Consider the following 68,648-nt stretch of genomic DNA (forward strand, 5'->3'; position numbering starts at 1 on the left):
TATGTCTTTCTGAACATTCAATTACTGTGTACCTGGCACGCTTTTATTATCGTGGAAGTGTGCATCCACTCGATGCTGGCTCTGTCTGGGTGTGCTAGCAGCCTCCCTCCCTCCCCTCTGAGCTGGGGAAGCTGTGAACGCCAGCTGGGGTTTAAAGGGCTGGTGTTCAAGGGGTTCCCCGAGGGATCCACGGGGCCAGGGCCCAGAGCGTGGCTCATTTCTGGATGTCACCAGGCTCCTCCCCATTTCGTGGGTGAGTTTGACGAAATTTCCTGCCTCTCTGGGTCTTGGTTCCCTTATCTATACAACAAAACGTTGAGTAGACCTTCAGATTTTCAAGTTTTTTAAAGCCACAGAGCTCGTAAAATCTTATATTCAAATAAAATCTCACACCAGGAACCCACATGTGAGATCAGTTAGAGCAGAGGTGCTCTAGCTAAAGCAGGGGTGGCTTTGTGAGCATCCAAGACCTGACCCTCCTTCCCAGCCTCGGAGGTCCTGAGGCCCTCTGCCAAGCTGTGAAGGGTCCTCAGCTCCCAGTGCTACCTGCCCACCCCACCCCACTGGTGAGAGGGCTGCCAGCCACCCTTCCAGACCCGGCATTTTTAGCTCTTTTTCATCCCTGCTGAAATTCAACAAGACTGGTGGGAGGGAAGGGAAGACCGAGGTTAGAAAGACATCCTGATCCTCACAAGAAGGATGTGTATTCTTCAAGCCGATGCTCCCCACCTGATCGGAGCTCTTTCTGGAAACTACGGGGGAGACTCGGTTTTCTTAGCTCTCTAATCCCAGTGCTCAGCTCACTGTCTGATACAAGAAAGGGGAGCAATAAATGTTTGTTGAATAGAATAAAAGAATGAATGAATTAACAAAGGAACAGTGAGGCTGAGAAAGAAATGAAAGTGACATCCTGCTTCAGGAACACTTCCGAACTGTCTGGAGGAACTTGGACTAACTAGCCCCGACCTAGCCCATGCCTCCCCTGCCCTCACGAGCATGCAGGCATGCAGGGGAATTCTCAGGCCGGGGTGAAGCTCCTTCCTCAGCATCTCACCCACAGGAGCCTCTGGCCTGGGAGAGGGGAGAAGGGTGAGGAGGCAGAGAGACCTAGATTCCAAATCTGAAGAGGGAGGGAGCTTGGAGGAAGGCACAGCAGGGCATCGGAGGTGGGCTTCCGGGGGGGGGGGGCGGGGAGGGGGGTTGGGAGGCCAGGGGCTTCCCAGCCATCCAGAAATCCTTCCCCTCCAACCTGCCCACAGCCCTCCTCCCCCTTGTCCTTGGACACATATTGCCCAGGACAATGCTGAGAAACACTGCAGGGACCAAAATAAGCTCCTACCTGCTGGAAAGGGTAAGAGACAAATCTTAAAACCTCATGCACTCCCCCAGACTTCTCTGGGGGCCTCACTGGCCTTGCTACCCCCCATCCCTGCTGGTATCCTGAGGCAGGGGTGCTCGGGAATGGCTTCCCTTCTTGGACAGGCCCTTCTCTGTCTAGTTTTGAGAATTCTAGGAGGAGGGCATGCAAGGTTGCCCCTCAGGGGTGCTACACTCCAGCCCCCCCCTTCTCCCTACACCCCTGCCCTCAGCACAGAGACTGCAGGGGTGAGGGGCCTGGAGAAGCCCAGGATGAGGCTCCAGAAGGAAAGAAGTAGGACCAAGAGGTAAAGGGGCAAGGGGGTAAAGGGTAGTCCCCTTGGGGTATTTAGACTCACTATGATATTATCTCACCCCCAGAGCCACATGCCAGATAGAAGCTTTTCACTGGGTACCTATAGGGGCCCCCAAATCTGGTACTTGTGGGATTTAGCATGACTGGCTGCACAGAGCAGATTCCAGAATTTTGCACTCCCCTACTCTTTTACTGCTGACACTACTCCACCCGCCTGGGGTTGCCTACTTGCCTTGTGGATAAAATATCTGTGCTAGCCCTTCTCCATAACTCAGCTCATTACGCCCTCGCAACTATGCCCATTTCATGGATGAGGAAACCAAGACACAGCTGTTCAAGGCAGGGGAAAGCATGGATGGTCATGGGGAGCGTCATCTGGTTGGGGGTCCTGGACATACTTCGAAAGCCGGAGAGTTTTTGGCTCAATGTAAACTCTGGATATCTTGTTTCAGCTGTTCCGCCTATATGTTCCCACATTGTCCTTTTCCCACTACAGACCTCCGACGTCCCCTTTCTCCTGCCACAAAAGTCTCTCCCTCTCCGTCCTGGAATCTGCCCTAGATGGGGTAGCCAGGACTCACAAGGTTTCTAGGTGGAAAGGCCTAGCACCCGTGGTCTCCATCTTGGCCATGTTTCCCGCCTTAGAATGAACTTCCCAGCTGTTGGAGCAGGAGAGGACGAAAGATGTCATTTGTCTAAGTTGACCGATGGGTAAACGGAAGCCAAGGGAGGAGACGTGATTTGCCTGGACCACCCATCCAGTGAGTGGCAGCGTAAGGCCTAGAAGTCTGCTTCCAGCTCTTCTGACTCTTAATCAAGTGCTCTTTTCAGGGCACCAAATGGCTTTGCTGCCCAGGAGCACTGTGTTTACCACGGACACCCCCACTCCCTCCTGCCCAGAAGACTCTGAGGAGGTGGTGTGTTTTTTTCCAGAACAACTCTCTGGGATGGACCCTGACTGGGCCTGCTCTGTTCTCAAACAGGCTAGTCTGATCCCCCAGGAGGACTGGCCCTGGGAACAGGCAGAGGTTGAGGGAAGAGGGGAGGGAGGGAGAGAGAGAGGAAAGAAGGGAAGAGGGTTTTGGTTCATTTTACCCAGAACTGAAGAAAAACAAATGATCTACAGGTATTATGCAAACGTATCCACTACCTGTCAACCACCCACAGTAAGAAGAATTGGGGGTGGGCTCAGGTGCCCTCCAGAGCTGAAGATGCTGGAAGGTTAGATAGGGTGATGCAATCACCTCTCCCCTGCCCCCTGCCCCAAGCCAGACCTGCCTGGGTCTTCCTGGGGTTTTTCTGTCAGCTCCATGAGTGAAAATCAGGGGGCTGAGTGAAAATCAAAAGGAAGCCTTGAACCCCAAAAAACATGGGCCAAGGCGAGGGCTCAAGGCAGGGGGACCGATGCGCAGGTTGGCGTGTTCACGTGGCATGGGGAGTAAGCAGAATGTCGGGATGCCATTGGGAGTGTTGAGGAAGTCTGCAGGGGAAGCCGAGGGAAAGGAGGCAAAATGAGAGTGGACACTTCCTTGTTTCTCCAGCTGGGCTCCAGGGGAGGACTGCAATTTTGCTGCCTGAGGCACAGATTCCTTGCTCCCCCTGAAGGATGAAATGGAAGTGATCTTTCCCCAAGCTGGGTTTCTTCTTCCTCCCCCTGGAAGATTCAACCTGCCCTGACCCCTTCCTCCCAGCTGCTCGACTTCCTGCCCCAGTCCATCCCCACTGCGCTTCAGTGCAGACCCCCTCGACAGAGGCCGTGTGCTCACCCTCCTCTGGGCAGAACCTTTTTCTTGATATCCGGAGATTCAACAAGGGGGCAGTGCCCGCAGGGACTGGGGTGTGGCCCGGTGGGTTGGCACTGACTCTCTTTGCCCTCCCAGGCCCATTTCCAATATCCACGAACAAGGATTTCTCAGGTCAGGGTCTCTGCAAGGCACAGTCTTCTGGGTGAGGGTCTGCCCCCCGGTGGTCCTCGGTGGGTACCAGTGGGCCGCCTAAACTGTAAGTGCAGCAGGAGACAGCCAAGGGAGGGATCAGGATGGGGCACAGTGCGGAGAGCACTGTGTCAGGAGTCAGGCGCCTGGTTTCTGACTCTGGTCCCCTTAGGATTTGCTGTGTGATCTCGCGGAAGGCCCCTCCTTCCCCGAGTCTGCTTCTTTATCTGCAACATGAGGGGATTGGACTGGATACCTTTTGGCTTAGGTGTTGTGCAACGAAGAGGGAGGAGGAGGAAAGAAAAGGGGCACAAGAGGGGGTGACAGTGGCTGAGATCATCTTAGGAAGGTAGGTCACTTCCCTGAGTCCCAGTGCCCTCATTTGTAAAATGGACATTGCTAATAGACGAACAGGCAGTTCTGAAAGATAGAGGAGAAGAGAATATAATGACTCAGGATAGAGCCTGCGAAGTAATGTGCTCCAGAAGGCTTCCTGAGAATATGCAGGGGCTGGTTTCATGGGAGAGCAGGGTTTCAGCAGTGAGGGGTGGGAGCGTGTGCCCGGGCTTCTAGCTGACTGTTGCGGGGGTTAGGGGGGCACCCTGGAGCCCTGCAGGTGAGAGGCCCAGACACGCCGGGTGCAGGGGTCCCCGGAGGCCAGGCATCACGCACTGAGAGGGGAGCCAGTGAACACAGGGAGGCTGCCCGTCTGTCCACTCCCGAGGCTGGGTTCACACACCAGACCCTGGAAAAGCTCACATTTTCCCAGCTTTTCTCACCCAGAATCATTTCCTTTGTTTAGAGGAGGGGGTGGGGGAGGAGACGGAGGGCGAGGAGGGAGGGGCCCGCGGGTGCCGCCGCCGCCCCCGCCCCCGCCCCCTCCCGGTGTGCCGAGCCGGGTTGTCACTCAGCTCCCCGCCGGGGGCGACGGAGGCGCCGGCGCCCAAGTCGAATCCCGGCCAGCGACCGTCCCCCTGGACCTGACAGGCTGGCCCCGGATCGTGCAGGCATCCCCGGAGCGGGAGGGCGCTTGGACACGACCGTTCAGGCGGCTCGGAGCCCTGCCAGCTCTGGTGACCTTGGGTAAGTCTGTGCCTCGGTTCGCCCCCGTGGCTCCCCAATGGGGGATGCAGGAGAGGGCTGAGAGGGGCGACCGGAATGCCCCTTGGGGCAGGAGCGGGCGAGAGTTCCTGGCCTGGCAGGGTCCCTGGAGCGGGACCGGGCGCTGCTGAGAGGCGGGCGCCCGCAGTGGCTGGGGCGGGTGGTGCCGGGCACATGTGCGCGCCGGCCGGGCAAAGGGGAGCCCGCGCCCCGATCTGCGGCTGGGCTCCGTCCCCCAGCCCCACGCCTGCCTGCCCAGTCCCAGGTGCGACGCCGGGGCGCTACCTCTTTAAAAGCGCCTGGGGCTGAGCCTCCGCCGCACCATGTGATTGCTTGAAAGGCCGGGCTGGGAGAGCGGCGGCGGGAGCCGGGGACCATGAGCCGCCGGTGCGCGGTGCCTGGAGCCCAGCCCTGCCGGCGCCGCCCCGCGGCTCTGCGCGCCACCAGGTGCCCAGAACTTTGGGCTCCGCCTCCGGGACCCCCTGGTGGCCAGCGGGCAGGATGGTGAGCTGCCTACAGCCTCTTCTGTGGCATGGGTGGGCAGAGCCAGGCACGGGGACCCCTGTGGGGTGTGCGCGCGCGCGCGCGGGAGCTGCCTCACACCTGATAAACCAGTGGAGGAGTGAGCGCTGCTATTTTAAGTTGTTGAATGGACCCTCTGGGAATGATAAGGGGAGGGGACAAAGATTAGGCAGAGAAAGGGCCAGGGTTCCCCGCCAGCCTGGGCAGGCACTAGATGCGCCAAGCGGGGAACCGCTCCAAAGGGCAGCGGGGGTTTCCGAGCTGCCTGGGCTCCCCCTGCGCCTCCCAGGCAGGCCTCCCCACCGCAGGCTTCCGTGACCACAGGTGCCTGCCTCCTGACCCTTGGTGCCCGTCTGCTGATGTGCCTGGCCCGTGCCTGCCATGCCGCCCTCCATCTCGGCCTTCCAGGCCGCCTACATTGGCATCGAGGTGCTCATCGCCCTGGTCTCTGTGCCCGGGAACGTGCTGGTGATCTGGGCAGTGAAGGTGAACCAGGCGCTGCGGGATGCCACCTTCTGCTTCATTGTCTCGCTGGCCGTGGCTGATGTGGCTGTGGGCGCTCTGGTCATCCCACTAGCCATCCTCATCAACATCGGGCCGCGGACCTACTTCCACACCTGCCTCATGGTCGCCTGCCCCGTCCTCATCCTCACCCAGAGCTCCATCCTGGCCCTGCTGGCAATTGCTGTGGACCGCTACCTCCGCGTCAAGATCCCCCTCCGGTGAGTCCAGAGCTGCTGAAGGTACCCGCTGCGCCCCACCCTGCGCCCCATGCTCGGTGGCTCCAGGGCCATCTAGAGAGGATAAAAGGTAGAGCAGAAGACCCCATGGAAGCCAGATAGTCCCTGGGCCATTGTGCCCCAGTCCTCACTCTGCCTTCCTGTCGCCTCTACAGTGCCAGGCTGAGCCGCAGTGGAAGCGGGGGTGGGGGGGAAGCTGGGTAGCTGGGCGAATGGGAACCTGGCAGTGCCCAGGACCCTAGAGCTGAAGCCGCTGCTGTTCTCCTGACGTGGCCAGGGAAGCCGAGGCTGCCTGTCCAGCCTGGGGTGGGGGCTTTGGAGGGGGCCACCAAGACGGTCACAGTGAGTGCGGGGTGGGAATAAGCCGAGCTCCCATCCGGGGATGTGGAAGGGGCCGAGCAGATGGCTAGAGTGGGGTGAGGGTGTCCGGAGTGTGACCTCCCAGGGGCAGGAGAGCTGCTTCTCCAGCCAGCCCCGGGCAGGCTTCCTGAACACACTCTTCAGTTCTCGTGTTCTCTGGTGTCTGCGGCAGCCAGCTCCACCCTCCACGGCTGTCCCGCTGAACCTAAGCGGTCTGATGACCTCTGCCCAACTTCCACTTACGGGATCTCTGTTGCAGGCAGGAGAGGGGACAGATGAAAGTGCCTGCTCTTAAAGTCCCTGTCCTGTTGCTAAGCTGTGTGTGGCTTTGCCAGTCACCGCAGAGGAGCTGATGCTGGGTCCAGGCAGCGCCAGGGTGAGTGGCCTGATAGTGGTGGTCCTCAGGCGAGTGTCTGGTCTACGCTGGGGCCTGCCAGGCCATAATCTCGTCACCAGGCAGTGCCTGGGCCACCAAGTGCCAGTGAATGTCTGGGCCCACTGCCAGTCCATGCTGCCCTGGCGGGGACACTCTTGGGAGGCATGCTGTCCCCCTCTTTGAGTCTGGTCACCAGTAGATTCCCTTTCTACGGGGGAGCTCCGACCATCCCTGGCACCTGCCATCCCCAGAGTAGCTTCCATATCTGGGACACGGGGCCTCTGGCCTCACTTGGCAACTTGCCCAGGCAGGCCTAGGTGCCCACGTTTCTCTTGTGTGCATTGCATTTGTGCACATTTACCTTTTCAAAGCTTTTCTTCATGCACCATTTTTTTTCCTATCCTCTCCATGATCCTCTAAGGGAGGTGGAGAAGGAACTGGTAAAGGAGAAACTTCGGAGAGACCCAGAGGGTCTCCCGAAGCCAGTTGGGAGCACAGCCTAGATTCCACTGCCCACCTTCCTTCCTGACTCCCCCTGTCCCGGTGCCGACATGCCAGTTTCCGTGCCCTGCGTACCTCCCTCACAACCTCGTTTCCCAGGGGAGGTGGGCGAAGGCTGCCGCTCGGGGGATGGGGGGAGGCGGAGAAGGGGGCCCTGAAGCCCCCTGCAGGCGCAGCTGCAGAGGGGCCTTCCGGCTGCCGTTCATCCCAAGTGGTGGCTGGGCCGTGCAGAGGAAGCTGGTCTCAGCCCATTAGAGCGGCCTGGGCCTCTGAGGCGGACCATTATAACAAAGTGTTGCCACATTAGGAAACTCACTCAGATATGCAGATGTAGGAGGGCTGCTCGAGAAATTCTGTCGCTGAGCGGGTGCCAAGGTGAACCAAAGGCCTGATCCTGATGTGACAGTGGTCACAGGCCTGCAGAACATGCCCTACTCACCTTGTGGGAATGGGGGTGGCTGAGCCGGCAGGGCTGCAGGCTCTGTCTTCCAGGGCGTGTCTGTGGTTGCTCCTTGCTCTGGCCTCCAGGAGCCGGGGGTGTTGGGGAGCTGTCTTCTGAGGGCCAAGGTAGGGGGGTGCCTAGAGCCTAAGAATATAGGCGTAGGTTCGAATCCTTGCTATGAGTTCCTAGCTGTGTGACCTTGGGAAAGCCACTCTTCACCTCTTGAAGCTTCAATTTCCTCATCTATAAAAAGGAACATTAATAATAGTACCTTCTTCGGGCACCTGGGTGGCTCAGTCCGTTAAGCGTCTGCCTTCAGCTCAAGTCATGATCCCAGGGTCCTGGGATCGAGCCCCACATCAGGTTCCCTGCTCAGTGGGGAGCCTGTTTCTCCCTCTCTCTTGCTTGTGCTTGCTCATCAATCAATAAATAAAATAAAATAAGATAAAATGAGTAAGCATCATTTAAAAGAAATAATAGTACCTTCTTCCTAAAATGACTGGAAGAATATAAACTCCTACGTATAAAACACTTAGTACTGTATAATGCACTTGGTATTACCTGCAAGCCAGAAGTGGTATGTTTATGTGTGTAGCTTTATGAACATTATTAACATATGGCTCAAAGTGGGTGTGAATAAGCAAGCCCTGGCGCCCCGCCCCACGCACACTCATGCTCTTCTACAGCAACACATACACCCCACCCCCCACACGTACATGCGTGCACGCACACACACAGTGCATTTCCAGGGAGGTTTCAGAATACTGCTAAGTTATATTTGTACATGTCTCTTCCTCCTTGGTGGATTGTCAGTGTGTTCAGGGCAGTGACCTGAGCAGCAACTGCATGTTGTCCATTTCTGCAAATTCTCCAGAATGCTTAGCTCAGTGTCTGGCACAAGGCAGACACTCAGTAAATGTGAATTGAATTGGGTGAGTTTTCAGAGCTCACAGGGTTGAGCCTCCGTCAGGCCTTTCAGATGGCTAACCTCTAACCTTCTTTCTGGGAACTAGACCTCCCCTGCATTCTCCTTCAGGGATCCGACCGCAGCTGCCCAACAGCTCAGGCCGTTCCTTTGGAGCCACACCCCACCAGTGCCTGGGGGGGTCCTGCCCCGTGGACAGGAGTCTCCTCAGGGAGAGAAAGACCGTTGGGGTCTAGCTCCCAAAGCCAGGATCCTGGAGGCTGGGCTGACGGGCTGAGCCACTCCAGGCCCTGGCCCATTACTGCCTGGTCCCCCTGAAGGAAGGGCAGCATGATCCTCCCTGGGCAGTTAGAGTCAGCAGGCTGCTGGGCCTGGGGTAATATCTCTCAGCCAGAGGTCCCCCTGCACTTGGCTTGCTGCCTTGACCAGCCAGGCGGAGGCAGATGCCGTCGACACTGGGGAGTACTACCGACCGAGCGCTGGTGAGACATCTGTGGGGCGGCCGGGTGACAGGAGTGAGCTTGGGCCCCTCAACAAGCAAAGCATGGTTTGGTTGGCCAACCACAAATTTTATTTCATTCCATTTGGCAGAAAGCCAAGAGAGAAAAAAGGCTTCACATCACATAATATGATCCAGTCACAAAAAAATTTAAAAAAAAGAAAAGAAAAGAAAAAGAAAGAGCTCAAATTGTTGATTCATCAATAACCCGTGGCCATTTACATGTGTTTTGTATCTTATTTGCATAGCACCTCCACATGCCTGGTAATCCAAATCTTATTCCCCTGAGCTCCTACTTCTAGGAATCTCCAGCATTCATCCACCACCCCTCACCCTGAGTTTCTTCCAGTGGCACTCTGTGGCCTACTCCAGGGGGCTGGTTATGGGGCTAGGTGCCAACGGGGGGCTCCCCCACCAAAGCCCTCTCTGTGGGAAGGAGCCCTGAGCAAGAGCTGTCTATGGCCAGAGAGGTTGGGGTGGCCTGAAGGGGTGGTGGGTCTCTGGGAGTCAGAAAACCTTGAGTTTGAGCCTTGCTGCGTTACTACCTAGCTGTGCATCCTTGGCTAAATTCTTCAGCCTCTCTGAGCCCCACCCCCCACCTCATCTGTTAGGTAAAGGGACTAGATCTGAGGCCTCTGAGCTTCCTTTCAGCTCTAACTCTATGGTTCTTCCTTATCATGACTCCTGCTAATGTGGTGTCGAGACCCTGGAAAGGTTGTGTTGGGTTGTGTTTTCTAATTCCTAGGAGTTCTGAGCCAGGCACAATGCTACGTGTTTGTTTGTACACACTTCATCCCATTTAGTGTTCCTAGGCTCTCACTAGTAGACGGTATTGCTATCCTCATTCCGCGGACACTTCTGTAGATAAACTGAAGTCTGAGGGCCAGGGAGTTGCAGTGATTTGCCCAGACATCTTGTCAGGAGCAGAGACAGGATTTGAATCCAGGCCTGTCTAACAGATGTCTTTAGCCAGAGAGAACATACGTATCTTGAATCAGCCCCACGAAGCTGGGGGACTTATGGAGGGCGTTCCTCAAGGCTGTCAGTGGGGTGATTTTTCTCCTCTGATCTCTGCCAATGGCCTCTGCACTCTGCTGGACCGTGCCGGGCGCCTCCCTCAGTCCTCACCTTCACTCCAGTGGACGGCGGAGCCCCTGGCTGGCCTGCCTCTGTCCACAGCTGGAGGCCTGCCCGACTGGGCTGCTGACCCGGGGGCGCCCAGCAGGAAGGGTTGGAGGCCAACCTGTGGGGGCAGGGGAGAAATCTGGTAGATTAGGACATGTTTGCTGTTAGGAATCAAGTTAGCCCTTCCCACCCTGGTGAGCCTGGGTCTTTTTTGACAACCAAAGTGGCGACCCCCTGTGGCCTCAGGGTCCCAGGACAATTGTTCTCTATGGTGCCATCTGTTTCCAGGGGTGGTAGTCTGTCTCCAGCTCCCCGCTGGGTGAGTCACAGGCCTAGAGTGGCACAGGGGGGAGAGGAGCCCTGAAGCTTGACTTCCTCACACTTGCAGAAGGGGAAACAACAGGGGCCCAGGGCTCCAGCATGTTCAAGGTCATTCTGCTAGGAGCCCTTTCCTCCTCCCAATCCTGACTCTCCACCGCCAGCCTCCCATGTAGAAGGTTTGGGGCAGGAGGAGCCCTTGGCAAGTGCGCCTCCTCAAGGAACAGAACAGAGCGTGCAGCCTCCGCAGGGGAAGTCAGCAAATCAGTGGTGGTCTTCCAGGGAGACAGTGAAGAGAGGATGTCACTTTGAGATGGAAAGGGAAATGTCTTTGCTTGAATGAGGGCTAGCCTTCAGATGGCTTATGCTAAAGAGCCTGCTGAGTGCAGGGGGGACAGAGATTTTAGTTGAGACAAATGTGGATGAGTTTCAAGGATGAAAGAAAGCTTCCCCAAGCTTTCATTGGAACAGCTCCCGGGAGGCCTCTGAGGGCTTTAGGAGCAAGCTGCCCAGGTGTTAATGCTGCTTTGGAAGCAGGGGGAATGACCACGATGCCCTCTAGAGAACCCCTCGACCAAAGGGTCATGGGGTGGAAGCTTGGGGGCCATGCCCTGACATTTGATATTTATTTCTGAGCACGAAAGCTATCCATGCTCATGGTGAAAATGTTGAGAAATATAGGGAAGAACAAAGATGACAAAGTCACCAGCAATTCTACCACTTACAGATAACTAATGTTAACATTTTGGTGTTCCAGACATTTTTTCCACATGTATCTCTATATATATATATGTCTGTATCTCTAAATATATATAGATATAAATATAATTTTTACACGGTGGAGAGCATGTATGGCTCTCTATCTCCCACATTGTTTACTTTACTGTATTATAAGTATTTCCCTACGTCAATAAGAATGATTTTGTAAGAATTTTATGAGGGTAAAATACTGGATTGTCTTTTTGTTCATCTTTTAGGTCTCAGCTAAAACAGCCCCTCCTCTGGGAGGACATCTCTGACCCCCTCTCCACCTGGACCAGGCCAGTCTCCTCTGTTAGGTACTCAGGTTGCATCTCCGTCTTCCCTGTTGCTTATGGTCCAGGTGGTTTTTCCGAGTTTGCTACACAACAAGAGGGCCAGGACCCATCTGTGTACGTATCCCCCGTGCCTGGCCCAGAGTAGGCATGCTGGACACATTTCTTGAATAAACGAATTTCATGTTTTATTGATTCATTCTTACATTTTTGGCTGTTTGGATGGTTACCGATTTTGTATTAGCACGATTAACACCACACTAGTACCCACAATTCGCATCGTTTGTGCGGTCAGGGCCAAGCCCCGAGCCCTGGGTGTGCCTTCGGGTAGACAGCACAGCTTCCATCTGTCAGGATTTTTAGATGAGGTTAAATATTTGCCCTCTCTCTTTACTCCACCTCTCCCCACTCCTCCTGCCCAATTCCATGGACACTGCAGATCCCCGAGGTGGATCTGGTACTCCTCTGTCCATTTGACCTTCTGGACTAGGCAGGGCAGGATGGGCTGGCCCAGCCTCCTTCTCATTACCTAGTCTCTAGTCCCTGAGGCCTGGACATCCTGTTTCTTTGCCCCTCAGTGAGGAGAGCAACCCCCCGGGGAGAGGCTCAGAGTGTGGCACTTTCTAGTTGGCCCTATTTGGCAGGGTGGGTACAGAGCAGAGAGGAAGGAGGACGGATGGTTCCTTGGGCTACGGGAATTACCTCTTCAGCCTCAGTCTCCTTAACTCAAGCCCAGAGGAGGCTGCCAGCTGCTGTAGAACAAAGAGGAAGCTGGTGGGTCATGGTGCGAGAGGAAGAGGAGGCTGGTGGGTGGGTGGGCCTTGGCATTCATACCCCCTTGGAAATACCAGCTTGGCGGTGGGCAGGGAGGTGGAACCAGCAGCAAGGGCCTTCCCTGAGCCCAAAGAAGAGGAGCTGAGGCACCTTCTCCTGCGTTGCTCCTCACCCTGGGAGTTTAACCCCTAGCAGGAATAGAGGTAGAAGGTCAAGGAGTTGGTGACTTCCACAGATCTATTTCATAAACTGACTTTGAGCCCCTGCCGTGTCCCAGGAACTTTGCAGGCCTTGCACCTGTGGATACAAAGATGAGCAGGCTGGTTTGGTCTCTCCCTCCATCTGGAGGCTCTCAGCCACTGCTGAAATTGTGGATTCCTGCAGACCAAGGTGGCCGAGGACAAACCCCCAACCTGCCTGTGGTGGGAGTGGGGGTGTCAGGAGACTGGCCCCTGACACCTTACAGTGCTTGGGTGGCGTAGCTGGACCCTACTCCACACCCACTCTCTGCAGCCCACGTCATGTGGGAGAGGCCCTTCGGGACTATCTTCCTGCCGCCTGCCTCCAGAACTTCTCTGTCCTTCGAGAGAGAGAGAGGGCAACTGGTTACCCTTTCTTGTTCTCACACAGGACCCTGATATAGATAGATCTATTAGTTCGTTCATTGATTCATTCATTCAACAAATACTTACTGAACGCCTCATAAGTGCCAGGCATTGTTACAGATACGTTCATTAACAAAACAAAGATCCCCCTAGAGTCTGCATTCTAGCGGGTTGGAGGACAGCTGCTGAGTAATAACCGCAATACCTGATACGCAGAGTGTTAGAAGGTAGGATGTGCCAGTGGGAAAAGGAAAAGAACAGGCTAAATGGGACTGGGGATGCCAGGGTGAGGGTGGGGAGAAAGGGTTGCAGTTTTAAATGGGGTGGTCACGGAGGCTCCCTTGAGAAGGTGCCATTTGAACAAAACCTTAGAGGTGAGGGACTATGCCGGGCAGATATTAGAATATTTCACACAGAGGAAATACTTAGAGCAAAGGTCCTAGGGAAGGAATGTACCTGAAGGGTTTGGGGACTGGCAAGGAGGTCTGTGCCGCTGGGGTGGAGTGAGAAAGCTAGAGAATGGTCGGGGATTGGACTGGAAAGATAATGACCTACTGGCTTGGAGGTTGTTGGAAGGACATTGGCTTTTATTCTGAGGGAAATGGGAGCCATTGCAGGGTTTAGAGCAAAGAAGCCACATGATTTGACTTAGGTTTTAAAGGCTCGCTCTACTGCTGTATTGAGAATGCACCGTAGGGGTAAGCAGGGGTCTAGTTAGTTATTGCAGTAATCACATGAGGGAAGAGGGAGGTGGCCTGAATCAGAATCAGGTGTCGAGCTGGTGGTGAGAAGTGGTTAATTCTAGATGTGCATTTTCAAATTTTACTTTTTATTGACCTAAACTGTTTATATATTGAAATGCTTGAGTCTTAAGCATATCGCTCAATAAATTTTTGCATGTAGATATATCTATGTAACCACCACCCCGATCAGTATTTGCAACTTTTTCAGCACTCCAGAAGGTTCCCTTGTGTCCCTCCCATACCCTCTGAAAGGTCACCACTATTCTGACCTTCATCTCCATGGATTGATTTTGCCTGTTCTTGAACTTCTATAAAGGGAATCAAGTAGTATGTTCTCTTTTGTGTCTGGCTTCTGAAGCTTAAAATTATGTCTGAGATTCATCCCTGTTATTGAGTGAAACAGTAGGACTTTTTTTGTTTGTTGGATGGCTTGTGGTTTTTTTTTTCTCATTGCTAGAATTCCATTGCATGAATGTACGATGATTTGTTAAAATTCTGGATGTGTTTTGAAGAGCCGAGGAATTTGCTTATGGATTGGATGTGGGATGTGAGAGAAAGAAGAGTCAAGCCTGACCAGACTTTCAGTCCTAAGCAACCGGCTGGATGGAGTTGGCATTATCTGAGGTGGGAAAGGCTGCTGGGCGGGATGGGTTTTGTGAGAAATGGAGTTCAGATTTGGACACGTTGCATTTGGGCTATCTGTCGAATAGCTCTGCAATGTTGAGCGGGTTGTTGGATGGATATGCAAAGATGGAGTTTAGGAGAGAGATGTAGGCTGGGGATACAAACATGAGAGCCATTGCATGTCGATGGGGTATACATCCCCAAGGAGCCTTGATGAGATCTTCAGAAAGAAAGGACAGATGGGGAAGAGACGAGGCCGGAGGCCTGCACACTGAGAGGTTGGAGGGAAGAGAAGGCACGGATGTAGGAGGAAAACCCAGGGCCCCGAGTGAGTCTGGCGCCCAGGAAGGGGAGCTTGGAAAGTATGTCAAGGAGAAGCGAGGGATCGGCTGTTGCAGATGGCTGTCCACGGACCCAGTGGGATGAGGACTGAGAATTGCCACCAGATGTAGCAAGGGCAATGTCAGTGGAGTGGTGGGAACAGAAAGCTTGACTAGAGAAAGCTCAAGAGAGGAGAGGAAGGAATTGAAGGCAGTTGGCATAGATTACCCTTTTGAAGAATTTTGTTACGAAGGGAAAAAAGCAATGGGGCAGAAGCCGTCAGGAGAAGTGGGAAGAAGGCATTTTGTTTTGTGTTGTTTTCTAAGATTGGAGGGACATTAGTACATTTGTGTACCGATGACTAACCATCCAGCAGGGAGTACAAAACTAACGTTGAATCTAAGGAGAGAATTTCGGGGGTGATGGCTTTGGTTCGGCCGGCAGGGTTGGGACCCACACAGAGGGGCTGGCTCAGAGGCGCTCGGAGGTCATCTATCAGGCAGGAAGTCAGAGTGTGTGGGTGTGGATGCTGGGAGGTGAAGTTCTCTTCTGAGTGTTTCGGCTTTCTCCGGGAAGTGAGAAGCAAGGTCATCGGCTGGGAGGGAGGATGCGGGAGGAGGCGGTAGGGAGAGTAGCAAGTGTGAAATAATTCTCTGGAAGTGGGGAAGGGACTAGACTCGGGAAGTGGAGTATAATTGGGGGCAGCATGAAGGGCCTGCCAGAAGTTCACGGTTCACGGTGATGAGCCTGAAGGGAGACTCCGGCCGCGGGGTTGTGGGCTTATCACCAGCCGTGTTCAGCTGCATGGGCACAGGCATGGGAGAAGGTGGAGAGTTCATTCCTGCGTTCATCCAGAAGGGCCAGATTCTGGGCCAGGCACTAGGTGTCTCATCATGGTTATGGTCAAGGAGTGGGCCCTGGTCCCTGGGGCTTAGGAACTGGTGGTGGGAGAGAGCCAGAACACAGATAAGTGAGCAGGTGGCTACAATCATAACTTGAGGAGAATTCAAGGAAGGTAGCCATCCTGCTCTTCTCTGCGGCTGGCTCTGGCGTCTCCAAACCCCGAGTCAGTGTCCAAGGAGACCCACAGGCACCCGAGGACTTAGGTAGGGCCTTGTAGGCCTTGTGGTTCACGGTCAAGGGTTTGGATTTTATTCTAAGTGCGCGAAGAAGCCTCTGAGTGCTTTAAGCAGGGAATGACATAATCTAAATTACATTTTTAAAAGGTCAGAATTCATCAACGAAATATTAGCAAATCAAATCCAGTGATAGATAAAAAGGATAATACATCACAACAAAATAGGGTTTATTGCGTGCGTGCAAGGGTGGTTTCACATGGAAAAAACTCAGTGTATTCAGCACATTAGTATAAAAAGGTCACCCTGCCCGCTGTGTGGGGAATGGGTTGGACGGGCAAGAGAAGACTGTAGGAGGTCATGGCTAAAGGCGGGGGTGGGGGCGGGCAGGGAGCCCAGGAGGCAGTGGAGATGGAAGGAACTGGAAAGAGTTAGGGTGTGTTAGAGTTAGAACCAACTGGTAATGGACTGTGTGTGCAAAGCGAGAGAAGGGGTCAAGTGTGACCACCACGTTTATGGTTAAAGCCATTGGGTAGATGGTGGTGCTGATTCTGGAGAGAAGGTGGGGAAAGAAGAAACTGGAGAGAGATTCAGAACCTACTAGATACTCAAGTGGAGGTGATATGCTAGTGGGTCCTCTGGTGGTCTTCTCTCTCTTGCTCATTCCCCAGCTTTCATCCCTTCATGGAGTCTGGCAGGTGGGCCCTTTCTTCCCCCACACAGCTGTGAGGAAGGGGCCGCTCAAATATCCAGCCAGCTTCCTGGGTGCCTCCAGCCGCTCCATCTACTATCTTCCCATCTCACTTCTTAGGAGGCCGTTGGCTTCTTAGGCTGGAACCGCACCAATAAGGATGTGTAGCTTTGGGCTCCCTAAAGCTTCCAGAAGGAGACAGCAGGGCTGGGGGTTCTTCCTTCTTGCCAGGCTCCATTCCGAACGAGACACAGTGGCTTCTGGGATAGCTAAGGCCCCCGAGTCTCTGCCCATCCTCCCTTGGAGGGATATCCCCTTGGGATGTCCCTTGGGTGGCACCCTCCCCGGACTCTCTGTGAGCCTCAGAGCCTCCTTTCCCACCCGCATTGCTGCAGCCCACCAGGCCCGGCGCTGTGCATTGTGCTCATCCCCTGCGTGGTGGCTGTCCCTCCCCCACCCTACAACACGGCCCCCCCAGAGCCATGGTGGGGCCCCCAGCGGTGCATCAGAGAGGTCGGTCAGTCACCAGGCAGTGAGCCAGTGTGGGCTCCGGCCCCGCCCTGATGGGCAGAGCAGGTGGACGGGGGGATGGGGGAGGGATGGGGAGCCGCATCGGGGTCTCTGGCGCCCTGGGCTGCTGGAGAAGCCCTGTCTGTCCTTCCACAAAGAAGCAGTTTCCTCCTTTTGCCTCGTGCTTTGCAGGGCAGCTGGCTGGCTTGGCACAGGCACCGAAGGCCAGACCTCGCTGTGGGCAGTGTGCAGCCTGATCTCAGAGGCCGCTGGGTTCCGATTGTCCCGTCTGCCGCCCGTGGAGGGGCCCAGACTACAGCAAGGCGAGAGCTGCTTCTCAGGCCTTTTCTTTGCCTATATCCCAAAAGACCCGGGAGCTCTGATGCACACTCACCCAGCTGGAGCAGGAGCTCCCCAGGCGATGATCCTCTGGCAGGCACGAGAGGGGAAGGTCTATTTGCAAAAAAGCCCCTCTATCCCAGATATTTTTAACGATCCCCTTTTCAGGGAGGCAGCTCTCTTGCCCTGCTTTATGGAGATACATCAGTGGAATGAAGGGTAAGAGCAGTCTCCCCAGACCGATGGTTCTGCCACTTTGGAGTGCTTACTTAACCTTTCTGAGCTTCCATTTCTTCTTCTGCCAAAGAGGCTTCTTAATACTTCCTTCCAAAGGTTGTTAGGAGGCCCAGAGATGAGCTGTGTTGAAGGACTGGCATGTAGTAGGCACTCAGTGAGTGGGGGCTCTTCCTGGTGTCCAATAACCCTGACTCGTTTTCCCTTTACTGCTCCATGTGACGTGACCGCCGGGGTCCCATGGGCTCAGGTCCATGTCAAATGGGTTGTGTGCCCCGTGAGAGCAGGGTGTGGCTCTCTCCATCTGTCTTGCTCACTGTATCCCAGTACCTAACACATGCCTGGCTGCCGCCTAGTAGGTGGCTAAATCAGTGTCTGTCCCGGGAAGGAATGAGAGAATGCTCGCAGGGACAAAGGAGGCCTCGGTGGGGCAGATGGAGTGGCCGGCTTGGGAAGAAGTCAGTCGGATCTTTCGTATTCATCCACAGAGGGCAGAGGCAGGTACTGGAGCGTGAAAGGTTATTTCATTAAAACATTCCCAAGAGATCAGAGGGGGGGACGGGGGCAGGGGTGCAGAGGGGTGAGCTTCCCCGGCAAGTTGCAGGGAGAATCCTGGTCTGTGGCCCTCAGCTTGGCTCCCTCTGGTCCGCATGCTCCTGTTTCTATGAGGGGAGGGTGTGAGCAGCCCCTCCCGAGCCTTCCTTGTCGTCCTGAGGGGCTGGTGTCTGAGGGAGCTGAAGTAAGGCCTCCCCTGGGGGACCGGCGGCCCCGTAACTGCTCTCTGGAGGGGGGGAGCATTCAGTGTGTTTGGGGACTCGCAGACACACCTGCCAAGCTGGCTCGTCCTCTGCAGAGTAAACACAACCCCCACCCCCCACGTCCTGGGCTCCGAGGGCTCCCTTGATGACAGTGGCCCAGCAAGGGCTGGGGAGAGACACAGACACCATTCAGAGTGGCCGCGTCAGGCCCCAGGGGCTGACAGTCTGGGAGTGAGCCAGCGAGCCAGCAAGGGGTATGAAGGCACGATGTCTCTGCCACCATCACCTGTAATCGGGACAGGAGGCCACTGTGACTTCGGGCTCTTAGCGGGGTGTGCGTATGCTTTCACCCGGGCACACCTGGGTGTGTGCATGTGTGTGAGTGTGTGTATGGAGGGGTTCTAGCTTTTTATTTTTATCTTTACAAATAAAAAACAATATCCTGGAGGGTCTGGAAGCCCTTTCATTTGACCCTGCTTGCTCTCCCCGACCCCCACCCCAGCTCTCTCAGGCCCAGACAAGAGTCCCAGCCCTCTAGTCCCTTTCCTGTTTGTGGCCCCCCCAACCCCTAGTCCTCATGCCCCACCCCCCACCATTAATCCTCCTTGACATGAGAACACAGCTTACGGGTTCAAGTCAACAAGTGTTTTCTGACAACACAGGTCCCGTCCTCCAGGGCACAGACCCACAGTCTGGTAGGTGGGACACGGTTTCCCAGCTGCCATGCAGCAAGAGGCCTGAACAGGCCTGGCCAGCACCCAGGCACACAAAGCCAAGGTCACTCCCCCAGCCAGGATGCTCAGCCCCACACCTCCTTGTACCTGTGCTCAAAACTTAATTTCCCTGCCTCCAGGCCAGTCACTTCTTACCCTGTGTGTCCTTGGAGTGGAGAAGGATAAAAGAAGGAGATTTAACATGTAAGACCACATCTTAAACACACACACACACACACACACACACACACACACACACCCCAGAAGCTATTTTCTTCTCTTCTCTTGTCTAATTCCTACTCATTCTTTAATACCCAGCTCAGATGAGACCTCTTCCAGGAAGCCTTCCTTGATCTGCCTTCATGTTCCCACAGTTCTTCTTCAAGGGCTTTAAACACAGCCCTTGTCAAATTGCATGCAGGTAATCTCCCTCACTTGCCTGTGAGTAGTTTGTGTGTGTGTGTGTGTGTGTGTGTGTGTGTTGAGGGGAGGGTGTCCAAACCTATTCATCTCTGTCTCCGTAGTGCCCAGCGTGCTTTCTGCCCATTTTTGATATCCGATGACCAGCCCAATGAATCAGTGAATGAATGGTAATAGTAACAAGTGATCCTTGAGCACCTAATATGTGCTAGGCCCTGGGCTAAATACTTCGTATGGACTCTATTTATTTATTTAGAGTGCAAGTGGGAGGGGGCTGCAGAGGGAGAGGGAGTGGACTCTCTTATTCAAATCCATGCACAGTTTTATGAAGAGGCACTAACCATATTTGACATTAGTAGAATGATATAGCCCCAATGGCCACCGTGTCTGAGAAGCTGAGGCTCAGCAAGGTGAACAACATGCTATCAGGCACATGGCTGAATGAACATCTGAATGGATGAATGAAAAGATCTGTATTTGAGCCTTGACTCCAACACTTATTCTGGGTGATTTGGGGTAAATCACTTCCCTCTCTGGGTCTCAGTTTTCCCATCTATATAATGGGCCTAATTCCAATCCCTACCGCAAAGAGTTATCTGTGAGGCAGTGTTCTTGGAATGGGAGGGGAGAATGGCTTTATTGTCCGGAATTACATTGGCACTGAGATGTATGTGGGGGACGGAGGAGTTACTGTGACCCCCACCCCCAGCCCAAGTCTGCTCTCTGGCCCGTGGTTCCAAGTGCTGCCCGAGGGCGGGCCTGATGGCCTGGCACGGAGGTAGCAGAAGAAGCTGATGTTTTCTGCAGGGCTGCAGGTGTGCGAGGGGAGCAGAGACCCGAGAGCCAGAGGGAGCTGCCCCCAGGAGGCGGGGAGGGTCAGGAAGTGGGTGCTGCCGCAAGCCTGGCAGGCGAGCCAAGTTTGCCTTTGGAGCTGATGTTGAAAGACAAAGCGTCTTCCCTTTCGGGTGTCTACCACCTGCTGGAGCTGTCGACAGCTCCTGGCTCCAGCACGCTCCCCAGGCAGGGGCACGCCGGCAGAATGGAGCTGCACACTGCCACGGCTCCCTGTGGAGCATGAGGGGGGCGGCGGGCCTTAAGGTTAGTGGGGAACTGACAGTGACTTACATGTTTAGCCTGGCGCAGGGCTTTCACTCCTCAGCGAGGGGCCAGCCCCGGGGGACCACCTGCACAAGAGAGGGTGTCCGCTCCCACTGCTGGAGTCACTTAGGCGAGGAAGGGCCTTCTCTGGGCCCCACTCTTCCTGTCGGAACGTGGCCTGCACCTGAGCTCAGTCTGCAGGCAAGACTTGGAGAAAAAAAGAATGTTCCAGCAAAACACCTGTGAGGAGTATCAAGAACAGGGGGCCTTTGCCCAAACCAGGGGAGGCTGGGGGAGACGTGATTTCCCCATCCGGCCAGTACAGAGGGAGGCTGGGGGCTTGGAACCAGGAGGCCGGATCTCGGGGTCTGGTCTGCCACTGGGACAAGCCACCTCCCCTCACCCCATGGGACCTGCATCTCCATTGGTAGAGAGGACTCATGGCCCCCACCCGCTTCCCCGCCAGGCTGGCCACACTGCTCTCCTAGTCTGGCCTCTGCTACTTTCATATTCTGACCTTAGCCAAACTCTCTGAGCCTCAATTGTTACGAACGAAAATGGAAGTAATAGTATCTAGCGCATGAGACTGTCCATTGTTAGACATGGAAAGGAACATGCAAACCCAACATCTCCCTGCAGGATCATGGGGCTCGTTCTTCCCCTTTCCTGCCGTTTGGTGGGAGAGAGGAAGATGGAAGGATAATGGTGTGTGTGTGTGTGTGTCTTCTGAATCTGGTGCAGTTGGGGTGGACAGCTGACACCATCCACCAGTGTGGCTTGAGGGGTTCCTCTACGTGCATGCCGAGGCCCTTGGGGAAGTGGCCGCGTGCCGGGCTGGGAGGCGCCCGAAGCCCTACACACAGGTAAGGGTGTGTCCCAGCACTGTTCTGGATCCAGCACCTTGGGCACCTCCCTTCCTGCTCCAGGTGCTCCAGGCTCCTCCACAAGCCCAGGGGAGGAGCCTGGAGGGCCCCCAGGAAGGGGACATGAAGGCTGGGCAGGTGGGGGGAGTGCCTGCGTGTCGAGTATCTCCTCAGTGTCCAGAGCAGCGCTGGGTGCCTTCTTTGGCAGCATATTTAATTTTCTGTAGTTCCGCAAGGCTGAGATCAGCGTCATTTTACACATAAAGAAATAGGGGACCAGGGAGGTAAAGTCACCTGAAAATGGTTACCCAGCTCATAAATAGCCAAACTTAGAATGGAACTTGGTGCCTGCCAGATACCAAAGCGGATGCCATGGATGAAATACCCCACTCTCCCTGCCCCTGTCCTCGGGGATTTCCAGACTGGGGACCACAGCCCCGACTGTCCTCAGGGAGCTTCTAGGCTGAGATGGACACAGAACACAAGATTCTGCAGATAGTGAGGTAAGTCAGCACATGCGGAGCTAAGATGGCTGAGGCTTCCGGGGCAGAGACTGCCAGTGGGCACAGGCCTGGCCTGCTGCCCGGTTTCTTCTAGGCCCTGCCTGCTTTCTCGCAAGCCCCAGGGCCTGCGTGTGCTCATTCGCACGGCTGCCTCAATCACAAGGGCAGGGAAGCTAAATCCGGAGGCGTTGCCAGCATCGTGGCAGCGGAAGTGATCCCACGCGGTCCACGGAGGTGAGAGTGGTGGAGCTGGGCTAGAGGGGCAGCCCAGTGGGCCCTGGGCTGGGTCCTGGGCTGGGCGCTGTGAGGGACTCAGAAGGACCTTCTCTGCCACCCACAGGTAGAGTGCACCCTGCAAAGAGCACTGGGCCAGAGTCCGAGGAGTCTGGGTTCAGTGTCAGCTCAGACGCTAACCGGCCAAGCGGCAGCCTTGGGCACTCACGGAACCTTCCTGGGCCTCAGTTTTCCAATCGGCAAAATGGCAGCAATCCACTCTCTGTTTATGTGGCAAGCCGATGTTTGCAACAAGTTGGATTGCTGGCTGGGAAGCACTTTGCGAGTGATGCTGGGCTGTGTCATTATCGTGTTGCCGAGATGGGGAGCTTCCCTCCCCTCCTTCTCCTCCGTGCTGGCTCCTGGTCTTTTCTCTCTGTGCACGCTGGAGGTAGCCATCCATTAAGAGAAACGGGTCACACGAGTGGATTTGCGATGGGCCTGGCAGGGGTCTGTGTTCCTCTTTCCTGTAGGATCTAAGACAATGCCTTTCCTTTCTCTGGGCTCCTCCCCAAACAAGGACGAGGACGGTTACTTTTGGGCCAGATATTGTGCTGAGTGCCATTGGGTCCTGCCCCTCATGCATATTCTAGTTTGGGAAGTTCAGGCAATATGGGACACTAAGGACTGAGAGACGCTGGTCCCTGTCCTCACTCCCCTCACAGCCTCCTGGGAACGTCAGTGTGTGAAACACAAAACACCGCCCTTGGAGGCCGCCAGTCTGAGTTGCCATTCCAATTCCGGCCACGGGCCCTGTGACCTTGGGCAGATCACTCCGTCTCCGGGGATGACTGAGGAGGGACGGAAGGCGAGACCGTGTGCCAAACTCCGTGCCAGGTGGTGACGAGGGACACAGTGGGGGCTGGGCTGGGCAGATCTCCGCTCCATTTTACAAATGCGGAGATGCGGATTCTGCGGCATCTCTAACGCCTGTCACGTGCCTGGTAGTGCTGTGTTGCCCGGAGCTTCTTGCTCCCTGGCCCAGTGGCGGGACTCCGCCAGAGACGTGGGGACCAGCGTGGAGGTCAGGGGAGGGAGAGGCGTGGGCGGTCAGGCCCCTGCAAGATTTAAATTTGGGGGGCCCTGAAGGAGGACATTCCAAACGGCCCGGATGGTTGGTGTTGGTAACATGGAAGCCACCTTGGCGGCCCCAGCTCCCCCCCGCCACCCCCCCCCCGGGGGCTGTGGTGTGTGGCCTGCCTGGTTCTTGCCTGGCTGAGTCCCCAAGGCCCATTACCACCAGCTCTCTGCATTTTCTTTTCCCAGCTCTGAGCACGGCACTTTGAAGTTTTCGTGAATGGTAGATGGAAAAAAAGAAAAAGGCTTTGATTTAATAAGCTTCCTCCTCCCCCACACACATCATAATGTGAGATGCCCCCATCCAGGGTCGTGGCAGATGTGAATGATTTAGAGGGCTTTGTGGAAGTGGGAGTGACTGAGAATGAGTTTATTGATCAGCCCTCAGAGAAGCTGCCTCGCCAGACCCCTGCACTGGGACTCTGCCAAGGGCTCAGGCCGCTCTGTTCCCCCAGGGCGAATGACAGGGGTGCCGGCCAGCTCCCTGCATGGCGAGAGAACAGGCTCTTCCCCACCCCCACCCAGGACTGGCAGTGAGGAGAAGGGCTGGTCTTGCCGCAGGAGGAAGTGTGGTTAGACTCTTGCTAGAGCTACCTCATTAAGTGGCTTAAATGTACCAGGGCTGGGTGATGGAGGCAGGACCCGAGGATCCTGTAGATCCTCTGGAAGGTGCCTGATCTGTGTGCGCTGGGTGCAGACTCTTCTGCCTGCCCGGAGGGATGGCGTGGAGAGGAGCGGGGAGCCTCGGGCGGACCTCTGACCCTCCCTCTGACTTGATCCGCATTTAAAGTGATTATTGATATCATCAGATCAGTATCTACCATGTTTGTAACTGTTCTCTATTCATTGGATTTGTTCCTTATTCCTTCCTCCTGCCCCCTCTTTTTCTGCACCTCTGGTTTTAACTGAGCATCTTATATGGATCTGTTTTCCTTCCCCAAATATTATTGGGTTTCTACTGTGTGCCAGGTACTGTGGCAGCTGCTAGGAATACAACACTGAACCACACCTGCGTCCTGCTCTCGGGGTACTTGCAGTTTTACGTGCGAGAGGAAAACAAAGTTCAACTTATTGTCCCACGTGGGGAGGAGGAGGGCATCAGCCTCCAACTGTGACCCAGGAGATCCAACATCCTACCTCCCGCTGCCTGCTATCCTGGGAGGCGGAAGCTAGGCCCTCCCTGCCTCCCCCCCACCCCGGGCAGGCCTTCCACTGCATCAGACTCCCAGTGCCCCCCGGCTCATTTCCATGGCTGGGGCAGAATAGAGGGGGCACCAGAGCCGATGCAGGGGGGCCGGAGGGGCGCAGGACCAGGGTTCCCGTGCCCTGCTGTCTGGGCGGCTGCTGACCTGGAAGGACTGGAGCCTGGGCTGGGCCTGGCCTGGGACTCGGCCATGTGGGGCTGGGTGATATTCATGCGTGCAGTGAGACACGAGGCAAACAAAACAGCAGGAGACACCCGGGAGCAACTGCTGAAAAGTGCTGGAATTCTTACCACTGTTGTTAGTGCGTTTGGGCTCCAAACTCCACTGACCTGGGTGTCAGTGGGGAGAAGGCCCAGGACCTGGGAGAATAGGCAGCTTCTTCCAGGTCCGAAGAGCTAAGTACCACCTTGGGTCGTGAGGCAGCAGAAGGGACTGAAGTTAGACCCAAGGAGGACTTTCTGATAGGCAAGGAGACGCTCCGGAGTGGAGGTCTGATGGTGGGAGTGGACTCTTTCGGAAGATATCCAAGATGGAGAACTCCCCCTGTCCTCTCTGTCCTCCCACATCCTGCCATCTGTCACATCTTTTCTAGAAGAGAGCCTGTAACTTTAGGAAGCCCCAAAGGCCCAGGCAGCAGAAACAGAGAAAGAACCCACACCCCGTAAGAACAGTTGCGTCGCCAGGGTGAGCATCCCTTTCTCCTAGGCCTGGGAAGGCCCGGAAGGGGCACTGCCCATGACTCCAGGCCTGGCACCTGCGCAGAAGGCCCGCCTCCTCGGTCCCAGCTGGGCTACTGCCTTTGGGCTGCCCTGGAGTCTGCATGGGGTCTCCCTGCTGGGGGGTACATTATGGTCCCTTGACGGATATAGGCTTTCAGGTAGATGCTGAGTATCCCGAGGTGTCTGATAGGCCAGGAGATACTCAGAAGTGGGAAGGAGAAAGGGCATGGGCTCCCCGAGTCAGCCTGCCCGTGTCTCCAACCCCCACACTGGCCACTTCCCCCAGGAGAGCTTTGCTGGGTCCAGCCAGGGAGTGTGCCTTCTCTAGGGCCCTGTGTGGGGTTTAGTGCTGGACTGAACGAGCTCCCAAACCCCACCCCTTCCCCACCTCAGACGGATCAGGAACACAGGCTAATTCTGTACCAAGGTTGGGTTAGGTGGGAGAGCTAGCTGCAAAATAGAAACGAAAGCCCCGTGACCAGGCTTCCAAAATGAAACAAGTCACTTTCTTTTTTATCTGTGTCCTTGCAACCTGTTTTGTATCTCTTTCGGAGCTGACTGTATTTTCTGGTAGAATCAGGGATGTCCTCTGGGTGGTGAGGTGATAAGGCTGGGCACCAGTTGCTATTAGGTACCCAGGGCCCAGACGAGTAAGCGCACCAGCCCCATGGTCACAGTGAGCCTGCCAAGCACGTCTTCTCGAGCCCTTGTACTGAGGACAGAACTGAGACTCAAGGGATGGTGACTTGCTCAAGGCCACGAGCTGTTAACTGGTGGAGCTGTAGTGTGAAGGCCGATCTGACTCCACAGCACACTTCTGCCAGCCAGTCAGTCCCTTACTCACTCATCTCACCGCCATATACTTCTTTCTCTTTCCATCCTATGTTCTTGCCAGTCTTCCTCTCTGTGGGGCGCATAGCTAGAGCATGAAACGTTAGGGGAGGGACTCCCTTCTGGGGACTTGTGGGTGCCTCAACCCCAGCCCCTGGGTCCCTCCTCCCCAAACTGGGAGAGGAGTTTAGTCCTCAGGGCTCCCCTCTCCTTTCTGTTAATGCCAAGCTCAGCTCTCCCTGTAGGATGATCATTCCAGCAGAGGGGAACACGACCTGCGGAGCTTGGGAGACATCTGGTTTAGTCCCACATCATCTCAATGAGGACAAGGATGCCCCAAAGGGGAGGGGTCTCCCCCTGACCTGCTCACTCCCAGCAGAGCCCAGACCAGAACCTGGGTCTCTTGATCCACACCAGGTTGGAGGTGGTGCTCCAAGGGAGAGCTCTCTCTCTTTGGGGGGTCCTGATGTTGCTGTGGTGCGGGCAGGCACCCCTCAACAGGCAGCACGGGCCCCTTTGTGCTCTCCAGCCAGACTGGAGGACCCTTGGCCGCCTCTTGTAAGTGGCCACTGTCTGCAGAGGCCACGGGGGCCTGTGGGAATGATCCGATCGGCTCCCTTTCCCCAGAGGCAGGCCTTTCCACCTCACTGGAAAAGGAATTTGGCCCCTTTCCCGCCATGGTCGTCCCAGTGAGGCCTCCCTGCACCAGCCGCTCTCAGGTCATTAAATCCGCGCACGGACAGGACGGGTTTTTCCGTCCCACCCACTGGATGAGTCAGAAAGTCCCCCATGGCAGGTGGGGCCATATGGCCTTGGTCTCTTTGCCACCCTGGCCTTCCTTACCTGAGAGCCGGAGAGAATCAAGTCTCAGGCAGGAAATGGCCAGGAAGCCTGGGTCCAGTCTCCCCAGTTTCCTGATCAGGTCAGACACCCTCCTCCTCAAGGATCACCCAGTCACTGGGATGTGGGGCTCCACCCGGCCTTGGGAGTCAGAGAGCTGCTTCCCATTGTGGGGTGGGGGGTTGCATCTGAAAATCACACAAGGCATTGTTTCAGATGCAGTCCCTGGGTCTCCGTTGTCTGTACGGGAACATCCTGATTCATCCTGGATGAGGGGGAAAGGCCTGGGGATGGCAGGCAGATATAGCTGGAAAATGTGCCTCCCCTAAATCTGAGATCCCTCTCCCTACATCCACCCCCACCCCCACCCCCCGGAAGCCTTCTTTGGAGCTCTGAGCAAATCCAAAGGCCTCCTTGTAAGGATGAGAGAACACACCAGAGAGCAGAGAGCTCCGTGACAAGGCACGCAGGCCTGTGGCAGAGCGGGCAATGCTGGGCATCCGTGCAGCCTTCGAGTCTGGGGCGGTGGTCCCGGGACCTTTGGCCTTGTGTGCTTCAACACGTGCTGCTGTCTCGTCAGACTGGCTGCCCCCTTTGGGCAGGCGCTGAGCCCCCCTGTCGGATAGAACATTCCTTGAGGACAGAAGCTAGGTTTTTTCTGCTCACTGCCAGATCCAGGGAAGAGGCTCTGCATCTGGAGCAGGGAAGGTAGGGGAGGTTGTTGGTCCCGGAGTCACATACGTGCCCTTGATTGTCTTCCTACCAGGCTGTGGAGTTATTTGTCCCCAACAAGTGACCAGAAGTGATTTCCAAGGCCCATTTACACTAATGACCTAATCAATTTATCCAGCTCTTTTCTTTCAAGGAGCTGCGAGCGTCTGCCCCTCTCTCTGTAGCCTTCAGGCTGACCCTGGAGGTGTCAGACCAGTTTCCCTCTTGGGGACGGGTGACACTGATATGGGTGGTAGCTGATGCCACAGGGTCTGAGGGGAGCAAGACTCGAGGGAGGGTGATTAGGACCCAGACATCCTGCGCCCCTCCGCCCGGCCCCCGATCCAGACTCCCCTGGGCAGCATTACTATTAAATGTTTGGCCCCTGGAGTGTGCCCAGCGCCTTCGATTGTATCTGGTTTCCTGTTCTCCTTGGGGAGGAAGAATTTCTCTGCAGGAAGTAGTTTAATAGTCTGAAAGCCTTACTTCCCTGGTCTGGAGAACCAGGTTTCCAGTTGCAAGTGGCCCAGATCCTTGATAAAAAGGGAGGCAGGAGCGGGGGGACCCAAGCTCTGTAGCATTGCTCCTTCTCAGACACGGAGGAAAAGGGAAGGAGAGACGGAAGATTCGGTTCCTGACTCTCCAAACTGCCAGGGTGCAGAAACATGCTCCTCGCTCCCTGCTCCCGGCCTCGGCCCGGTGCTCTGGCCACGTGACTGGGGAACAGGGCCAGCCAGGCCTGACGACCCTGCCCTGGCCTCAACGGTCGACAGGACACTTCATCACCCCTGTCTTCCAACAGAGACACGTCTAGCCTTTTCCAGACCGACCATGTGGCTTCTCTCTCTCTCTCCCTTCTGAGTCCACGCGGATTTGTTAAGAGTCTGGTCAGTTCTCTGCTGCTCCTGCAGGGAGTTCTTCGTGATGACTACACTCGGTTCTTTCCACTCCGGCTTCACTCCTGAGCGGCTGGGGTCTAACCTGGAGCTCAGGGGTCACTGAGGTGCTTACAGCGGAGGGATTGGTTATGCAGGTGGTGAAGCATCTGAGAAGTCAAGGGGACTGTGAGGGAACCCAGAGATTAGCAACAATGGGAAGTTAGCCCTGGGCTGGGGGACAAAGAAGGAGCTGGAACCGAGGTGGGCTTGCGGGCTGGGAGGGGAAGCCCGAAAGGAGAGATAACAGCTGCCCGAGGCACAGAGAGGGGTGGAAATATCCCGGCTTTCCTCTTCTCACTCGGTGCCCAGTGCCTCTGGTGGACCCTGCTGACACGGGAGCTCTGGAGATGCAGCCCGCAGGGCTCAGCCCCTGCTGAGACGGAGCAGGGCAGGGCTAGTAGGAGGGAGGCTGACGAGAGCCGGCTTCAAGACCAGCACGCTCCGGTCTTGATCGAGCAGTGACAGAGCGGCTGCTCTGAGCGCCTTCTTCTGGGTGGCAGTTCTCCGTCCACCAAAGAGAGTTCTGTAGGGCCTCACTGCCCTCCCCTTCTCTTTTCTCTGTCAAATGCTTCTTTCCTGCCTAGGCCTCAGGGTCTGTTCATCGCCTGATGACATTCTGCACTTTTCCTGTTCGTTGGAGGCTTTTGGTTCACGTTCCCAGAGTCAGCCTGAAAGTCAGTCCCCAGTGGTGTCCAGGAAAGAGCCCCTCTTCGAGGCTGTGGGCAGGGAGAGGCCACCCCTCGGCGCTCCGCCAGGGCCTCCGACTGGACGTGATCTTATCTGTGAAAGGGGCCTATTCATGAGGCACAGGACCAGCCAGGAGCCTGGGCACGCTCATGGCTCCCACTAGGACTTAGCTTGAGATGGAGACACGGCTTCTCCGGACCGCAGGCTGGAAGACTCCGGGGAAGCTGGGTCTGGCCAGGGGAGCTTCTGCTGGTCTCTCAGTGTGTGGCCGCAGCGCTGGGGCCTGGGCAGCCGTGGGTGTTTCGGGGACTGGCTGGCACTGGCTCATACCTCCCCTAAGAGGCCCTCGTCCGAGCGGCCTATGGTGCAGCGCCTAAGCAGGGCACCAGTAGTTAGCTGGTTTGTCAGCGGGCTCCCCGCAGCTCCCAGCGCGGCACGGACACACCCAGGGAATGATTCTTCTCATCCAGGGCACTGTGATTGCTTCCAGAGCGACGGCTACGCCTTTCTCCTCTGACCTTCTCTAACTGGGCAGCGACCGGTTCCTCTTTATTTCTGGTTCTCGAGATGTACTCACGGGGTAGGTCCTCAATCAATCACAAATGACTGAATAAATCATGTTTATTTATCACTGAATTTTATTGATCACATAGATAATAGATCATAAGTGATTGTATAAGTGGAGGTCTGGATTCACCTGCCCGTTTTTACACGTATGTATTCATTTATTTGGCAGACAGTGATTGAGCACTGTTCTAGGTACTGGGGCTGCAGTGGTGAATCTGCAAAATAAAGGCCCTGTCCTAAATGGACCTTATGTTCTGCTGGAGAGAAACGGATGATAAATGCATACGTATATATGGAGAGAGAACGAGAGAGAGACAGGAAGTGGTCAGCTCTGTCAAGAAAGTTAAACCCGGTAAGAGGTACAGAGTGGTGGGGGCTGTTTTTTCCTGCTGGGCAGGGAAGCTTCTCTGAGGAGGTGACATCTGAGGTGGGATCTGATCATTCGAGGGGAGATGAGCAGGAAGGGTGAAGGCCCCTGGGTGGACACATACGAGGGTCCAGCAGTGTGATGTGGACCTCACTGGCAAAGGAGGTGGGGTTGAGGCTCAGGGGAGGGGCCCCTTGAGGAGACAGGGATCCAGGAGACTCAGGAAATGGTATCTCTCTCTCTGCTCAGTGGCCAGGATCAAAACCTGAGCATCATCTTGATTCTTTCTGTCAGCTGGACAGCCAGACTCAACAGCAGATCCTGTTGGATCCGTTCCCAAGTGCACCTCAAGCCGTCCACTTCCCCCCAGCTAAAATAGCCTCCCTGTGGTTGTCTTGCTTTCCCTGCTACAACACGTTCTCCACAGGGCGGTCCGAGTTAGCTTTTAAAAACAGAAACTGGAGGATATTACTCCTTTGCTTGCAATGGCTTCCCTGCACTTAGAATGTACCCCAGAACCTTGACTGTGGCCCTCCCAGCCCTAGGTGGCTGTCCCTGACCACAGCTGGGACTGACCCGCCCTACCCTTGCCCTCACCGGCCTCACTAGCGGCTCTCTGCTCCTTGCCCTCCAGCCTCAGCACCTTCACCTGCTGTATTTTCTGCGCGGAAAGCTCTGCCTCCCCCGCCACCCTGATCTTTGCCTGGGTGGCTCTTGGTGATCATTTAGCGATCAGCTCAGCACATCCTCCCCAGAGAGGCCCCTCTGCCCACCAGCTACTCAGTCTCTCGGGTGTCCTATTGATTTCACTCTCTGAAATGATCCGTTTATTTGTTTATACGTCTATTTACTGTTCCCCTGCCTCTAGAAGGTTACTTTCACGAGAGCCTGTTCTCCTCAATATTTCTGAACCCTACCTTTACCACTTGGTACCTGGCACCTAAAGGTGTTCATGGAATATCTGTTTAATGACTCAAAGGGAGACCTTGTTTGCTTCGTCACCCCAACACCCACCACTAAACAGCTAGGCAGCTCATCAACAGACCAGCCTGAGGTCTATGAAGAGGCCCGACCTGGAGGGAAGTCGGGGGGCTCCCAGGCAGGTCTAATAGCATCCTCAGAACTGCTCAGTCCAAGGAGCTCACCATGGCTCCCTGCCACTCTGAGGCTCCACCCTCCAAGCCCCCTTCACCCCATCCCATGGGAGTGCCAGCGCTGGGTCCAGCCAGGCTTTGGACTTGGAAAGATCTGAATCTTAGCAATTCTGTCTCTACGTCTTTCTCGCTAAGGGACCTTGGGCAGGTTTCATAATCTGAGTCTCAGTTACTGTAATTAGAAAATGAAAATAATAATCATAATAATACCTAACTCATGGGGCTATCTTTAGTCAGTGCCGGGCCTGCAGGAAGTATCAATAAATGTTAACTTATTAGCATTATTGTTGTCATTATTACTGATCAGTTAGCTGTTATTTTTGTTTAAAGATTTATTTATTTATTTGAGAGAGAGAGAAAGAGAGAGCAAGCGTGCACATGAGTGGGAGGGGAGGGGCGGAGGGAGAGGGAGAGAATCTCAAGCAGACTCCCCGCTGAGTGTGGAGCCTGACCCAGGGCTTGATCTCACGACCCTCAGATCATGACCTGAGCTAAAACCAAGAGTCAGACGCTCAACCAACTGAGCCACCCAGACGCCCCAGTTAGCTGTTATTTTTCAATGCCCCTCCCCCGCCTTAGCCTTCAGAACCTCCCTCTTCTATGTGGCAGCCCTGCCAGAGTGCAGGGGTGTGGCAGAGGTGTGCTCTGCCCTGCCCTGTTGGGTGTGGGATTGGCAGCCCCCCCACCCCACCTTGTCCACCTCTGAACCACACTTACTCTGGTGAAATCTGTGATGGGAGATATCTCCCCACTCAGCCAGCCCGGGAACCCCCTTCCACCTCTTTCCTGAAGCCCTCCCTCTCCCTCCCACCGCTCCAGGAACACAGTCTGCATGTTATCACCATCATCAGGAAGGTGCTGGCTGGTAGACTAACTCACACTCTGGAATTAGTACTGTCTTGGCTTTTATTTTATTTTATTTATTTTTTTTTCTTTTAAAGATTTATTTATTTATTTGAAAGAGCGAGAATGAGAGAGAGAGAGAGTACATGAGAGCGGGGAGGGTTAGAGGGAGAAGCAGGCTCCTCGCCGAGCAGGGAGGGAGCCCGATGCGGGACTCGATCCAGGGACTCCAGGATCATGACCTGAGCCGAAGGCAGTCGCTTAACCAACTGAGCCACCCAGGCGCCCAGTACTGTCTTGGCTTTTAAAAATAACACACAGAGGGGCCAATTCTTAACCCAAAGGAACGGCTCACCCATGGTGGGGTTTTAAGCACCGTGAGGGAGACGCTGGAGGTGATGGGGCTGGTTCTGTAAGGAGCTGCCCGCCCTGCTTGCCTGTGGACAAGGCCCCACTGGTGTTTCAGTGTGTCCATTCTGTTGCTCCCCCGCCTATGTCTGTGGGATACTGCATGTTCCTGAGGACAGCCGTCTCTCTGGCTAGTCCCCAGCACAGCCCCGGGGGTGGGGTGAGGCCGCGGACCCCAACTTGGGAGGGATAGCCCAAGCTTTGGAGGCACATTCAACACGCCCTACGCCATGTGCGCCCCAGGACTTGCAGCTTCTGCTTCCCTTTCCCACGTGTGGGGAGAGGTGAGTTTCTCTCTGGCCCTGGGGCACAGTCCTTCCTGTGGGAGCCTGCCCCACCTCAGCCAAGGTCCTGGGTCCAGCCCTTTCCCACCATGGAGAAAATAGCAAGAAAAACAGATGAGAACTGATACCCTAAGCTGCAGGTCTGCTGGGACCTGGCCCTGGAGGAGCCCCAGGAAAGCTTTAACCCTGGGGCTCCAGGCCGTCAAGAAGGGCGAGGGGAGGAGGGGAGTGGGCGCCTCCCTAGTGAGAAGCTGCTTCCTCCCTTTCTCGCACTTGGGTCAGTGTCGGGACCCACCTCTTCTCTCAGTGGTCATCATTGCTCAGATGTGTGTCCTGGGCAGCCTCCCCCCACCCCCAATCCCCAGGCTGGATGGCAGCACAAGGTCACCTTGTCCACCCTCCTATCTCTGGGCATACCCTCCTTGAATAGGGTCCAGATGTTCCCATTCTAAAGCTCTTAGGAAGGGGACATTCGCAATCTGCCAATCATCCCATATCTAAGTGACCCACAGTGAGCCTGGTGCCCAGGAGGAGAGCTGGTCTTGGAGTCTGGAGACCTGGGTAAGTTATTGGGCCATTTCTGGGCCTGGGTTTCCTAATCTGTGAAATGGTAATCCCATTATGTCCACAGGGTGGTTACGGGGATGACCTGAGACATGAATGTAAAGGGCTTTGTAAACAATAAACATGATATAAATCATACGTGTGACAGGCCGTGACCCGGGGCGGGGGGGCAGGGAAGGGCAGGTGCCTGGCCTCCATCCTTCCTCCTGCCACTGCAGCCTGATTAGGTCCTGCTGAGGCTCACCCTGGAAACCTGCCCCCCACCCCAACCTCATGACAGCCATGGCAGTGTCCCTCAGCCTTCTGTCTCGGCAGAATGATCTCTGCTCCTTCGGTCTTGCTCTGTGGATTCACCCAGAGCTTCTTTCACCATAGGGTGTGTGGGGAGTCCTTTGAGATCATCACTAACAAGCCCTGAGCCAGATATTTGCAGAGCCGTTAGGCCCTGTTGGCTGAGCATCTAGAGATACGGGAGGATTTCCAAGCGTGAGTGTTACTAGGGGCTTGGACGGGAGGAGCTCGGGCACAGGAATATTGGTGGGGTGTTTACAGACTATTTCACTTATGTTGTCTCATCTGGTCCTTAGTCTCTGAAGTGGGTCCACTGTCTCATTTTACTGAGAAAGAGTTGATCTAGTAGGTTGCAGATTGACTTCTAGTGTGTGCACCAGGCTGGCCCTCCTGCTGGGGACCCAAGAGGCGGGAATGGGCTTCAGTTGCAAGATAGCAAGGATTATGTGTAAGAAAACTTAAGGAGGCACAAGTGAACTGGGGGCCTTCAAGGCACCTTGGTGCTTTGGGGAAACAAGGGCCCTGTGATCACAGAGTAGGGGAGGGGACACCACACTGACGTGTTGGAATCATCTAGGTTCCTCCCTTTCCCATTGGAACGATGAGGAGATTGGAAAAGAGCTTCCATGATCCCTTCTAGTGCTTGCTTCCTTGATGGGATGGGGGGATCTGGTTTCTCCCACCCCCCCAAGTCATTCCCTTCCCCCCTCCCCGTAAAGCCTTCCCAGATCAGTGGGCTGTGGTGCATGGAACGGTGTCCAGGGTGAGAGGGGCCATAAGTATCATCACTGTGAAGAAGAAAGCCACCGATCCTGCAGCACACGACAGAAGAAACCAAAGTCGGAGGGAGGCCTCCACCTTCACCCCCATGGGTCTCAGTAGCTGCTTACAGGCTCAGGGGGGCACTCCATCCATCTCAGAAGCCACACTGGAAAATAAACTGGGCAAGCTGAGCCCAGCTGCACTGAGCTGGCTCCCCAGCACCAAGCCGGGTGGGCCCCAGCCCCTGGCACTCTCTCCAGGGTGGTGTGTGGGCAGAGGACACGCTGGCTGCAGGCTGCACTGGTTTAAAGGGAAGTGGGGAGCTCCCAGGACACTGTGTTGTCTGCCTCTTCACCCAAAATGTGAGCTGCAGAGATCCTTTCTTACTGGCACAGAAAGCACGCATGTTTGGCACTTGGCTGAGCAAATGCACCCCCATGCATGCATGCACGCAAGTGCCTCGCTTGTAGCAGATGCTCCGTGAACATGAGTTGTCTTTCCTGAGAATGATTCCCCCGTTAGCTTGGGGGTGCAGAGCTGGTGCTTGAGCACAAGCCCTCAGGAGATAAGCACTGCGCGGTGATTGGAAGGGGGAAGGGGAGGTAAGCTTGGAAGGGGAGGTGGGGGCACTGGTAGGGGGGTATGGGGCAGAGCCGGAAGGAGGGAGGTGTGCAAGGCTTTTTTGGACACTTGTGTCAGCTGGCCTAAGGGGAAGAGCGGCTCACTGATGATCTGGTTGTTTTGGGTCAGCGTAGCACAGGAAAGTGTTGCCATGTGATCGCTTTGAACCTCAATTTCCTCATCTGTCAAGGCTTTCCTACCTTACCAGGACCGCCACGCAGCAACGATGAGGTGACCAATGGCGATGTGCCGGGCACACATGGTTTTTACTTTGGTGATTTTATTAAAACTCCTCCGGGAGGTCCTTTGCTATTTTCTGTTATGATTTTTACCTTGATTTTTAGTTCGTCGTGATTTTTATGTGACCCAGGGTTCCCACCCTCTGCGGGCGAGATGAGCCAGTGCGTTGCAAAGCTGTGGCCCAAATCTTAGATCCTGAAGACTCGGACCTCTAGCCAAAGACCCGCAGCTCCCCACTCGCTGGGCTCTGGCTGGGGAGGGGGCCTCCTCTTAGAGACCCCTGAGGGCTGGTGGAGCCTAGCGGGGGGGACTCACACTCTATTCTCCCCTCCCCCAGGTACAAGACGGTGGTGACTCCCCGGAGGGCGGCAGTGGCCATCGCCGGCTGCTGGATTCTCTCCTTCGTGGTGGGTCTGACGCCCATGTTCGGCTGGAACAGGCTCGGGGAGGTGGAACGGGCCTGGGCAGCCAACGGCACCAAGGGCGAGCCCGTGATTGAGTGCGAGTTTGAGAAGGTTATCAGCATGGAGTACATGGTCTACTTCAACTTCTTTGTCTGGGTGCTACCCCCGCTGCTGCTCATGGTCCTCATCTACCTGGAGGTCTTCTACCTGATCCGCAAGCAGCTCAACAAGAAGGTGTCGGCCTCCTCTGGTGACCCGCAGAAGTACTATGGGAAGGAGCTGAAGATTGCCAAGTCGCTGGCCCTCATCCTCTTCCTCTTCGCCCTCAGCTGGCTGCCCCTGCACATCCTTAACTGCATCACCCTCTTCTGCCCTTCCTGCCAGAAGCCCAGCATCCTCATCTACATCGCCATCTTCCTCACCCACGGCAACTCGGCCATGAACCCCATCGTCTATGCCTTCCGCATCCAGAAGTTCCGGGTCACCTTCCTTAAGATTTGGAATGACCATTTCCGCTGCCAGCCCACACCCCCCGTTGACGAGGACCCCCCTGAAGAGGGGCCCCACGACTAGACTCCACCTTCCGATCCTGCCTGCCCACATCGGGGGCATCTCAGCCCAGTCCCACGTCCCCACTGGTCCCACTCCTGAGCCTTCCTGGCTGGGCTGTGGGGTGTGGGTGACCTGCACCTCGGGTCCTGGAGGAGGTTTGGGAGGGCGGTCCATGAGGAAGGAACCAGGTAACCTGAGGAGAGGACGAAAGTGGCTTGAGCCTCCCCAGCTGTGTGACCATCCTACGGGCAACCCAGTGCTTCGGGCTGGACGGACCTGGGGAGACTGAGGCTGCAAAGGGGCCATGTGGGCTGGGAGGGCAAGCTTGGGCTCCATGGCAGTCAGGGGAGCCTGCTTGTCTCTCGTGGTGGATGTGCAACCCTGGGACCAAGCCTAAGGAGAGGAGAGGATCCCCTCCAAGATGGAGGGAGGGAGAGAAACTGCACATCATGGTCTTGCTTTCTCTCCTTTCTGTAGAAGGTGGCAGAGCCACTGAGGGGCAGGAATCATGGAGCCTCAGTCCCTGCCTCCCCGGACCCTGAGCGGCTAGCCATGCCGGGTGCCAGGGTGCCTGCTCTCCCTGCCCCGGGGAGCCCAGGTTTATACTTGGAAGAGGCAGAAAGAGCGGGTCCAGAAATCATTCCCAACTTTTGCTTTATTCTCCACCAGCCCTGGGACCCAGAAAGGGGGCTCCAAGCCCGCTGGAGCTCATGTGGAGTTGAAGGGCAGGCCGCACACAGCCACTGGGTGGCAGCACTGAGCCCTTGCTCCGGCCCTGCGCGGCCCAAGGAGGAGCCTGGGCTCTAACTACCTGTCATCTGGGCTACCAGCTCCACTAGCCCCTGATGATGGCCTGGACTCTCTAAGTGACACCCATCTCTGCTGTTTCTGGGCCAGATGGAGAGGAGAGCCCCAGATATGCCAACATGAGGGAGCATTCTGCCTGCCTGAGGGGGCGGTGTGGACAAGGGAAAGTGCTGACTGTGGGTACTCATGGGATGACTTGTGACGGGCTGGAACAGGCCAGGGGAGACCACACCCCTGAGAGTGAGGCAGGGAGGTCTTGCTGGCGTTTAAATACCCCCAGTATCCCTGGCACTAGTTTTCAGGGGCTTTGGGGCTCTGTGGCACAGTGTAAGCTTCAGAGCATCCAGGGAAGTTTCCACCCTCTGCCAGGCTCTGTGGGCCCTTGTACAGAGGGGTGGGGGTGGGGGGTTCTGTGTGTGATTCCAGGCCCTTTCTTTTCTCGGAGGTAGGATGTGCCCTGGCTCCTAGGGAGGGCCACCTGACTAATAAAGACTGTGAACCTTGATGGAGAGCATGCCCCTGGCTCCCCACCCTCACCGCCATCTGAGGGCAGCAGACAACCTCAGCAGAAGAGAGTGGGGGGGGCGGGGGGGGGAAGCAGGGAGGGGGGCGGGGGCATGGAGGTGTTCAGAGCAAGGAGGGTTCCAGAGAAGAGTGTGTCTGTTCCTATAGTTATGCTCTTGGCATAGAATACCCTGAATGTGAAAGCAAGATCTTAAAAATCTCATGTCTGGAAACCCCCCTTAGATCCTGAGTCCCCTCCCACTGACATCTTCCTCCTGATGTCACACGTGGAGACCCCCTCGCGGTGACGCATTCCAGCCCCCTCGCTGTGACACAGCGCCTCCCCCATCACAACGACGCTCACTGGCACAGAGGCCCCCGCACCGAAACACACCACACACCTTTATTTGAGCGGTTCTCACCCAGAGTGCACCTCTCTGCAGGGGCATCCAGTCTTTGCACCTCCCAGGCCCCCTCGTGCCCAGGAAGCCTGGCCTGGGGCCTGCCAGGCCTACCCCTGGCTCCTGGGCTCCAGTCTCTAGGGGAGGGAGGTGAGGCAGGTACCAGGGAGGAGAGCCATCAGCCATCACCATGTGAACAGGGCTCTGGGACATTCGTGGAGCTTGATTCTGAGTCTGGTGGCCCTGATTCTCCAGGTCTGCAGCACCTGGCAGAGAACACGCTTCATGAGCCCTGGGGTTAGACAGAGCTGGGCTCTACCTGCCCTGCTGAAGAAGTGAGACAGGGCAGAGGGACACAACGCCCCTCTTTTCTTCCCAGGCCTCCCACCCCAAGGGCCCAATGCCCAGCACTTAGCTCTGCCCCTGCAGCTCTGGGATCCATGTCCGGAGCCTCAGAACCACCTGGGAGGGAAGGTGGGACACAGGTTATTGTCCCCTCTTTGCTGACAAGGGAACAGGCCCAAGGGAATGCCCTGAACTAGACCCCTGTCCTATGCGCACATTGCCCGGGACTGCAGATTTGTCCCCAGAGCTGAATGCCACCTTCCCCTGTCCCCGCCCCACCCCCACCCCCTGCTCTGGCCTCTGCCCCCAGAGGCTGCGGGTCCAGCCATTTACCGTTCTCCTCATCACAGCCTCCTGTCGCTCTTCAGTGTGTGGCTGATGCTGGAAGAGATGCCACAGTCAGAGTGGGGAAGGGGCGAGTCTGCAGGGGACCCGAGTTGGGGATAGTGGGACGAGAGGGGCTCAAGGCTACAGGCCCTCACCCCAGGTAATCAATCAGTCTGGGTGGCAGACTCTACTACCTCCGTTCCCTACATTGGGCTGTCATCCCACTTGGAAAATCCTTCCACTAGCCAGATCTCTTTGTCTTTACTAACCCTCTGTCTTGCCTTGATTTCCAGCACCCAGCCTCATCTAGTCAGGCAGGAGAAGAGGTGGTTTCTATTAAAGGACGGTCCCTGGAGAAGGACGTTCCTCGTACCTTTCCCTTTGATCTCCAGCCGGCAGTCCACGGATGCCTCCCCTAACACATTGACAGCCTTGCAGGTGTAGACCCCAGAATCAAAGGGGCTGGGCTTCCGGATCTCCAGGGTGCAGATGCCTTGCTCAGAGAGGGCACGGTATTTGGGGTCACCCTGGATGTTCATCTTGTTTTTCATCCAGATGATCTTGGGCTAAGGGAACATGGTCAGAAGAGAGCTGAGGAGATTGTGGGCTGGGATGGGCTTTGAAGGAGCTGTCTGGGAAGATACCCCAGCCCCACTGCCCCCACCCACCCAGGGCACAGGGGGGCTTCACCCCTTACCTTGGGCGATGCTCGGACACTGCAGAAGAGCTGAGTGCTATAGCCAGGAGTGGAGGTGTGGTCAGCCAGGGGCTGGGTAAATGAGGGGGCTTCTGAGAAGTCTCGCTCCACAAACCCTTTAGGTTTGGCAACAATATCTGGGTTCACGAGAGAAAGGGGTGCAAATTTAAGGTTACAAGAGTAGACCTGTTAGAACTGAATTCATCCATTTTCCTAAAATAATCACTATAGCTTACGCTTAGGTGTCTTATTTAATCTACTTAGCATCCTTCTGCAAGAATGAGTTTGTTATTACTATTTGACAGACGGGAAACTAAGGCCCTTCATGGATGAGTGACTTGCCCAATATCACTTAGTGAGTTTGGGGCTTAAAGGGTAGACAATCACATCATGACCATGGTTCTCTGGGCAGAGAGCTGGTGGTCTGGAGGAGGATCTTAGCATCAACGAGGGCAGGAGACAAGCCATTTCATTGCTGCTGTGGGATGAAGGAGCTCCGCGGCAGGACCCAGGCTCCTGGGATCTTCGGGAAGCCAGGCATGGCCAATATGTGGGAACTTAGAGACAGAAGATCTCAAAGAAGCAGAGGAAGTCAGGACCGTGCCTGGGTGGGTCAGGGAGAGGACAGAGAGGGCAACGGGCGGGAAAACTGGATAGATGAGTTGCTCTTGGCCAAGGCTGGGGACTTGCAACACAGAGATCCACATTTCATTTCTGTTTGTCTTTGGAGACCTGACCGGTTTTCCTTTTTTAAACAAAAATGTCTTCCTCGTTCTGTGCAGCACAGGCTGGTGTTAAAAATTTGCGTGTGCCTTCCCAAGCCTACACAGACTCCGTGCTGGGGCGGCGGCGGGGCGGGGGGGGGTTGCTGGAGATCACAGGGTGACAGGGAGCAAGGGCTTGGCATTTCATATTTGACGCAAGCATGTCACGTGGCTGTGTGGAGACAGTAAATACCCGTATCTCTCCTGTCCATCTGTGTGCTGTTATATGAGGGTCAGGAGGCTTGTGTTTGAGCCAACTCACCGGACTCTACCTACCCACGCACGCTGCCTCTCTGAGTAGTGCCCCTGGGACACCGCGCATGAGCCCCCGGGATCGCTACCTTGCTGGCAGCCACCAGCGACTTCGGAATAAGCGCACAGCCTCCCAAGGGGCGCATCTCCTTTGCACGGGTTTGCTCTGATGTGTTTGTTAAAATCAATCAACCACATCCATTTCTTTACAGTCCCTCGTGTGAACGCGTGAGCGTGTGCGTAGCTGTGGAGTGGGCGTGGAGAGGGCAGCAGATGCTCTGACAAGCGGCACCCACCAGGAGCCCACAGGGAGGGGTGCTGATGCCCCAGGACAGGCCGAGCCTGGCTGGGCGGGGGGTTGGAGGGAAGGAGGGCCCCAGGACCAGACCCACCTGCCTTCTGGATGCGGGCTAGCTCCTTGGTGGCCGCGGCCGAGGCACTGAGCCCACACTGGTTCTCCGAGAAGACCCGAAAAGAGTAGGTGTTTCCCACGATGAGGTCAGAGATGGTGCACGTGGTCGGGTGGTAGCGCTCCAGGACCGTGAACCATTGCTGCGGGGACCCCGGCCCAGTCATCCTCTCCTCTGACCCTTGCCCTTGCCCTCCTGGCTCGCCCTGCAGCCCCTTCCTCAGAGGGGCTCATTCCAGGCCTTATCCTGAGGGAGCTGAACCATCCAGCTTTGGGAGACGGGGTCCCTGGATACTCAGATGACCTCGCTAGGGTTCTCAGAGAATTCTAGATTCTTACGGCTCAAAGTGTGGCCTGAGGACCTGCAAACTCAGAATCACCTGGGAACTTCTGGGAAGTGCAGGATCTCAGGCCCCGCCCCAGACCTAACGAGTTAAGACTGGCATTTTAGCAAGATTCCTAGGTGATTCATAGGCACATTACATTTCCAGAAGCACTGCTCTAGACCTTGAAGGGCTGCAGAGAGCCCCCCTTGCAGTCTTCAGGAGGCAGCTGAGGCCCAGAGAGGAAAGGGATCTTGCTAAAAAGCCACATGAGGATCAGGTTAGTGGTAGTTAGACTAGAGCGTGCTCCCTGGACTCTTGGAGGGCCGGGCTTTCCTGGCCACCTTGGCCCCTTCCCCCTGCCGCACGCTGCTCCAGCGGGCCTCACCCCTGTCTTTTTGTCTGCCTTCTGCACTGTGTAGCCCAGGAGCTCTGTGTTGCCTGTGTCCTGGGGCGGTGTCCACTCAAGAGCAGCGTTGCAGCCCCAGACGTCCAGTAGCCGGATGCTGCTGGGGGGTCCAGGTTTCTCTGCAGGGCCAGAGTGTGAGGGGGGTGAGGAGGAAGGCTGGGCTTGCTGCAAAATCCCCACACCCAAGATCTGGCTCCCGTCACACACTCCCTTGCCTAATCCCGTCAGCGGTCAGCTCTGGGGTAGGAGGTGGGGTCTCTGGGTCCCCAGCAAGGCAGCCCCGCCTCCCCTGGCCCCGTACCAATCACCAGGATGTCGATGGCTGCCTTGGCCTCCAAGCCTTCCAGACGCACAGTGAGCTCATAGCAGCCTGAGTCGGAGCGCTGGGCCGAGCGGATGAAGAGGATGGAGTCCTGGTCCCCGGTGCGCACATTCACCCGCTGGCTGTCCAGGGCGTGGCCATTATGGGTCCAAGAGGCCTGAGGCTTGGGACTCCCCTGGGAAGGAGGAGCTCTCAGGGTAGGTGCAGGAGACGCCAGCACCCCCATACCCACTCAATTCCGGGGATCTCTGGAGCTGTGCTCAGGGGAGCTGGCCCCAACAGCCCTTCCAGGAGAGACGCAGGTGCTGCTCACAGCCTCCTTCTCCAGGTGTCCAGCCAACCCTGGGACCACCCATCCCGACCACAGGCTGGAGAATCACAACTGAGTCATGTGTACAACAGAGGGAGGGTGAAGCTCTCTTGGTGGGTCTCATGAGGGCCGACCCTCATGAGGATCCTGACATTTCCAGGGTTCCTGCGACGCACCTCGAGTAGGGGCCCTGATTTCCATCCAGGCTGTTATCGTGGGCAGGGGCCATACCTACCTGGAAGGGGATTTGCAGGTTGACTGGCTCTCCCACCTGGCGGATGTAGGTCTGACGAAGGTGGCGGGGGACTCGGATCTTGGGGGCCTCTGCGTCAAAGGGAGAGGCTAGGCTTAGCACAGCATGGGGTTGCTGATTGGAGGCTACTGTGGTAGCCGTAGGAAACAACCGGTGAGGGTTGCTGGCTGGACAGGAGGGTTCCTAGTTGTGTTCTGGGGCTGCCTGCTTGTGGGAAAGGCTAGTGGAGATCCAGGGGCCCAAATCCCTCAAGGGCCTTAGGGAGTTGAGAGCTGGGAGGTTCCAGGAGGGCAGGACCTCCATGGTGTGAACTGGTAAGCATCCTGGGCACTCCCTTGGCGCCCTGACCCTGCCAGGCTGGGATTTACCCTGCAGCCCAGGCATGCCAGGGCTCCAGATGGGTCCTGGCGGGCTCCTTGGCTCCCCCTAGTGGGGAGCAGGTGCTGCACCTGTCGGCCTGCATTCCCAGGAAAGGTGGCCATGCCTTCTTCCTCCTCATCCAGCACCCTCCATTCCCCAGCAGCCCAGAGAAGCCCCTGTGAGACCCATTTGCCCATTTCTCTGTCGGAGGCCATATGGGAGGTTTAGGATCTTTCCCTTCTTAAATGAGGGCAGAGCAGCTATACCCCTTCTTTCTCTGTCACCCCTCCCACTACCTTTCAGTCTCACAGTTGGGAAGTCCTTCCTGAAATCTCACTTCAGTCCCATGCTACCAGGGGGGGTGGGGAGCCAGCTTCCTGACCGTCACCTAATCAGGTGCGGCCACCAAAGCTGCTGTGCATTCTAAGGGAGGCTGCCGCAGCCCCTGCCATCCCCCCGCTCCCCGCCCCGGGCGGGGGCAGGAGTGGTGGAGCTGAGGCTCCTCGGCAGCAAACAGGGGGCAGCAATTGGTCGGTGGCACACAGGCCGGAGGGAAGGAGATGGTGAGAAGGAACACTCTGTCTCCGAGGATTAGCTGTGCAGGCCCTTGGCTCTGGGAGCATAAGGAGTGGAACGATCTAGGGGCAGCTGCAGGGGGCCAGGAATGCTTGGCAGCTCCAGGTGGCTAAGAAGGGACAGCTGAGCAGCTGAGGATTCTGGACAAGGTCCCCACCCTGCCCTGCCCATGAGAAGGGCCTGGCTGGTCCCTGTTTGTTCGCGGCCTCCTCCCCCTCTTCTCTCCAGGAAATCCCCTTCTCTCCTGCCAGAGGAATTGTAATGGAGTCGTGGGTGCGGAGTCTGGCTGGCTCCTTCAATGTTGGGCCTTGGAGTAGAGAGCCTTGGCCTCTGTACCCTCTCAGAGTCTGACCTCCTGGGGCAGGTCCAGGACCTTCCCAACCAGAAGGGCTTCCTGGCGCCTCCAGGCTAGAGTCGACATGTCCATACTGTGGCTGCCAGGTGGGGTCATGTCTGCCCCAGACTCAAAGGATGGGAGGGTCCCAGAGAAGACTCCCGGACTCCCGGACGCTTGGTGGCACAGGAATGGTCCTGTATGGGAGGCAGGTTCTGGGATTGCTGCTAATAGGCTGAGTGACTGCGAGGGAGTCCTGGGGCCCCTGGGGACCTGCTTGGCTTGGATGGACCAGCTGTCATAGCCCTTGATTCTAATCTCCCTAGCCCCGTGGTTCCCACATCTCTTGGGCCTTGAAGTTGAGAAGTATTTCCTTGAATCCAAACTTGACCTCTCCTGTGGCTCTGAAGCCCACTCTTTTTGGAGGCCTCCTGTGGGTGCAGGGGAATAAGAAGGAAGGTAGAGAAGGCCTCAGGCCACCTGCTGGCCTGTGTCTCTCTTCACCCCAGGCCCTGGGCTGTCCCCAGAGACCTCAGATCAGATCAAATGACTCACTGCCATTAACAGACTGAAACCCGATCGGCTCTGGCAAGGGAGCAAGGGTAGGCTTGAGGCTAATGCACCCTGCAAATAGAAGTCTTACAAAGGGACAGCAGCTGGCCTCCAAGGTCCCCAGCACACCGCTGCCCTCTGGGGATGGACAAAACTTCACAGGCCTGCAGGCTCTTGTCTGTTTCTCCCACTAGGGACGTGGTGGGATAAGAGGCAAGCAAAGACTTCTTTCTGTTCAAAAACCTTTGGGAGGATCTGGAACCCAGGCCATGTGACACGAGCAGAAAATGGGCAGAAAATGAACTTCCCTGGCCGCTGGAGGGATTCAGATTAGATAGGAGGAAGAACAAAATGGCTTTTAGCATTGGGACGCTGAGGCAGGTGACCTGGGGAGCTTGAGCTTTCATTTCTGGGAGTCAGGGACACCCTCCCCCAATGCTTGGGGGCTGGGCCACTCAGGGAAATGGTCTCTTTGACCTCCAGAGGCTTGCTGCTGAGGAATCTGGAACTTTCTTAAGGCAAGAAGGTGATAGCATGTGGCTTGTGCATGTGAGGGTGGGATGGGGGAAGATGATTGTCTTGTTTCCTCTGCCCATCAGCCCCAAGTTTCCCTACCTATCACATAAGGGGCCTGGGAAGGGCTGGGAGCAGGAGATAAAAGGATGGGCTTTACCGATGATCTTCTGGATGTGGACAGGCTGTTGTAACACTGCTGGTGGGCCAGCCCCCGCAGAGCTCACTGCAGCCACACGCAGGAAGAACTTGTCCTCCAGAGCCAGGTTCCGCATGGTCAGCTGGGTCACCATCAGGGGCCGGGCGTTCACGGGCACCCACTCCGAGCCTGGGGAAATGGACAGCATGCAAGGCCCCGGCTTCACGGCCATGGGCATCCTTCTCAGTGGGGCTTTCCTCCTCCCTGGGGATCTGGGGCAATGGACCTCCCACCCCGGGCCTTATTTTCCCCTTGCTCTCCTTCCCTGACTTCTTGTCAAATGGCATCAAAGACACCCGGTGTTAGAGCCCTGAAATGGTGGTCAGAGAAGGTATCACTAAAGCCCGGAGAGGGCTGGACACATCTGCCAAGTCATGCAGCAAGGTAAGGACAAAGGCAGAGGCCAGGCTGAACTTGGCCACCATGGAGGTGAACAGGACAGAGGCAACAGGAATTGGGCCATTGCCCTGGTCCCCTGTTTCTCTTCACTGTCTCCTATTCTTAAGTGCCCCTGCTCCCAGCTTCTCTGTCCCCCCTCCTGCTTGCCCTCGCCAAGCAGGCTCCTCTGAGACTCAGCATCTCCTTCACTTCCTATCAGACCAGCACCCCAGCGGCCCCGACCCCTCTCTCCCTGTTACTCAGAGGCTCCCTGGAGCTGGAGGATGGGGTGGGGGGGGTGTCTCCTGAGGTTATTTGGACATCCCCCTGCCTCAGAGGTCCATGGGGTAAGCAAGAAGTGTTAGGTGAGTGGGTTGAGGGGACCACTTGCACTTTCTTCTTCTGTATCTCCCCCGAGACTGGCCCAGCTGCAGGGTCTGGGGGCTTGTCGCTGCGACTCCCAAGCCCACCTCCCCTGGGGGTACGCAGGGCTTAGCCCAGAGCTCACCTCCTTCTCTGCAGAGCTCCAGCACATAGCCCTGGAGCCCCAGCCTCCCTAGCCTCTCCGGTGGCTCCCAGCTCACGGTCACCGAGCTGTCGCTCACATCCTCCAAGGCCAGCTGCAGCGGGGCACTGGGCACATCTGGGGGAGAAGTAGGGGGAGATGAAGAGGTCTGTGGTGGAGAACTCTCCCCCGCCCGCACTCCCTGCCCCACCTCTTGTCACCTTCACTTGCAGGGGCAGGTTTAGTGGCTGCGGGGGCCGCAGGGGCTGTGGGGGCAGGCTCCTGTGGCGTGGGAGCCCGCTCTTCCCCGGTGGACGCCAATGCTGCCACTTCTCCAGAGGGCTCGGTGGTGGGCGCCTTGGCCGGCTCAGAAGCGGTCTCCTCCGGACCACAGGCAGGGGCCTCCGAGGGGGCTTTCTCTGTCATTGCTGGGCTGGCTGGGGGTGGTCAGGCTGGAGTGTGCAGGGGTCAGCAGGAGAGGGTCTGGGCCTCCAGGGTGCCTGGGACACCTAGGTCCAGGCTTATATAGTCAGGGGCTGCCCCACCCCCAGCCAAAGGATGATTCCCAGCTGTGGGGTCAGGTCAGGCAGGGGGACTGGGGGGCAGGGAGATGCCTCGGCCAGGAATAGCTCAGGGGGAGGAACTGCAGGGTCCCTTGAGGAGCGCACTACCTCGTCCATCACTCCGATTGGATCTCAGCAGCCAGGGTGTTGGTGCCCGGAGGGGAGGAGGGCACAGATGGATGAGATGGGGCATTGCCGAGAGCTGGTGCCAGGAGTCAGGCCAACGGGAACAAGAGCTTCCATCTGGAGAAGGAACCCAGATCACGCTTTGTGTGTTTGGCCTCTGCGGGGCCACTTGTACCCAGGGCTTCTCAGCCAGGTGCTGGGACCCAGACTGCCTGAAACAGCCTTCCCTGGGGAGCACTCCCAGCTTTGCTTCTGGGATCCCACACTCCCCTCGGCCTCACGCTCCCTGGGCATTCTCACATGTGCTGTGTGGGGTTGAAGTTTCCAGAGAGGAAGGGGATTGGGATGCCCAAGGTGGGGCTGGTGGGAGGAAGGTCTTCCAGCAATGGGGCCCCAGGAAGGAGGCCTAAGGTCCCTGGTTACTGCTTTTGCTGGAGAGGACCCAGTCTCCCCAATCCCTGCGACAATCCCCTAGCCCTTGGCAGTGAGATAAAGTCATGAGGCAGAGCTGGAAGAGACCCCAGAGGAGGACGGCACTCAAACTTCTAGACTCTTTGAAGCAGGGAGGGTTACGAGGCAGGTACAACCAAACGTCTAGTCACGGATTCATTCACCCAGTAAAACGTTCAGACTGGCAATCATTTAATAAGCCTGAAAATACCACGAGTCAGGGAGGAGGGGAGGCCACGGGGACGGTCATTGCCGGTGGGAGTGGCGGTCGAAGACATCCCTTTGGAAAAAGGGAGACGGCATCTGGTAAAAACGGAAAATGGGCATGTCTGCGACCCAGCAGTGACAGCCCTAGACACTGTCACACGTACCCAGGAGACATGCACGCCAATTCGCACAGCAGTATTATTTGTAATAGCCCAAACCTGGGGAAGGCCCCTGTCCCTCCACAGCTCACTGCGGAGCACGTGTGCACCTATAATCCAAAATACGGGACGGGACAAGCCAACTGCAGCCGCGGGGGCGACCTAACAGATCTAACAGTTTCATGGTGAACAAAGGGAGGAAGGCTCAAGAACAGTGGGATCCCACCCATGTTAAATTCAAAGGCAGACAATCCCACGCTCTCTTCTTCCAGGGGCTTCTGTAGGTGGTGAGACCCCAGGGGGAGGCAGGGGGAGGTCAGGAGCGGTGCCTCCAGGTGGAAGGACAGGGTGTCTGTGCCGGTGGGGTCTCGGGGGGCACTACTGAGGTTTCATTTCCCTTCCGGTGTGGGGTGGGGGGGTTATACAGGTTTTCACGAGTTAGTAATTCTTTAAATGAAACAAATCCATTCTATGCACTCTTTAGCATGTATGCTATATCCCAACATTTAAAAATAAATACACAGGAGTGTGGCTGCCTTTCACTGCTCGTTGTCCTCGTTGTAGCGGAGGGCCTGGGGAGCCTCAGTGTCCGGCCCTGCCTGGGTGCCCGCGCCCTCTGCCAGGTGACTCAGTGTCCTGCCAGGCAGGAGGCGGGCCCCGGAGACCCGATCCCCATCCCTGGCCTCTGACTCCGCAGCTATAAGTGAATGTGACTAACTCTGCAGGACCCTGAGTCAGCCCTGCGGAGCTTGTCCCAGGCTGGGGGAAGGGTGGCTCCAGGGAGGAGGAGGGGGGTTGGCTGCCCTGGAGGGTTCACAGCCCTGGGGGGTTTGGAAGACCCTTGTGTTGTGGAGTGGGCAAGGGGCGGCGACTAGGGAATTCCTGGCCCCGCTGGCCCGTGATGAAATGCCAGGTACCCTCCCGAGGCTCTGGCCAAGCTCTCACTTTCCTTGCCTTGAGCAGGGCTGTGACCTTGGGATCAGTTGCATCTGCTCAGCTCCAGCTGGTTCAGATTTCAGGGTGGCCAATAGGTACTTCCTTCCCTACACCTCAAACCAGTGTCACAAACCAAGGCACGGATAATCGGAACATGAGGGAATCCACACATAAATTCTCTTTGATTTTGGAGTGTGCCTCTGGACTCCAGATACAAGGCATGCCTGGGGCCCTGGGAGTTCCACAGAAACCTGACGAGAGCATTTCTACCTCATAAAGGCTGCAAGACCAGCGGGTCTTCTGAGCCCATCCCAACTCATCTGTATTCCCATCCCACCTGCCTGCCACCTCATGTCCCTGGCCACAGCCTGAGCAGAGCAGCCTTGTCTCTGCTTGGGTTGAGGGCCGAGTGTGTCCCAAGAGGAGAGACAAGGGAGACAGAGGGCTGAGCGGCAGCCTTAGGACATCTGACAAATTTCCGCCCAGCAATGGAAGGGGCTTTTTAAGGTCATGAGGCACCTACCCGTCTCTGGGAGTCTCAGAGGCTGGACAGCCATGTCTCAAGCACCCTGCAGAAACTCCAGGCCTGGGCCCGAGGGAGGGTGCAGGAGGACATCGGGGCCTCTTTCTAGCCCTGAACGGCCAGGGTCAGGGTTCTCTAACCTGGCCCTGGGTTGGCTCCCTACCCCCTCCCAGGGGCTCAGAGGAGATGAAGGTTTGGAATGTGGCTTCCTTCCTAGTACCTGCTAACCTGCAGGAAACAGAAAAGTCTTCTTTCAACAAGGAACTATGTCAAGAGGTCTGGACTACTTTATTATCTGGAAGGCCATCAGCCCTCCTGAGTTAAGTCCACAGCGGATGGATCTTAGGAGGCCGGCCTCCTTTTGGGACTCCCCGGGGCCCAGCAGAGGCCAGGGTAGCCTCACCTCTGCACCTTCTACAAGCGCCAAGCCCCCGAGCCTGAGAGAGGAATCCAGAAGACACGACCAAGGGGAGCCCAAAGAGACCGAAGCAAGTGCCAACACACATGAAGCTCTGGTGCTTTATTGAGCAGCAGCTGCAGAATTAGGGAAGGGAAGTGGGAGGGGAGACGTGATCATGTTCCTTAGTGCAGCTTTCAAGCTGGGCTTGCAGAAGGGGTAATTAGTGTGGCTCTGCTTCGTGAGAGATGTGTTGCTTGCACGGGCCAAATGGTGCCCTTCGGCAAGGAGGCCTGGGGGTAAGGGAGTCCAAGAAATCTCCTTGTGTGGGGCTGGGGCCATTGAGCATTTTCACGAATCAGCAGCGGTGTGCTAACCCCGGGGCTTCCACCGTGCTGGCCCCCAGGACTTAGCTGCCCACGGCCCTACTTCTACCCGCTGGTCCACTAGAGCTGAGCTCAGACGGCTCCCCTGTGGCCCTCCGCGTGGGGTCCAAGAGAGGGAGACTGAGGCTCAGGCGGGGACTCAGCAAGGTGGGCGATGAGGCTCCGGGCCAGCAGGGATGCCCCTCGCCCCACCGCGTGCAGGACAGGGGCTAAGCCGCGCCGAGCGCCTCCTTGATGGCAGTGGTGAGAGGGAAGCGCACACCCCCGCTGCAGAAGGCACCCCGGAAGTCATCCAAGTCCAGAGCCCACACCATGGCGCCGGCCAGCTGCTTGTTTTTCAGGTACTGCACCTGGCAGGGAAGACCCGGGGGGGGGCAGAACTGGGTTCCCGGGCTGGAGTGTGTACGGGGCGGACGTGCTGCCTGGGCCCCTATCTAGGGAAGGGAACAGCGGGCACCCAAGACCTGAACCACCCCGCCCCCACGACCCAGCACCGCCCTCAGTGCAGGGGACCTGAATCTGGCTGCTTGGAGCCGGGCTCCCTCTCCCTCTTCATCCTGGGGCGTGGCCTTGAGAACCTACCTTGTTTCTGACGCTCTTCTTGTCGTCATACCCCACCCACTGGTTGCCCTTGGTGGCATAGGGGACCTGCTGGCCAGTGAGTCTATGGACCGTGGCGAAGTGGAGGAAGTCACAGATCTGAGCAGAGAACAGGGCCGGGTGGCATGGCGAGCTGGGTGAGATGGTGCAGGTCACCAGGGAGATGCCCTCCCCACATCTATTTCAGCCCCTTGCTTCATCCCGCTCAGGATATCTGCCCCCAGCCCCCAGCCCCCAGACTGCAGTCCTCATGCTTATGTATGTAAACCAGATGCAAACATCCCAGGGTTCTGGGGGTGCTGTAGCCTGAGGGCATGAAGGGGACTCTGGTTTGCTTCCGGCATCTTAAACAGGGATGTGGGAAATGATGGGTTGATGTAAGGACTGGCCCAAGGCGATACAAAGTAGCAGGGGCAGGGTCCAAAAAGAACCCGCCTTTGGGCCATTGCTCTTTTCTGGGCTGGCAGGAAAACCTCAACTAGGGCCAGAGGGGTGTCTGGGAGCTTGGTGGGGCAGACCCGGTGTGCCCGAAGGAGACTTAGTAGCAGGAGGCCTGACCTCCCCCCTTCCTCCTCCTCAGGTTTTTATTCCCAAAAGAGGAAATGGGGGGTGGGAGGCTCACCTTCCTCAGGGCCTCTGGGTGTGTGGGGATCTTAACTTCTCCCTAGCTCATACCTCATAGTAGGCCAGGATCCCTTCCTCCTTGGTGAACTGGCCTGGTAATCCGGGCCCTGAGATCGGGGCTCCCACACCGGTCTTGGAGGAGGCCAGAGTGAAGCTCCTCCCAAAGGCAGGGATGCCCATCACCAGTTTATCGGCTGGGGCTCCCAGCCTCAACATATAGCTCACGGCATAGTCCTGGGGGGGGGAGGGGGGAGGAGAGGAGCTGTTAGCAGTGCTGGGGGTGCAGGATGGGCAAGACTGTACTCACTGCCGCCTTGACAGGTGGAGTTCCAGGCGCACCTGGCATCTGGGACGCGCTTCCTCCTGGGAGCTGATAATCGCAATCTAAAATGCATTTTGTAGTTGCATTCTCCAAAGAATGGTCTTAGGTAAAGGAAGGGGTTATGACTGTTGGCAACCAATCCGGTGATCAGCTCAGGTTACACGCAAGTGCAAGGCTGGTCTAGACCAGACTCCTGCCTCCTCCCTTCTGCAGGCATGGAGCACTCACAGACTTTGGGCTTCAGTTTTCTCATCTGTGGTGTGGGTCCCATAAGCCCTCCCTTGCAGGATTCCCCAGGGGCACAGCGTTGGTGTGTGAGCACTGGCAGGTGGCAGGTCTCTGGGGCCCCCTGCCTGGCCAGCCACCCTCCTTCCAGGCACTCACGGCGTTGTTGAATCTGTCAGAACTCGCATCCTCCTGGCCTCGGAACAGGGGGCTGTGATGTCCTGTGGTCTGACGCCAGGCTCCGTGAAAGTCATAGCTCATGAGGCTGATGAAGTCCAGGTGTCTGGGGAAGAGAGGTCAGAGGGCGAGGCAGGAAATTAGAAAGGTTCTTGGCCTCGCACCCATCACCCCAGCACAGTGGGAGCAGGGCAGGCAAGCAACCCTGAGGCAGGCCCCGTAGAGCCCTGTGATCCACTGTCCAAGCTGCCTGGCCACTTCCCCTCTGCCGCACCCAGGAGTGGGCTCAGAGCCCTACAGGTGCATTTAAGGCAAGAATGGAGTTCTTTTATTATGTCCCCAGCACACGATCGGGAGCTGGCCTCTGTCTTGCCTTCCACCCTCCACGCCTGCCACCTGCCACGTTCATCTTAGTGAAAGCAGATTAAAGAGTAGCATCAACAGACAGCCTGGTGGGGAAAGAGCTGGGCCAAAGGATGGCCCTGAACCTGTGATCCGCTGGAGTGGGGAGGAAGGTTTACACACACATACACACACATACCCGGGTGAGAGGGACCACATGTGGATTGCATGAATATGAGCTTTGGATATTTGGGGCAAATGGTTGAGAGCCACCTAGTTCCCACCTCCTAAATGATCAATTTAAACAGAGTCTATGCCTCCCTGAGATCATAAAGAAGATTCTGAAAACTCATAGTGAAGAGCCTTTGTTCTTTACTCCTGTGTTTCCTAAGATCCATGTCTTCAGATTCCACTGACATCAGCCCGTGGGGCTGTGAACTTCTCATCCTCACGTGTAGAAGGGGGCAGGGTGAGGAGGAGGGGTGGACAGGGCTGGGGTCCCCTGTGTGTGTGAAGACACCTCGAGGCATCTAGCAATGCAAAGTGTTACTGCTACTGAGCTGTGTCTGCGGTGACTAGTGCTCTGGTGGAGAAGAGATCCCGCAGTGGCCGGCCGGTTTGTGTATCGTCTCCTACCTCCTTTTCCACAAATGCATTCATAGAAACTCTCTCAACTGCTTAGCACAATACCCCGTGTGAAGACGGAAGGACAGGGATTACGGTGCCCCTTTTGACAGATGGGGAGACTGAGGCATGGAGAGCAGAAGTGACTTGCTCAAGGCCACACATCAAGTTTTTGGAAGAACGGGGACTAGAAATCCAGTCTTCTGACTCCACGTGGAGCGCTGGGGCCGGGCAGGGCTGGGGACTCACTGGGATATCTGGGCAATGTCGTAGCCACTGTCGATGATCACCTTCCCTGCGGACACTGCTGCGCTGAGAAGCAGTTGCTGTCTTGTTCCCTCCTGGGCTTCCCTCGCAAACTCAGCCTTCATTTTCTGGTTGGGAGAGAGGCAGGTGAGTGACGGGGGCCCGCACAACCCCAGGGGCTGTGTGCGAGGGAGCCTTGTGAGAGAGGCCGAGGTCTCCGAGCATGTCATTGACCTTCCCCATCTGCTAGGACCCCAGCCTGACTGCGCTTCAGGGCGAATGCTAGAGTGGCCCATTGGTGGTCCCACCTGGGGCTCACCCACCCTTCTCCTAAAACACTGTTTGGACCCATCCCATCCCCACACCCCACACACACCCATCAACGCTCCATTGCTCCCTGTCCGAGAGGGACCATGAGGACAGATAGTGGTCCTCGTTGGCCCACAGATTGTGTTGGAAGAAGTTTGTTTTTCAGTCTGTGTTTTGTTCATGCCAGTACATGAGACTACAAAAATTAAAGTGGTCTTTAAATTTACATTTAGTGGTCTTTAAAATTAAAATGATATGGGTACTGTGGACAATTTGTTTGGATAATCACTCTGCCCCTGGGGCCCTGGAGATGCTTGGGCTGCCCTCATCAGATGTGGCCAAGTGTTCCCAAGGCAGTGCATGCTGGGGAGTGGCAACATCGATTTGGGAGCTAACAGTGGGTAATGATGCTCCCCCACTACGTGGGCGTTCTGCTCAGTGACCTTCTGCCTCTGAGGACCCCACCGCACCTCCCACCGTGGTCACAAGATGTCTTCCTTGTTGTGTCAGATCTCAGGGCACAAGCCAGTTTGTCTTTCCCTAGTCCGGGTCCCCGGACCCTGTGGCCAGGCGGCCTCAGACCCCTCTCAGCCTGCCCTCAGGGGGCCGCCCCTTGGTGCCAGCGCACCTCGCCCCCGCTCTCCCCGACCGGCCAGCACCTTGACCAGCCTGGTGAAGTAGCGCTTGTCTCTCCAGTCAGGGTAGAGCCAGGCCAAGTCGAGCCCGTCGAAGCCGTGGGTTCGCAGAAACGGTAGCACCGACTTGATGAAAGTCCTGCTACTCCGGGTCTTGGAGGCTATTTTGGAAAATCTAGGGCCCCAGTCACCCCAGTGGAGTGCTCAGCACTGACATGCTGGTGGCCTCGGGCATCTCCAGGGGTTTCTGAGGCCTGTGATGCGGGGGCCTGAACCCCCGAGCTCTGGAAGGGCATGGCTGGGACGGGACCCACCTCCAGGCATCTCAGACAGAGCTCTGGAGCGGCCAGTCCAGGTTCCAGGTCCTGCTCTAACACCTACTAGCCAAGCCGCCTTGGAAAGGTCATCACCTACATCTCAGTTTCCTTGTCAGTGAAGTGGGGATAATGGCCGTGTCTCACGGTGCTGTGGTGGGGATCCCCTGTGATTGTGGCTCGACGGGGGCCTGAAGCTGAGCCATCACTCAGTAAGCGGGAGCTGTTAGGGCCATGTCTTGCCCCCCTTTTCAGCCCTGCTCCAACCCTACCCACTCCAGGGAGTCCCTCCAGGCTCTCTACACTCCCCAATTTTTGATTCCTTCCATCTCTCTCCTTCCAGCCCTAGGGGCAGTATCTCCCAGAAGTCCTATGGTTTCAGGTCTGAGAGGCAGTAGATGGAACACCGGCCGGGGGTCAGAAGATCCACTGACAACGTACTGTGTGACTCTTGGCAAGGCCTTCTCCCTCTCTGGGCTCTGGTTTCTTCACTGTACACGGGGTGGGCCCCCAACAACCATTTAGTCCCCCATGCCTAACCTGTCTGCAGCCCCTGTGGCCCTCTACATTGGGTAAGGGAGACCTATGCCTCCTCCTCTCATTCCATCATCCTCTGGGGAGTGGGTCCTACCTGTGAGAACCGAAGTTCCATCCTCCAACAGAGAGGAGGGTCTTCAGGTTGGGGTTCCTGTGGGGCACAGAGAGGCAGGAGGGCCAGGGTGGAGTGAAGCTGTTGTAACATGGGCCGGCCCCATGTGTGGGAGGCTACTGCAGGGTGCCAGCATTGGGTGGGAGGTGCTTCCAACCCTGAAATTCAGGGTTCTAGGAGGCATAGACTTTGCGGCAGTTACTCTGAGGTATGCTGCCCATTTTTGTTTCTCCTGAGTGGGGAAGCCAGGAAATGGCAAAATAGGGTCATGAGTATTTTCCACGGTCCCTGGAGAGGCACCCCCAGTGGGGGAGAGGACTCCCCTTCCCCAGGGGAGCTCAGCCGGCCTTGTTCTACAGCCTGCCTCTGTCACCACCAGGCATGGCCTAGCATGTACCCTCATCATCTGCTCCCACCAAAGCCCAGGCCCTCCACTTCCCCAGCCAGGGTCCCCGGGGGCCGTCCCGCAGCCTCCCGAGCAGAGGCGCCCTGCCCTGGGACCAGCCAGTCTAGCCCTCCATCTGCCTCCTGTCCTGGCAGCCTGGGGCCCAACCTGTTCTTGAGCATGTTCAGTGTGTTATAGAGGGTGACATCATTCCACTCCCAGGTGTCTATCTCGTTGTTGCTTATGTTGGCGAAGCTGTAGATGACGTGGGTGCAGAGGAAGGGGTCGATGGCATCTGGGTAGCAGCTCCCAAAACTGTCCCGGTACTGGGACCAGCTGGTGTAGTAGCAGACCAGTTTATACGCAGAATCTGGAGAAGAAGTCTGGGGTGGTGCCTGAACCAGGACAGAGCCAAGGGGCCTCTGGCTGAGCCCTGCACTGAGCACCGATGGAGTACTGGGGGCCGGGGCCCAGATGTGAGCCAAGTTAGCATTCTCAACACAAGGGGCTGGCTCAGTTCTCTCTGCCTCTGATGACAATAAGGCCTATTCTGAAAAGGCTTTGAACAGATTAAATGCAGTAGATGAATATCCTGCAGACTAAGGACAGGGCACTGTGTGCGGTGAGCATGGGGGCTGGTGAATAAAGGTAAAATGGGACTCCGTGCAAGTAAAGAAGGCTTCCTGGAGGCAGTGGCTTGGAAGGAGAGAAGGGACAGAGCCCAAAACAGCCAGTGTCAGAAGACCCTGGCCTTCAGAGTGGAGCCCTGTGGAACCTGCAGGGGGTCGTCGATCTGGGAGGCTCTGTTTCTTCTCTGCCTTCCTGCAGGAGTGTCCCTAACTTGTAACCCACCCAGAGGGGCAGTCCCCAGCCCCCCTCAGCCCGTCCCCCAAGCTGGGGCACGATCATAGTGGACCAGAAAGTCCTTCCCCTCCTCATTCCAAGTCCTCCTCCTGCAGAGTGAGCCTTTTCCAGTTACAGAGGAAGAACAGTGGGCATCACCCGCCCATGCTGCCCCTGAGCCCAGCTGCGGTGCCCACCAGACCACAAGTCCGGGCCTTCAGCAGACCAGAACCTTTGAAGGGTTTTTATTTTGAATAATTTCAAATACACAGAAAAATAGAGGATAGTATAATAAACATCCATATGCAAATCGCCTTGGTTTGACATATGTTAATATTTCTGAGCCATGTGAATCACAGAAGAAACTGGAAAGTGCTCGCCTCTGCCAAGATCTCCTCCACGTCACCCTTAGCACACCCCCGTCTCCCGTGACTTGACAGAGGGGTTACTTACAGTTCTGGAGCAGCACCAGGACCACGAAGCCTGAAGGGAAATCCGGAGTCAGACCCCATGCGAGGATATCCTGCCCTTCCTTCTGCTCCACCCCCCACCCAGGGAATCAAGGGGTTAACACCAGTTGTCCTGCCCCTGTTTCCCCTCCCCCCCACCCCCTTCCCCCAGCAGGTAGGAGGCCAGGCCCTTGGTGCAGTGGCTTCCTGGGCCATCTGGGCCTCTCAGCCTGAAAACCCACAACCAAGCCAGCCTTGACCAGCCCGGACACCTGTCTGAGCCACCCTCAGCTCCATCCTGGCTGCAGCAGAGCAGGCCGGGCTGTGGCCGCGTCCTGTGCCCTCAGCTCTGTCTAGCCGCTTAGACAGGGCCTCTTCCCTGGGCTTCACGCTTCCTTTTTATATCTGTCCCCTTCCACTCCCACGAGCCCCCAAACATCCCATTTATGGGAACTGAGCTGTGTCAAGGAAGGAATTACCAGCAGGGAAGGGGCCAGGGAGGAGCACTGTGGGCCACCAGAGGAAGATTGAGAAAGCTTGGAGAGTTTTGAAAACTTGGGCCAGGTCTCTGGGAGGCAACTGCCACCCACGGGGGTGACTATCTGGTGGCTCCCAGGTGAGTGACCCAGCCTCATTCCCAGCCACCTTTCTCATTGCCTTCTGCACCCCCCCCCCACTTTTCTGCCTGCAGTTTCTGGGCTTTTCTGGCAGCCTCTCGGCTGGCGTCACCAGCCCTCGGCCCAGGCCCTCGGCCAGGTGGAAACCGGGCACAGTTGAGTTCTGAAGCCCGCAGCGCCCCAAACAAGGCTGTTATTTACTTTCTTTCCAGGCTCACAGCATCCTGCCTGACCTGCTCCCCCCTCAGACTTTCTTTCTCCAAGCCTGGTTCCCACAGCCTGGCCCGAGAGTCAAGTGAGGGTCTGACAGCCTGGGAGCAGTTGCTGTGCTGATAATTTAAGGGAAATCTGGGGAGGAATTGAACCCACCCCCACCCACCCCCCCGGCTGCTCTGAGGCCCGATGCTGGTTTGCTTCCTTTTTGAAATTCCAGTTCCAGGGAGCGATGGGGGTTCTGCTGCAAGCCTGGGGCTGCAGTGAGGGATCAAGGAGTCAATTCCCACAGCCCCAGATTTCCCCCAGGAGCAGATAATCCTAGAAGACCGAGAACCTCCATAATCTCTTTCAGTGATGCTTCTGACACCCAGACCTCACGATGTCACCCCCTCCCCAAGTCCTTGAATGATTCCTTATCACTGTCAGGGTAAGAACAAAACTTCTTAAGGAGGCTGTGCTGGCTTTGCCCTCTGCTTGGGGATACTTTCTTTGGCCAAAGATCCAAGACCTCTCCATTCTTTGCAGGCTGCAAATTAATGAATAGGCGGTGAGTGAAATGTTCCAAATTCTAAGAGCCAGAGTGGGTCAGAGGGCTTCTTAACAAAGTCCTTTTATTTGTACTCTAACATTAGGTAATAATCTGACATTAGCCACCGCGGTTTCACAGCCCTCTCTTGGTGAGTGAGGTCTCTCCCCTTCTCCCTCTTCTCTCCCTTCCTCTCCCTATAAAACTGGAACGACCCCTCTTTATTGGTCAAGGAGTGGATAAAAAGTGCTTGGTCCAAGAGTCACTCTGTACGTACTAAAGGGTCCCTGCTTCTCCCTTTTAAGGCAACTGCCTCCTTTTGGACTCTACAGGGTAGACAGCAATGCCAGTCAGTGATAACTTTTCCTCATTCATTGTGTGCTGAGAAGTGGACATCCTCTAATCTTTAAAAGAAGTATTACAAAGTAGTGTGCAATAAAAACATTTTCATTACAGGGTGAAGTATGTTAAGAACACATTTCCAATTTTCACTCTTCCTTTGTTAAAAATGATCTTATAGGCTCAGATTGGCACAAACCTTGTTGTCCCATGTCCCTCACCAAACCCGTTTATTAATTCTACAAGTTCTGTAGGAAAGTGGCATTGTCACAACAAATGACCAAGATACCCCTGGGCCTGCCTCAGCAGCAGTGGCTGAGGGTCCCATGACTCAGCCCCTCCCAGGCTCATCTCATATCCTCCTCTTCCCTACACTCCACCCATGCATGCCTTCTCTCATATCCTTATGTTTGCTCTACGCTTGCCCACCATAGGGTCTTTGCATATGCCATCGACATGCCTATCAATAACTGAAGGGCCTGAAGTTTTATGCTGTTTGCAAACTAATGAGACAGCCACAGTTTCATGGATTCTGACAGAAGACACGAGAATCCTAGGTCAGAGACAAAGGACTTATTATTCATGGCACAGCAAGAAGCGTGAATTTCATGTTTGTGTCATTTTCAGTGATGAGAAAGCAGCCATTTTGAATTGCTGTCTGGACATTTTCTAGTATGACGACCCTGCTCACACTCAAGAGTCTGGACATTTAGGTAAGGACCCGAGCTTAGGATTCCTGCCACAAGTTCTTGCTTGGCTTGTCCTGATATACCTTTTAAAATAACCACTTAGAGTTGAGCCCGTGAAAGTTAGTGACCTCCGCCCCAACCACCTTATAAGTAATAGGTGCTTGTTCTCTATCTCCTGCCTGCTCGTGACCTGGGATAAAGGACTGCCCTTCTCCCTATGATGGCCGTTTATCCTCGTTTCTGGGATTTGTAAGTAAAAAGTCTTGTGACTTGACTTCCCTTGTGTGACTGTATTGAAACCATGCCTTCAGTCAAAATGACCCCAGGGTTTTCACTTCCCCCAAATGGGAGCTCTGATGCTGAAGGCGCCACTGGCCGACACCATGTGGATGGCTTGTGCCTCTTCATTCAGCAGGTCATAATCTGTATTTTCTTCATTTAACACACCAGCTGCGGGCCCCCATCACACTTCCCTTGGCCCCACGTTCCAGGGAGGGTGACGTTGGAGCAGCCCAGGTGGATGCTGTGCATGCAACGTCTTGCACCACAGCAGAGGACCTCTGAGTTTAAGAAACCCAAATCTTTTACAATGCACAGTAAGTCTGCCTCTCCTTGGACCTGCGGGGAGACATTATCTTTATTACACTGGACAGTCAACGAAGCTGCCTTTTGCTCCATGGGAAGACACTGCTTCTATCTTCCAAGGCTGTTTGTTATACAAACATCATCAAAAAGGTGGCCTGGAACAAAGACAGCCTGTTCCTCTGCTCCTAGGATGTGCAGAAATGCAAGAGACCCATGGGGAGTTGTCTCCCACTATGGCCCCTCTGTGCCCACTTCATTCCTATTCATCCTTCAGATTGCAGCTAAGCAAGCACCTTCAGAAAAGGCAGATTCCTGGGCAAGGGAAACCCCCTTAGTGGGGCTGTCAGGGTACTTTGTGCCCCTTTTCCTAGTATCCAGTGGCGTTATAATTTTACATCTTGTGTGTGGATGTCTTATTAATGTCTGCCTCCCTCACTGGACTATAAGCGCAGTAAAGGCAAGGACTGGGCCAATTCTTTTGAAGTTAATTTTTATAATTTTTTTAAAGTTTAAGTACAATTAACATACAGTGTTATATTAGTTTCAGATGTACAATATATGATTCAACAACTCTATACATTAGTGCTCATCACGGTAAGCATACTCTTAATCCCTTCACCTGTTTCACCCATTCCCCTGCCCACCTCCCCTCTGGTAACCTCCAGTTTGTTCTCTGTATTTAAGAGTCTGGTTTTTGTTTGTCTTTTGTTTGTTTGTTTTGTTTCTTAAATTCCACATATTAGTGAAATCATATGGTATTTGTCTTTCTCTGACTTATTTCACTTTGCATTATACCCTCTAGATTCATCCACATCATTGCAAATGGCAAGATTTTCTTTTTTATGGCTGAGTAATATTCCATTGTGTGTGTGTAACATGTGTATATACATATATAACCCACATATATATGTGTATATATATATAGAATCCACATCTTTATCCACCTATCTATGGATATTTATCCATTTATCTATGGATGGATACTTGGGTTGCTTCCATATCTTGGCTATTGTAAATAATGCTGCGATAAACATAGGGGTGCATGTATCTTTTTGAATTAATATTTTCATTTTCTTTGGGTAGTAGTAGAATTACTACATCATAGGGTAGTTCTATTTTTAACTTTTTGAGGAACTTCCATACTGTTTTCCAGAGTGGCTGCACCAGCATGCATTCCCACCAACAGTGTAAGAGGGTTCCCCTTTCTCCGCATCCTCGCCAACACCTGTTGTTTCTTGTGTTGTTGATTTTAGCCATTCTGACAGGTGTGAGATGGTATCTCATGGTGGTTTTGATTTGCATTTCCCTGATGAAGAATGATAATGAACATCTTTTCATGTGTCTATTGGCCATCAGTATGTTTTCTTTGGAGAAATGTCTGTTTATGACTTCTGCCCATTTTTAGTGGGATTACTTGTTTTTTGGTGTTGAATTGTATCAGTTCTTTATATATTTTGAATATTCACCAGGATTGGGTCAGTCTTATTTATTTTATTGTATCCATCCCCAGTGATTGACATTAGAGTAGCTGCTCAGTAAAGTACTCACTGAATGACTGGATAAATGAATGAATGAGTGATCTCAAGATCGTCCATAACTCCAAACTCTTCTATTTTGAACCTGATGTTTGTGAAATTTCATCTCATTCAATAGTTCTTGCCACTCTGAATAAGCCCCCATACTACACTGGTCATCCATGTACTCATTCAACCAATGTTTATTGAGCCCTCACAGGTGCCTTGCACTGTAGGAGAGGATGGAGACAGAAAGATGAGTGAAAACAGAGTCAGTCCCTGTCCTCTTGAAGTATATGGTCTGTCAGAGAAGATGGACATTAAACAAAGAATCACATAAATAAGTAATTTATTACAATTGTGAGAAGTTTACCAAAACAATTCTGAGGGTTGGGAGACTTTGTAAGTGGTGTGGGTGGTCAGGGAAAGCTTTCATAGGAAGTGATGTGTAAACTGGGAACAAAGGGAAGGTGCTGGTCTGGCTAAAGAGCACGTAAGGCAGAAGGAACAGAAAAAGCCCGGGGTAGAAAGAGGCTGCCATGTTCCGGGAACTGAAAGACCTCAAGAGTAGTTGAGGCAGGGAGGAGAATGAGGGAGGCACGGATGAGGCTGGATCAGGAGCAGGAGTGTGCACAGAACTGCCTCTCCCAGGACAAGTTCCTGGACCCCTGGGGGTGGCCTTTTGGACATAACTGTTTGGAGGATTCCTTCCTTTTGCATGGGGTGTCAAAGCAAACAGATGTGGTGTTAACTTCCCATGAAATATTTGAAGGGGAAGTCCTCTTTTTATAGGTGAGTCTTTTCTACCAGATGTGAACTTCTGCCAGGCAGGAGTTCAAATTCATTTCCAAATCCTCAGCCCCGGCTCAGTGTTGTGGTTGGCACATAGTCCATGCTATCGAAGTCTCAAAGACAGAAACATTTAGACAAGAAAACAAGGACTTGGGAAAAGGGAAAAGGAGTCAGACTTTAGGAAGAAAGATTGGCCCGTCAAATACAAAATACAAGTATTTAAAGGGGGAAAAAAAAAAGGATGACCAAGGCTACCATATTCATGGTGGAAATCAGCTGCTTTCTTACACATTCATCATATTTATGACATATCTTCACTTGTTAGCCTAGTCAAAATCAGGGATAAAATTGTTTTTGTCAGAGAGTCCATACTTAGGACAACTAGTCAAGGCTTATTATTCTGGAGCCCTGAACCAGTCAGGAAACCTGTTGTTTTTGGATTTTCTCCTGATGCACAGTGTCCGCTGCCCCCGCTACCCCACCCAGCCCCTGTGGTATTCAGTCATGAATGGAGCAGGGTCAGGTTTTGCTCCTACGGGTTTTCTTTCCTTATGGGCAAGTTCTTGCTATTGAGAAAACTTTAAGTTGATTAACCATTTTCTGACTCAGTGTCATTAAATGAATATTTTGTTTTATTTGATGAAAATTTATTTCCACAAGTATACTAAGAGGCATTGATTAATACATAGACACTTTTTTTTTTAAGATTTTATTTATTTGACAGAGAGAGAGAGCAAGCACAAGCAGGGGGAGCAGCAGAGAGAGAGGGAAAAGCAAGGGGGAAGCAGACTCCTTACTGAGCAGGGAGCCTGACGCGGGCTCGATCCCAGGACCCCAAGACCATGACCTGAGCTGAAGGCAGACACTTAACCGACTGAGCCACCCAGGCACCCCGACACTTTGTTTTTGAATGGCTAACAAAACCAGAGCCCTGTGATACTGATGCTTTATCGTGAACTTCTGTCTGGAAGCTTTGTAAAGCTCCTCAGGTTGTAAATTACTTTTACGTATCAGAAGAATTTTTACCATCTTTTTTTAAAGTTTTTATTTATTTGTTTGTTTATTCATGTATTTGAGAGAGAGAGAGCACAAGAGCACAAGTTGCGGGGAGGGAGAGGGACAAGCAGACTCAATGCTGAGCGCAGAACCTGACATGGGGCTTTGTCCCACGACCCGTAGATCATGACCTGAGCCGAAATCAAGAGCCAAATGCTCAACCGACTGAGCCACCCAGGTGCCCCATTACCATATTTATTAGCATGATTTTCTCTAAGATTCCTATATTTGTTAATAGTTCTGGCCTACCAGGAAGTGAAATTTTTTACTACCAGTAATGCTGGAATTTCTTAAGTCAAAAGGGTTGTCCCAGAGAAGTTTCTTCATCATAGATGTCATTCCCACATGTGAATTGTAGTCTTTGTTCTTTAATAATGGGTTTGTCATACCTAATTAAGTAGAATTTTCGGCATAGCCAATATCTAATTATATTCTGGCAAGAAAAAGGACAGATTCTTATTGAACCTATATAAACGACCTACATGATCGTAAGTATCAGTTCCCTCTAAAGGCAGATAAACTATAGCAATTCAGTTATAGTCTTTCCCCCTCAAACTTATAAAATAGGAAATTTGGTCACAAAAACTAAAGGAGCTCAGTAAAGTCACTTTCCATATTATTTAACCTTTATTATTGGTTTATGGATGAGGCCAATCAATACACTTCATTAATCTATAAAACTATATTTTTCACTGTCCTGATCATGTATTAGCTTATGATCTATATTTAAGATCTCTCATGGAATTCTTTCTCTTTTGTAATTTGAAAGTTCAGTTGGGACAAAATGACTTTGAGAGTGCTTTAATGGGCTGTAAGTGTAAAAATAAACACTGGATTTGAAGATATAAAATTTTTAACATGTAAGATATTTCATTAATATTTTTTTAGATCGATTACATGTTGAAATGTTACTATTGTGGATATGCTGGGTTAAATAAAATATAGTATTACAATTTTTTTTTTAAAGTGCTTCATTCTAGTTTGTGTAGGTATAATCTGTTGAGGGTAAGAAATCGATGGAACAGGAAGGTTTTTTCCTTATGTCAGTTAATGTAAATATTCATCATAAATGAAATCAGTTCAATTAGTTCATTTTTATTTGGCCGCTCTTGGGTTGGGTAGTCTATTTCTACAAAGTTGTATGGTTTTCAGTTGCTTGCGTACACAACCACTCAGCTCTGCTGTTGAAGTGGGAGAACAGACACAGATAACAGTAACCCAACGAGCATGACTTGTTCCAATAAAACTTTATTTACAAAAAGAGACAGCAAGTTGGATTTGTCCCAAGGGCCACGGTTTGCTGACCCATATTCAAATTTAGACCAAAACCACTCCACAGATTCTGACTCGATCACTTAATTCAGTCTACCAGGTCCATGGCAAAGATGTCAGCTTACACAGGGAAACTTGTAGCCATGGGTGTATGTCCTGTGGTATCAAAAGTCAACAATTCAGTTCTTTATTGATGCCCTTTTGTTATTTCTTCCAGAGGACTCAATTCCTGATCTTGAACTTGTAGCAGGGGCCTTTAATAGAGGCAGGGAAAAAGGAAATGTCATCTGTAATTATAAGATTAATTAATTATCATCTGTAATAATGAGATTAAATGGTTCTGGTTAATCAACAAGAACAGAGGAACTTGGAGTCTTTTATGAAGGTATAATATGCAATCAGTTTGTGAGACTGAGGGCATTAGCGAATCTCCAGGGTCTTTATTTTATGCCATAAAGTAAGAATGTTTCCAGTTGACAAGGATAATTAAATCTAGGGACAAAATTTAAAGTAAATGACTGTGTTGACAATTATTGTGTCAGTCTTTGTCCATGAACATCAGAATGTTTCTTTTCAAAGTGAAATGTGAGCATGATTGTTTTCAATAGAATAATTGAAATGTTGAAATCAATACATTTTACTTAGGAATACTTAACCTTAGTAAAGTTGAATGTTTCTTTCTGATAAGCAGGAATAAACAGGATGGCTCTGACAATTGTGTCAAGCTAGTCAACCATCTGGAGAATGGCAAATAGAACTCATTATTTTTCATATCTCCCATTTCATACAGTGAAAAAATAAATCCGTGTGTTAACCATGGCCATCTAAAAAAAAATCTATAAATAGTTTGGTGCAAAACACATCCTCACAGTTTCTGCATGTGGGGCCTGAATTTGGGCAAGGTCAAATTTGAAAGAGTTGTCTGAGGATACAAGACATGAACTTACCCAAGTATTTAAAGGCAAAAACCAATCATAAACAATACTTTTTTAAAACACACAGCAATAGGTAGTAATAATTTGGGAACATGGACATGTTCAAAAAGGAGGAGTTTATGTTAAAATGTAGAGATCTAAGAAAAGAACAGAGAATTAACAGAATATGTTTATAAAAAGGGATTTGCATCGTTCGGGAGTAGGTTACATTTGTTAAAAAGAACAGGTAGCAAATTCTCAATTCTGCATTTGCTCCTTGCATAGATCATTAGTGTAATAATTTACAGTAAAAAATACAATACTAATGAGTAAGTTAATTAACATCAAGCCAACTGATTAAAAAATTATCACATCTTTTCTCCTTTCGAACTCATTATTTATAGCAATTTTATACACAAGAAAATGAATTTTACTTTCCCTCAGACCATCTCAGCTTGTGAGACAGCCTCAAATTTGTCTCTTACTATCTTCTTTTTATGTTTTGGCACAAGGATATTTTTAGTTTATAATAAAATTATTCTTTTTTTCCCTCTTGATAAACAAAAACATACCCCATTATCTTGCAACACATCTTATTATAACAGATTATTTTTTTACCTTCTTTAAAATGTCTATATGTACATTAACGTAACCCAAAGGCATTTATTCAAGCTTTCAACCTCTTACTGCTGGCTGTGCTATGCCGTATTAAGTAACCACAGGGGTATTTTAAAATTATTTTGTTCAAGTATCCAAAGACTGTTTATTATTAACTCAGATTAATATTAGTTTAAGGTCTTAAAGTTAACTAAGGCTCTGGAAGTTATAATTTGAAGCATTAACACTGTGTGTTCCTTTAGCATGATACAAAATAATCTCTTTCTATAAAGATGCTACCTTTTATTATTAATATAGCTGAACTCTTTGTTTTACAATTTTATAATCTTAAATACATTAATCTTAGTTTATATGACCAGAAAAAACAGTAAAAGAAATTCAGGCAATTCAAAATAATTGCACTTTCTACAAGTAAATAAACCCATGAGTTGTACAGACTAGAATATTGTCTTCACATTGGCTTTATGATGGTGGTAGAATCAGGGAGAAGGCATAGAGCTGTTTATGAACCAAAATTATTAACTGGTTTCATTTTCCCAAAGAATCTTCTTGATTAGAGTATTATACAAATTTTTCTTCTTAGACAATTAGAGATTAGATTTAAAAGCTTTTAGTTTGTTTTAACAGTAATGCTTTTGCTTATTTTATAATATTTTATATATATAATTTTATATATTTTATATAACAAAAGTCCTTAATTAAACTCATGGTCAAAACCCTGTGGGCTTTTTTTCCCTCTTTCTCCCTAAATTACAGTTTCAGCAAGAAAAAAATTCTCAAAAATTCAACAGATTTAAAGCATGAAAGTAGAAAAATATTTTAGTAAACTTTGGATTCTTCACATTTATGTGAGTGCTTGCTATGGTAATATTTCTTTCAGAAAAAAAGATGTTTGGCATAGGAGCTTACTCCATTAGATTTTAAAAGATCTTATACCATAAGCTGATTTATTAACCCCTGCCAGAAGTGACTAAACTATCAATTGGTTTGCTCAGAATTTTTTCATATTTGTAAAATAGATAATTTTATCAACTCTTGTACAAGCTGGACGAAGGAAGAGAATCTAAGATAGAAACAGGCACCACCCGTATCTTTTAAGAAAGTTGATCAATTAAGTCATATCATTAAGAACAATTAGGTCCTTGGGACAGATGCAGTGTTGAAAATCTGAATAATTTGGGGATTTCCTTCTGAATTTAGCAGAGCAAGCTCTCTCTCTCGTAATGCCCACATCCTTTACAATGATAATCTCCCTTTTAACCTTATATATAAATTTCTGAAGAGGCATTGATTTTGAATCATTAATTATTTAGAGAAAGAGAGCTCTTTTGTTTCCTTTCATCTCGGGTATAGGATTTTCACCTTTGTCACTATCAACAGGTCCTGGAAGCATAATGAGTACACTTGACAAGCCAGAACTTTGGGATGAAGAAGAGGCTCCGAACTTAGAACAGAACCTCCACTGGCAGCAACATAAAACACGTGAACACAGAGAATTCGATCAATAGCTACAGAAACACACATAAAACCCCTTCTTAACCCTGTATTCTCAAATGCCAGAAAATAGCAGAATCCTCAATCACATTCCCCCCATCAAAAAAAGATTCCTGGGAGAATCCGATTCCAGAAACCCCACCTGCTGCTCTGGGACAGACATCGCTCGGTGGTGGGGCCACATCCCAGTCCCGCTGCCCCAGGTGTGGGCATAAGTGGTTGTGCTCCTTTAGAACCAGAAATGAACTTGGCCAAGAATCAGATTGGGCTCCATCACTTCACAGAAGATTCCCCAGAGGAGTCAGGGAGGGTGAGCTGAGGACTCCAGGGCTCCAGGTCTGGACAAGGTGCACGTGACCTTGACACCAGTGGTGGGACCTCTAGGAATAAGTGGTCAAAGCAAGGACCAGACACCAACACTTTTAGAAAAGGGAAGAAAACGGTCACTTGTGGAAAGTGTGAGTGAGTTGGTCTTCTGATGACCGACTGACCAAATACAAAGGACAAGTATTTAAAGGGAAATGTGGAAAAATGACCAAGATTACCATGTTTACACCATTCTATTCATGGTGGAAAACAGCAGCTTTCTCACAAATGATCGTCATACTCATAACAGACCCTCGGATTTCAGCACAGCAAAACTCAGGGATCAAACATTGTTTTTGTGAGGAATCCAAATTTCTGGGAAGTATTCAAGGCTTTTTATTTGGGGGAACCAGAGCCAGTTAGGACAGCCCTGTTGGTTTGGTTTTTTCCTCTTTTTCCTGACTATGATCTATGAAGTGCTCAGTCATATTGGAAACAGGGCACATGGGGCACCTGGCTGGCTCCATTGGTGGAGTGTACGACTCTTGATCTCGCAGTTGTGAGTTCGAGCCTCACATGGGGTGTAGAGATTACTTAAAAAAAATAAAATCTTAAAAACAAACAAACAAACAAGAAACTGGGCCCAGGTTCCCCTCTTGCTCCTGTGGTGTTCACACATATTTGGTAAATTAACTAAAGTTCACACTTCCTCATAGAATTATGAAAATGAGTCTCTCTAGAGAAGCCACATGAAGATAATGGACAAGTGATTGTGCAGGTCCCCTCAGCTGAGCTGTCATCGGCCTCTCGGTAAGCAGACAGGATGGGAAGTGACCCAGGCACCATTTCTGCCCGGACGGGTGGGATGGCCGTGTAGGCGGCTTCCTCCGTGTGGGAGCCAGGGCCCCTGCAGGTCTGCATTGTCTGGGTGGTGGACTAGGAAGAGAAAGCTGGGTGAGGAAGCACTCAAGAACTTGGGGCCAGCAATCCTCACTCACCCGAGGGCTCCTAGATCAGCGTTGTATGTGTTGATTTTCTATAGGACCCCTGCCCTGGCCCATCTTGTTAAAGAAGGCATGACCACTCTGGCTCCTCCGGGCAGTTCCCTGCCAGTGGTCTTGGCTGGCTTGCTCCCTCTCCCACCTCCCTCACCTCCACGGACTCCTCAGATGGGTGAACTTCTCTCCCTCCCCAGCCCTCTGCTGCCAACTCCCCACTTCAGTCTTCCTCCTTCTGCTTCCAGACTCACCTCCTCCTGGAACCTTCCCCTGTTTCACCAAGCTCACTTCTAACGGCTCTTTCCTCTGGCTCTGGCTCTACAACCATTGAGTTGTGGGGATTTGGGAACACCTGCCTCTGTGGGGGTGTGTTTGGTTCCCGTGTGTTCTCGCTCTCCTTCTAAAGTGGGAACTCTCTTTTCCATCTGCCACACAGGGATCTCCCTGAAGTGAAGAGCTCTTTCCCTCCTTTTCTTCTCAGATATGGTGCCTCCTGGGGGCAGGGGTTGTGTCTCCTTCCACT

At 53.8% G+C, this 68,648-nt stretch overlaps 3 protein-coding genes across 6 annotated transcripts; 1 reads left to right on the forward strand and 2 right to left on the reverse strand.

The window, feature by feature from the left end:
- Positions 1-4,493: 4,493 nt before the first annotated feature.
- ADORA1 (adenosine A1 receptor) lies at positions 4,494-37,471 on the forward strand. 3 transcript variants are annotated; one of them, XM_081825015.1, is made up of 3 exons: positions 4,494-4,689; positions 5,554-5,951; positions 35,541-37,471. In XM_081825015.1, exons 2-3 carry the CDS (start codon positions 5,611-5,613, stop codon positions 36,178-36,180), a joined length of 981 nt encoding a protein of 326 aa, XP_081681141.1. In that variant the 5' UTR covers positions 4,494-4,689; positions 5,554-5,610; the 3' UTR covers positions 36,181-37,471. The 3 variants fall into 3 exon arrangements, with proteins under 3 accessions (XP_081681141.1, XP_081681140.1, XP_081681142.1); XM_081825014.1 differs by lacking the exon at positions 4,494-4,689 and adding an exon at positions 4,924-5,211; XM_081825016.1 differs by lacking the exon at positions 4,494-4,689 and having other exon boundaries at positions 5,220-5,951.
- A 380-nt stretch (positions 37,472-37,851) lies between these two features.
- Positions 37,852-46,212, reverse strand: MYBPH (myosin binding protein H). Of its 2 annotated transcripts, none has more exons than XM_031023039.2 (11): positions 45,921-46,212; positions 45,703-45,837; positions 44,778-44,945; positions 42,265-42,353; positions 41,699-41,894; positions 41,377-41,516; positions 40,649-40,808; positions 39,241-39,377; positions 38,917-39,109; positions 38,550-38,597; positions 37,852-38,137 (listed from the first exon to the last, which is right to left on the reverse strand). In XM_031023039.2, exons 1-10 carry the CDS (start codon positions 46,123-46,125, stop codon positions 38,581-38,583), a joined length of 1,440 nt encoding a protein of 479 aa, XP_030878899.1. In that variant the 5' UTR covers positions 46,126-46,212; the 3' UTR covers positions 37,852-38,137; positions 38,550-38,580. The 2 variants fall into 2 exon arrangements, with proteins under 2 accessions (XP_030878899.1, XP_030878900.1); XM_031023040.2 differs by lacking the exon at positions 37,852-38,137 and adding an exon at positions 38,171-38,333.
- A 2,955-nt stretch (positions 46,213-49,167) lies between these two features.
- Positions 49,168-56,648, reverse strand: CHI3L1 (chitinase 3 like 1). Its single transcript, XM_006751750.3, has 10 exons — positions 56,462-56,648; positions 56,194-56,223; positions 55,066-55,267; positions 54,495-54,551; positions 53,574-53,724; positions 52,609-52,733; positions 51,376-51,499; positions 50,721-50,903; positions 50,028-50,144; positions 49,168-49,795 (listed from the first exon to the last, which is right to left on the reverse strand). The coding sequence occupies exons 1-10, from the start codon at positions 56,484-56,486 to the stop codon at positions 49,655-49,657; spliced, it is 1,155 nt and encodes a 384-aa protein (XP_006751813.2). The 5' UTR covers positions 56,487-56,648; the 3' UTR covers positions 49,168-49,654.
- Between the last annotated feature and the right edge of the window lie 12,000 nt (positions 56,649-68,648).

Source organism: Leptonychotes weddellii, chromosome 6 (genome assembly GCF_054177405.1).
Source record: "Leptonychotes weddellii isolate Sample4059 chromosome 6, ASM5417740v2, whole genome shotgun sequence".
Taxonomy (NCBI): Eukaryota; Metazoa; Chordata; class Mammalia; order Carnivora; family Phocidae; genus Leptonychotes; species Leptonychotes weddellii.

What these genes read in the sequence shown, in the direction of transcription:
- MYBPH (XM_031023039.2), bottom strand. Translation starts at nt 46,125, where the DNA reads ATGACAGAGAAAGCCCCCTCGGAGGCCCCTGCCTGTGGTCCGGAGGAG. An exon ending in AGGCAGACAAAAAGACAGGG is followed by an intron (nt 40,809 to 41,376) that starts GTGAGGCCCGCT and finishes GGGTCCCCGCAG; the next exon opens with CAATGGTTCACGGTCCTGGA. An exon ending in AGCCCGCATCCAGAAGGCAG is followed by an intron (nt 39,378 to 40,648) that starts GTGGGTCTGGTC and finishes TCGTGAACCCAG; the next exon opens with ATATTGTTGCCAAACCTAAA.
- ADORA1 (XM_081825015.1), top strand. Translation starts at nt 5,611, where the DNA reads ATGCCGCCCTCCATCTCGGCCTTCCAGGCCGCCTACATTGGCATCGAG. An exon ending in CGCGTCAAGATCCCCCTCCG is followed by an intron (nt 5,952 to 35,540) that starts GTGAGTCCAGAG and finishes CCCCTCCCCCAG; the next exon opens with GTACAAGACGGTGGTGACTC.
- CHI3L1 (XM_006751750.3), bottom strand. Translation starts at nt 56,486, where the DNA reads ATGGAGCTGAGGGTGGCTCAGACAG. An exon ending in CCTGGTGCTGCTCCAGAACT is followed by an intron (nt 55,268 to 56,193) that starts GTAAGTAACCCC and finishes CTTCTTCTCCAG; the next exon opens with ATTCTGCGTATAAACTGGTC. An exon ending in CTGACAGATTCAACAACGCC is followed by an intron (nt 50,904 to 51,375) that starts GTGAGTGCCTGG and finishes TCCCCCCCCCAG; the next exon opens with GACTATGCCGTGAGCTATAT.